At 38.7% G+C, this 51,413-nt stretch overlaps 1 protein-coding gene across 4 annotated transcripts; it reads right to left on the bottom strand.

The window, feature by feature from the left end:
• Positions 1–10,939: 10,939 nt before the first annotated feature.
• Positions 10,940–50,208, bottom strand: ZFC3H1 (zinc finger C3H1-type containing). Of its 4 annotated transcripts, none has more exons than XM_082779146.1 (35): positions 49,442–50,207; positions 44,768–45,184; positions 42,285–42,349; positions 41,828–42,026; positions 40,942–41,168; positions 40,349–40,472; positions 39,512–39,609; positions 38,409–38,612; positions 37,559–37,723; positions 35,680–35,817; positions 35,127–35,245; positions 34,629–34,775; positions 33,396–33,570; positions 33,093–33,224; positions 31,854–32,402; positions 31,667–31,776; positions 30,370–30,501; positions 29,194–29,315; positions 28,559–28,660; positions 28,098–28,214; positions 27,346–27,529; positions 25,247–25,433; positions 24,576–24,767; positions 22,402–22,639; positions 21,195–21,300; positions 20,917–21,115; positions 20,367–20,461; positions 19,285–19,395; positions 17,463–17,567; positions 17,217–17,382; positions 16,327–16,427; positions 15,072–15,173; positions 14,449–14,488; positions 12,448–12,510; positions 10,941–12,322 (listed from the first exon to the last, which is right to left on the bottom strand). In XM_082779146.1, the coding sequence occupies exons 1-35, from the start codon at positions 50,073–50,075 to the stop codon at positions 12,185–12,187; spliced, it is 6,003 nt and encodes a 2,000-aa protein (XP_082635272.1). In that variant the 5' UTR covers positions 50,076–50,207; the 3' UTR covers positions 10,941–12,184. The 4 variants fall into 4 exon arrangements, with proteins under 4 accessions (XP_082635274.1, XP_082635272.1, XP_082635275.1 ...); XM_082779147.1 differs by having other exon boundaries at positions 12,190–12,322; positions 12,417–12,510; positions 49,442–50,208; XM_082779148.1 differs by lacking the exon at positions 19,285–19,395 and having other exon boundaries at positions 10,940–12,322; positions 49,442–50,208.
• Between the last annotated feature and the right edge of the window lie 1,205 nt (positions 50,209–51,413).

The following is a 51,413-nucleotide window of genomic DNA, read 5'->3' as shown; positions in this document are numbered from 1 at the left end:
TTGACTCTCGGAAGAAGCACATGAAAAGATAGCTTTTGAGAAGCTGAAGCAAAAACTTACAAAATCTCAGAGTCACAAGGGGCCTCCTTTCAAAAAGCAGCAAAGGGCAACTGAAGTAGTGGGCAGACTGCACATGCAAGGGAGGACTGGACAGTGCTCTTTGTGGGAATTGCAAAGGGGGATGAAAGGTCTCCGGCCTCAAACAGAGACAAAAATACATCTACAGATCTTGGAGCATCAGTCCAAGAAAAAAGAAAAAGATGTTCACACAGAGATACCTAAAATGAGAAACGCCTGGAAAATAAATATATATATATATGTATATATGTGACAGTAGCCAACAAACAAAACAATAAATCATTGTGTTTTTTTCTGGAATAACATTCTCTCTCTCCTTTCCCCATACTCTTGACCTTATGCTTGACACAACACTGCTGGTGTGTGTAGGGCTTTCCAAGTCTTTAAACACTTGTCCACTGCTTGGAGGGATTTACAGCTGTAAGAAATCCATTTTGTGAGCCATAAGTGAATTGTTCTCAGTATTGATCTCTCTCTACTTTTATTATTATCTGTGTTAGGAGAGCACTCAGGAGCTTTGGTCATGGACCAGCATCCCATTGCTCTAAGTGCTGTATAAATACAGAAGAAAAAAGGCTCCTTGGAAGCTCACAGGGCTAAACTCTAAACATAAACAAGCACAAATAGAAAGGAAAAAATGGGTAAGAAAGCCCACAAGCTTTTCTAGTGTGGAATGCAGAGGCTTCACCAGGGCCTCCTGCACTTCAGTGCATTTCAGCAAGTTTTTATTTCCACACCAAATATGTGTGTGTATATATATATATATATATAATTTATTTTTTTTTTTTTGCACAGTGGAACTCCTCACATTTGTAGGCAGTAAACAACAGTGCAGCCTTAAAAACTGTTACTTTATGGTAGAGTGAAGAATTTCTCATCAAATCTGGGACCTCATAAATGATACCCTAGGTCTGATTTTCTTAAAAGGTAAATAAGTGACAAACAATAGAGCCATTGTCCAGAAAGCTCCATTCTTACACCAAGAGCCTTTCATAATGAGAGCAGCATCATAAAAGTGCTTTGATCTATGAAGGATCAAATATCTTTGTTTTCTATTAACATAACTTTCTTTCCCAATGGAACACAGAGAATTCCTGATAATGGCACTCTATTAGGATAATTAGAAAAAGATTGTTCAGCTCTATTTCCCCCCATAGAGCTCCCTGGCAAATTTCTCTTTCGTGTCATTCAGATTTTCTACCCCAAATACCTCTGTCATAAGGAAAAAATTTAGAAGTTTCAAATTTATGACTCAGAAGTTTAGGCTGCCAGCCTGATATTAACCAGCCATTAAAAGATTCTGGAGAGAGACATATACTGAAAATTAAGCCATCACCTTTTAAAAACCTAATATTTTTTTAATGTGAACAAGATTTTAGATAACAATGTCACAGAAGTTTTAATAAGGTAGCAGGAATGTGCCCTGGGTTTATTTGCCAGGGAGGCTTGAGAAAGCGTTACAGGAAAGGTTTGCCCTGAGGGACCTGCGAGTGTAACATGACCAGAAGCAGAATTTGTACGACAGATGACAGACAGAGGAAGACACTTGTTAAGCGAGTATTCCCAGACATCCTATTAGAAACCTTGATTTCTTGCTTTGTCCTGCTGCACAACGCTCAGGCGCTTGCTTTTCCCATCAGAGATGCAGATCTGAGGCCGCCGACAGTCAGGGCCAGCCAGAGAAAGTCCTGTTTTGCCAGGCACCTGGTGCCACCGTGTGCCCACGCACGCCTTGCTGCTGTTGTGAAACATCAGGAATCATTTCCCTTCTCAGGTTCTGGTTCAGTGAGTCATCCTTCTTCCAGAAACCCCATGAGGACAGTTTGAGGAGGAGACTCCCTGTGCAGATTTGGGGACTTCTGGTGCAGGAGATGCTCCCAGGCTCTCCCACTGGGGTAGAGGAGATGAGCACGAGGCTGATGATAGGATTCTCATAGGCTTCAATGGTTTTGCACCCGAAGCACAGCATCCTTGATCAGCAAGGTGGACGCCAACCATGGTAAAACAGTCTGACCTGCAGAAAGGAAGTTATCAATGAAGAGATCAACAGATAAAACTGATCAAAGGGCTCTAGCATTATAGGAGGAAAGCATCTCACCAGCCACTCTGAGCAAAGTGATGGCAGGAAAGCCAAGGGCACAGAAAACAGTCCAACCAAGCAGATCTTGGAAAACAAATTAATGTGGGGATGCCAGGAAATCATGCAAAGGGGACTCCGAGGTCTGTACAGATGAGTGGCCAGGAAATAGAGAAAATGAAGTTCACTGGGAATAACTGTTATTCAGATCCATACATTCATTGTTCTGTTAAAAACAAATAAATAACTAGTAGATGAGTGAATGAATTAATAAATAAATAAAATCACCTGCCTGATTGATTCAGCTATCTGAAAAATTAAGCTTTAAATCCAGGGTATCTGGAAGTCTGGGAATCTGGGCAGGGATATCTTGAACCTGCAGAAGTCCTACAGCTCCTGATTCCAAAATCCTAAAGCAGGTGGGACTTAAGAAAGTGTCCTGGGGAAGCCAAGAAAGCAGTGAATACTGCAGCCCACTGTGGCATGTGCTTGTACCAATCTCCCAGCCCACATGCTAAAACCTGCAGCCCAGCAAGTGTGCAAAGTGAGGGAATTACAGTAGGGATGCACCACAAGAAACTTGCACTCTTCAGGAGTGAAATCCTCCTGGAATATCTCACAGGCTGCACACAGTTGACTGCTCATTCAAGCTGAGGTCTTCAGTGTCATCACCACCACAGTTCCTATGAGCCATATGGAAAAATGATCACTTTATTAAGCAAGCACCCCCTCTTTCACCCTGCAGACTGTTTACATACTTGTTCTTTAATCGCTACAGCCCGGAGAAGGACGATATTTCACACTGGCTCAGGGGACCTGAAGGACAGCAGATGAGAGCTGCACTGTGGAGCCGCAGCTGTGAGTGTGCTCAGGCGGTGCCAGAGGCCCAGCTGCTGCATCTTGCTGTCCCCAAGAAGAGGATTTGGGACCCTGTCTTCAGAAGTTTGGGCACTTGGGACCACCAGGACCCTGGTTCCATCCAGCCAAAATCCAGGAGGCTACAGCCTCAGTGCTGGGTTTTCTGAGCTCCTCTGGATCCACAGCACCAGCACAGGACCTGACTTGTGCCTCCAGCTGCAGTGGCTATGCCTGTGCTGTGTATTAAACAGAACAGGGCTCTCCTCTGCCCTCATAATCCAGGTCCACATACATTCCCTCCAGTCCTTCTTTTCCTCAAAACAAAGTGGTCTTGTCCATAAAACATAGTGGGAGCAGCATCTGGTCCATATTAATTCACCAAATACCTGGAGCAGATGATGCATGGGCCAAAAGGTTTCTGTGGGCCATTCTCTGAGCAGCCACATGGACCTCTACCACCTCAGAAACCAGAGCGTGCAGTACAGGAGCGAGCCCAGCCCTGGCACCGTACCTCCGTGCTCTCCACCCATCTGCACACTGGGTGAGAGCAGGCCAAGCCGAAACAAATGTTTTCATTGCTCCACTTCAACAAAAGCTTTTCATAGCTTAAAGCCTCAGGATTGCTTAGTAGAATTGGACAGGAAAAAAAAAAAAAAAAAAAGCGGAAAGATATACAAATATAATAATCAAGCCTAACCTTTGATCTAGGTTGATCTGATAAAGCTCTGGCACAGGGCCTGCAAAAACGACTCAACATAGCACTGTAGAAGGATTGTGCTGAATTAAGTGGTGAAAAAACAGGCTTTGTGTTCATTGGCACTTTATAGACATTGACCCACTCACATGCTGATCTCAGGCAAAAGCATTGACTTTTTACCTTCCAGATGAATTACACTGGTCATATTATTATCTCTTCTCTCGCAATTTTATATCAACTTACATTATTTATGGTGCAATATCTTCATGTCTCCACACTGTTCTCCAGGCAATCCATCAGATTATACTGGGGCTTTATAACTAGAAAGCACATGGAAGCAGGACTTTCCATTCCCCTGTTGGTGTACAGGCGCCACATGCCAGTCCCCCTGGACATTGCTCAGCTGGGGCACTGTCAAAACAAGGAGCAAAAGTTCTTTGCAGTCCTAACAAACTTGGTGCAAGGGTGCAAGTTTCCCACATTCAGCTTCTAAAAATTAGCAGAAGATGTGCCATGGCTTATCTCCAAAATATTCTCCCAGTTAGTGCCCCATATGGTTAACAAAGCTTTTATTGTGTATTTGAGCTGTAGGGAGCACTGTAATGCACCAAGAAAACCTCTGGTTTCAGGTTGACAGGGTTGCATCACTCAGACCAACAAAATCCTCTCAGTAATGAAACTCACACCATCTCCAGTAAACAGTCACTGGTGGACTGGGGAAGCTGAATGCTGCTACAAATGGCTGTTTCCAGTGTGGTATATGATCTCAAAGCTCTGATCTATACACTCTGAAGTTTACCATAGCTTTCTGAGTCCATACTGGGTGATCCTCACAGATGGCATTGACTGTCCTACTGAGTGGTAACACCAAGGGCTAGTTTGAAGCACGGACATTATCCTCTCTTTTGTAGTAACAGAGATTAAAACCACCGTGTTTGTCCTTTATGTAGACAGGTTTTTTTGATCCATCCTCAAGGATTTTAAGAATGATAGTATTGTACCTGTAACTGTACAGCTTGGTGCTAGTGCCCTTCTGAAATCATGCTTCAGTCTTGTGGGACTACCTAGGGCCATGAAAGGACTGCACACCGCTCCTCCTGCTGTCCCAACAAAAGGTAATTAGACAAAGCTTGGCTTCTCTTGACTTCCCAGAGGTCTGAACTGTGCAGGCCCGGGTGGTGACTTTCCAGCAATGCAATTCCTACCAAAATCTAACCAAAATCTAACCAACCTCTTCAGGTAGTAAACGGTGCATTAACAACACATCTAGAAGAGAAAGGAAGTTCACAGAGGATTTTGGAGGGGAAAGGAGGCCTCAAGAGGGAAAGGTGGAATTTGATGGGAAAGGCAGATGTGATTACAGTGAGCAGGGGCTGAGCAGGAGCACGTGGGCTATTCCCACATCACATCATCGTAACTAAAACTTCTTCAAGCAAGTTTGTAAGAGCAGTTCTTCTGCCTTTCCATTCATGCTGCATTAACTCTTGTCAATACAAGAAAAAACATCATTGCTTTCTAGACCTGTACTTAGAAGTTCCCCAGCCATGTTTCCTCAGCCACGGGGTTTTCTTGAAGTAATGAAAAAAGGACTAACCTAACTAAAAGGGACACGAATGGGAGCCAGATCAACAGTCGTCACAGAAATAAAAAGCAGTGACAGAATTCAAATATCATCTCAAAGAGCAAATGTTCCTCACAGACCACCTGTGGCCATCACGTGCTGTGAGAAATAAACTGAAAATAATTTTCCTTTTCAAAAATGCAGCATTTTCCCCAGCTCAGACTCTTTGATGCAAATCACTTACATGACAGCATCATTGCATCTTCTATGCTATTTTCTGCTAGATCAGACCCTGCTGTCTGCACTGAAAGGCTTACTCCTGTTTACTCTTTGTAAACATTTTACTGAGTGATGATACAGTCACTTCTGCCAGGATCCCAGGTGCGGTACTGTAGAGTTTATGATTGGATTTTATGCTCCTGTTGGCAAACAGTCATGCAGATAATGCATTGCCAACAATTTTACAAGGTTAAGTTTCAATTACAAGCCACACTCTGCTGTACTATCGGCTACTCAGGTAGGACAACAACAAATTGTAGTGTGCAATAAAAAAGAAAAGCAGCAGTTAACATCTATATTCTATTTTAGGCCCAGTTTTGATCTTGGGTTTCTTGGAAACATTAAGCCACCTTGCAGATACAGATAAGCTAACACTCATGCACTCTTCAGAGCAACAGAAATCCCCTGTGATGAAATGCCAACAGACTCTGGAAAACAGCCCTCTTCTGCTCTCGTCTCATTCCTGACCACGGGTAGGTTGGTCCCCAGTGAAATGGCAGGATGTGTAAGGACTTCTGCTGGCTTTAGTCTAGCTTTCTACACTAGATTTTTACACTTCCATTGCAGTATAGAGATATAACTAGAATATCTTAAATGTTAGCTAATGTAGGTAGAGATACTCAATGAACAGTTTTTTTCACTAGATACATAACCCACCAATTTATTACCTTGTAGCCAAATGCCACCAAGACATGGTTGATCAAGGTGTGCTTCCAAGGAAGGAGTCTGCTCAGAATCCTACAAAGCTGATCCGATGACTGATGCACTCATCCCTCAGCTGAATTGTTCCATGACATAAATTTGGGTGGTCAGACTTATTTATTCCAATAAATCAGAAATGTTTTTGCTTTATAATTCTAAATGACAGATTATGGGACATGAACTCAACTGACCTGCTATGGAGAATGGCACCCAGTCAGGGTCTGACCAGCCTCCAAGGGGCAGATGCAGGTACTCATTTAGGAGCCTTGTGGACGTGAACTTGTCCCAGAGATACAGTGATGGGCAAGTCAAGAAATAGTTAATTTTTTTGCCCTTCTATTAGAAAATTAATTCAGTTCTGCCTTATTAAATAATTTGAGTAATATAATCTTTCTCAATGGTTTCCAAAACTTTGAGATGGTCTTTACAAACCAAAAACGGTAAATGTGCAAAATTGCTAGAAAAAAAAAAAAAAACAGAGGCCCAGACCAGGTGGTTGTTTCCAGGAACACACTGAAAACAGCTTTTGCAAGGAAGAGATTTTTATTTTGTGATGCTTTTCTTGTTTCACTGACTGTTTACCTGCTTGTAGGAGGAGGCTTTATGTGATTGCTGCCCCTTTATGGCACCTAGTTTCTGTCTGTCCCCCTCACTAGAGGCCAGGGTCTCTCTGAGTGAAGGGCTCCCACATTTTATTCACCATCTAAGTGTGTATCTCAGAAGGAAAATGTTATGTAGAGAGCTGCGGCTTCCTCAGATTTTGAACACAACAACTGTTATAGCACCTGCAGTGAAAACGAAGAGTTTAAGTATCTTAAGGCCACATCAGGGACATCAGTTTCTTCCTCAAATTAGAAAATGACGAAGAAATGACAGCCAGGATGGCCTCTGCTATTTCTCATTGGATTTTTTTCTCAACACCTTGTTATTCTTCAGACCCTCAGGACTGGAAAATAATGATTAATCCTTCTGAAGATTTGAATCCCAGGCTCCAGGTGATAATTAGAGATAATTTTCAAGGCTGGGCAAGATTTTTGGTGACATTTACTATCAAAAGCTGGGGGGGCGGGGAGGAGGGAGAGGAGGGGAGGTAGGGAATGTAATGAATGCTTCCCAATTAGACAGAAATACACTCTGATTTTCATTGTCAACATAATATCAACCTTGGGCATTGTGGAATTGGATCCAGGCATACAGCTGGACGCTGTATACATACAGGATGGTATCATAGAACAATAACCATAAAGGGCTTTGTGCTCTGTTGTGCTCTTACGGTAAGTGGACACTTCCACCTTCTCTTCTCACTTCAGAGCCAGTTTTTGACCTATCTCATGCTCTTACTTCAGCCCTTACTTCATCAACCTCTGTAGGTATATGGCATACTAACTACTGTGACTTACCCATAGAAGAACTATGAGGTCGTCCCACCCACCACCACACACATCCCTGTGAATCTAGCTTCTGTACAGATACCTCGCTTGGGATGAAAAGTGAAAGTGGTGCAGTGGTTAGTAATTGGTGTGGGGACTTAACCTTCATAGGTTCCCTCCCATTTCCAGTGGGATGGGGGAAAAGGACAGGAATAATAAAAGCAAGAAAATTTGTGGGTTGAGGTAATGAAATGTTTAATAAGTGAAGAAGAGAGAAAGAAAACAAACCAAGTGATGCAGAGAAAATCCACTACCTCCCATGAGTAGACTGATGCACTGCCAGTACCCAGGCAAACGATGGGTAACCTTCCTAAACCCCCTTTTAATTGCTGAGCATGGCATTATATGGCATGGAGTACCTCTGGTTAGTTTGAGTCACCTGGCTGGTTGTGTTCCCTCCCAAACTCCTATAAAACCCACAGTATATTCACTGAGAAATGGAAGGCCTTGGTGCTGTATAAAACACTGTTTAGCCGTAACTCAAGTATTACTGTATTACCAGCATTGATTTGGTCAGAAATATAAAACACAGCACCACACAAGCTGCTTTGAAGAAAATTGACTCCAGCCCAGCTCTGTACAAATGGGTGGGTTGATAGATATGAGAAATTGGTTCTGAAGTCTTTAATATCAGTTATCAGCATCTAGTTAAAAATACAGGTCAGATTCTCATGCACAGCTGTACCAACTCTTACAGCCTCAATGTAAGAAAAATAAAAATAAAAATAAAAATAAAAATAATAATAAAAAGTAAAGGTACTGTGCTATTGTCAGTATTGATGAACAGTAGAACGTGTGTTTTAATAGGGTCAAAAATGCTATTCTTTATTATTGTTATTTTTGCATTTGGATATAAGCCAACCAGAAAAAAAAAATTGTGAAAAAAAAAATCATGAGCTAAGCCAAGGCTTTGTTTTCCCTCCCTCCACTCCTTGCTTAAGGCTTGTAATCTGGGTAGAAAATACAAAAAGCTTGTTATTGTCTTCACAGTATGTCCTAGAGATATGAAAAGGGTAAGATAAAGTGACCCAAGAATCTACCAACAAAGCCCAGAATGCAATTCATGTAGGAATAGCATTAACTCAGCACTACAAGCAGACATATAAACCAGCTAGGTGCAATTACATGAACAATGACAGCAATTCAAAGTCCAGATGCTGCTGCAAAATGACTTGCTAGCTGCGGAGAGCAACAGCTTTAACTCCTAACATTCGATTTCTGAGCTAATGAGCCAGAGGATCACACAGTTAGATGCTTCTTAGTGACATCTGATGTGGAAGAGGGTTTAATTACTGCTCCATTGTGTTTGGGAAGTTTTATTGCAAGACCTCTGGCAGGACACTTTAAGCTACAAAGCAGTGAAGTGATGCTAATGTGTTCTGGACATAAGGCTAGTTATATCTCACCTAGAGATAAGGCAATGGGCAGCTCATGGAGCAGAAATCACCACCAAGTCTTTGCTTCTCTTGTGCTCTGAGATACATCAGTTGGCATGAGACCTGCAGTAGTTTGGCCTGCGCTATTAATTGCTGTCATAGTCTCTGAGCAATTAGTTCACAACCGTGGACTCAATGGGCCATGCTGCAAAGAAACCAAGGAGAAGTGGTGTATATATGTATGTACGTGTACGCACACGGGCATGTGTAATACAGGCTGGGCAACAGGGATGCCTACTCACAGCTACGGAGCCGGGCACTTCTTCTCGCACTCATTCCCAAAGCAGCCATCCATACGCTGTGTTTGCTGTGTTGGCTGAGGGAACCACACCCAGCTGTGTGTACAGCCATCTTCATCACTAGGTGACCAGCCCTGATGAGGTGCAGTCTACTCAGTAGGGATTTGCATTGCCCACCCCCATTCTGCACCCAACAGATGCCAATGCCAGATGTTCAGGGCCAATAAACCCACACCACAGTTATCCAGGACTACTGTGTAAAACACTAGGTGCTAGGGAGCACCAAGATTTACAGGAGGTAGTAGGCATTCATTTTGTATTTGATTTTGTGCCCATCACCTCTTATCTTGCCACTGGGCACCACAGATAAGGCACTGGCTCCTTTCTCTTGGCACCCTCCTTTTGTATACATTGACAAGATCCCCCTGAGCCTCCTCTTCCCCAGGATGAGCAGGCCCAGCTCTCAGCCTCTCCTCACAGCGGAGGAGCTCCAGGCCCTTCTCCACCTTGGTGGCCCTGCAGTGGACTCTCACAGACATGCCCATGTCTCTCTCCTTCACTTGAGGGATGGGGGTGAGGGCAGAACTGCACCCAGCACTGCAGGTGTGACCTGAATAGAAGGGTCACCTCTCACGAACCGCTCACACTCCTTTGCCTAATGCAGTCAAAAATACCATGATACCATGAGCCCCCATAGCAGCAAGGGCATGGTGCTAGCTCATATTCAACTTGGTTCCTGCTAGGACTCCTAAGCCCTTTTCTGCCAAGCTGCTTTCCAACTGGGTGGCCCCCAAGAGCGCACTGGTGCATGGGGTTGTTCCTTCCCAGGTACAGGACTCTGCACTTCCCGTTGAACTCCAAGTAAGTCTACTTAGCCCACCTCTTCAGCCCACCAAGGTGCTTGCAGATGGCAGCACAACCTCTGGTGCATCATCAGCCACTCCCCAGAGTTTTGTGTCATCTGCAGAATGTCTAGATGGCTTAATATACATTTTTTTGTTGTTGTTGTTGTTTTGTTTTATAATTTGTTAACTAATGGCACATCACAACACAGAAAGGACTCAGTTTTGACTGCACGCTTGACCCTGTTGAGTTCTCTACTTTTATGCTTTGACCTCTTCTGCTGTTTAGTCACAATATAAATACTGCACCCATTTATGTGTTATGAAGAAAAAGTGTTTGTCAGCAGACTTTGGAAAAAAAGGGATATAAGCCAACATTTACCATACTTGAAGGCTTTTTAATAAAAGTTAAATACTGTGCTTTTATAGACTTCTCTCATTCTAAACTGTATTACAAATTTGAAGAAATCAGGTACTACTGCATCACAATGAAGAAGGGGCTTGGGTCAGCTTTTTGATAGTGGTTGTGTAGTCTGCAAATAAGTCTGACCAGTGAACCAGGTGTTTGAAGCTTAATTTATTTAGTAGTTCATGTTTAAATAACAAAGTTACTTAAAACATGTAATCTTCCTCCATTCCCCAAGCTGAAAAAAGGTATTTACTACTTTCCTCCTTTAAGATAGTTCATGTGTAGCTCATATATAGCAGGAGTTTTGAAAATTCCTAGATGTTATGTCACAGAGCACTTGCCCTTATTCACAAACATTAAGACCACTTGTTCACTGTCTTCATGGCATCTGCATAACTCATCTATGCAAGAAGTATCACAACCCTCTTACGATTTTGCATAGAGGGAAAGCAGGTAGAAAGCCACCCCAATGTGAAGAGTCCCACAACTAGTTCAGTAGATTGGCAGTATCTGCCATGTACATGCTGACTGTAAAAAGAGGGCCTCATTTTAGTAAATCTGAAAATGAAATTATATAAAATGCACTTTCCCTTACTGACACGGCATTCTTGAAAGGAACAGTCACTGTGGAACAAATATATATGTATCTGAGGCAAGAGGAAGAAAAAAAAATCATAGATGTAGTTTTTGTATATCCACAATCAGTAATTCAACCACACCTGCTTACCTTTTGATGAAAAGAAGGGAGACAAAATATATGTTTTGTTTTCCTTTTTTTTTTTTTTTAATAAGGTCAGGTTCTATTGAAAATCTCTGTAAAAACAACTAATGCTGCAAGGTAGTACCAATACAAAACAGATCAATATTAACTTTAAACTGTTAAACTTTATTATAAATTAAAATTTCTTTACAAAAATTGCACATAATTGACCACTCTTAGGTTCTGATGCACTGGCATTTGCAATAGTTTCTTTAATCTTCAAGTTTAATAGTCTCTGCCGTGAGTCCAATGCAGAAAAGGGCAGTAAGCAACCCTCTTAGAGCCTTCAAGTGCAAGAAGCATACTTGTGGCCACGGCAGTTACACTTTCCTTAAGAGCGGCTGCTTTTGTTTTAAATCCTGTAATGAAAAAGTCTCAAAAAAGGTTTAAAAAAGGAAAAACCCAAAGTGGACTACTTGCTTTTTACTGTAAACACAGCCCAGTAAATTAACCCCAAACACAGATCTCTCAGGCATCAGTGAGAGTGTCAAGTGAATCAGGAACAGCAAAACAAAGAAAACAGAAAATAAAAGGAAAACATGAAAAAATAATGTCTGTCATTTTGATTAACTATACTTACGTACATGATGTTATGAGAATCTGGCAGGGCCCAGAAGCGAGGCCAGACAGCGAGTTCATTTTTCCAGAGAGGAGGGTCATGTTAATTGTTTCCAGGTTCAAGGAAAGCAGACTGAAGACTTGATATGCTCAGCAATACTCATCTGCCTTACGCAGATCTTAGGCACAGATCAGCCTGAAGAATCATTCAACTGATTTTGGCATTTAACAGGACTTATGGCTGACTGTACCCAGTGTTCAGTGATTCTTGCTTTCTGTTCTGCAAGTGTTTAAATTTAAAAGCTCATCTAGGCTGACTCCAACCTCTTGGCACTTGGAAACTAGTTTTCTCAGGTTATCAGTTTTACCTCCTCCTGATGCTTCAAACAAGAGTTGCTGTAAGAGATGGGGAAGCAGATATAAGATTTAGCCAGAGCTTGAGCATCACCACATCTAAGGATATGGGATATGCAGAAAATTTATATGAAACCTCAAACTGAATCATAAGGAGAAAACATTACATCTTTCCACAGTGTTGCACATAGAGGTAACTTATGAAGAGCTCTCTGATATAAATGATGGACCTGTAAAATAAAAACAAATATTAAGTCAGTACCATGTTGTGAGATCAAAATGAGTGATATGAAGCACAAAAGTCAGTTGCAATGAATTTTTAAATCAACTTTAATAGTTTCAAATTCAAGCATTATTGTCACTACTAAAAGAAAATACAAGTTCATGTCTGACCTTAATTCTAACCCCTGTATGCAAATGATTGATTACATGAGAACATTCATTTTTCTTCAAAAGATTCTTGCCTTATTCATTGCACAGGATGGAACATGCACAGGGAATGTAGCAGCTTATTCAGTAACTTTCACTTGTGTACAACTCCAAGGTATTTCTTACTATTAAATACAATCCCAACCCTGCAATGAAAATAACTGTTTCATAGCCTTTTTTTTTTTTTTTTGACATCTATCTGCACTTCATCGGTATGTCTTTGCAACTACAGCAAGACTTATTTTTCCATTTTATGTCTGCATTGAACTTTTTTGTTCTCCTTCTTCAAGCATCTACTCCAGCCTCCTTCAGCTACTGTTATGTGGAGTACCAGCTCCAATCAAGAAGTAATTGGTGTTTGTTAGCATTTTAAACTGTGAAACATTTGTATATTCTCTTAGCAATCCTTTAAATGATCTGCTGAAGGAAGCAAGTGACAGGTTCTCCAGGGATTATAAATCCAGAATCTCAATCATAATTCAAACAATATCCTACTTAACTAGAAGCTCCAGCTATCTGCAATATTTCACATATGCCTGAATTCTAATTGGTTCATATTCTTTAAGGGTTCTCTTCTCAATTAATTATAAATATATTTTTCCAAATTTAAAACCAAATAATGCAGGGATCTTGTAAGTCAGCAGTCTCACTATAGGGAGTGCCTTAAAATGCAGTCCATCTAATACAATGACTGAAGCAGGGATCTGTGACTAATTAGAGATTACACCAAACGATCGACACAGAGACAGAATTAAGGTTGAATACACAGCCATGTCTTTGATGTCTCCTGACTGAACTATTTGATCTTACAAACTAAATAACTGTCTACTTAGGGGTGTTCTTTTTTAAAGACTCAAGGAAACAGTAAAAAAAGGAAAAGAGATTTCATATGTGAATCTAGCATGAATCGGTTAAAATTTTAGTACTGTTTCAAAAGAAAGTCTACTGACAAGAGAAGGATGCTGAGAACCAGTCACTGCAAGAATGACGTGTAACAAGATACAGCAGAGAAGCAGCTCAGAAATGCCACAAATGAGTGGTGAGTAACAAGCCCATGTCTTCATGATCCCCCTAATACACAGCATCTCTCCACAAGCAGAATATTTAGAGTGACAGCAACAATACCAGAAAGACCCATTCTGTTTGAACTGAGAAGTGATTCACTCTGTTGCTGTGCTAAAAAAAAACTTTCTTATTTGCGTACAGAGAGATAAAAATACACCCCCCCACACCCACACACATTAAGTGGCAATGAGTAAGCTTATTATTTTTGGAGAAAAGGAAATGATAGCTTTAGGGTGTAAGTGGGGCATGGGAAATCATTCAAATTCTCTACACACATTTGCCTAGCAGAAAAACCCTTCCAACTGATTGCAAAGGTAGGGAGTCATTAGTTATCTTCCAGCACAACAGGATTTTTTCCCCTCTACTGCATTTTAAATGTTAGCCATCTCCTCCAGGTTAAGCAAAAAAAAAAAAAAAAGGAAGGGAGGAGGGGGAAATATAGACTTCCCTGTACAGGAAAGATACAAGTAGTATGCAGAAGTACTAAAAATATAATCCCTTCTACCTTGATTGACAAAGATACTTCTCACACTTGAAGCAAACGCTTCTGTGTTTACACAGAATATTTCAATTATCCAGAATTCTTAGGTCTAAGAAATGACCATTGCTTTGGACAAAGCAAAAGAATGAAAAAGTTCTGCAATTTTTCATTTTAGTAAGGTGTGTTGACTTACTTCTCTTTGTCCCATTAGAAAGCATTCGGCAGCAATGGCTCTGAGGAAAAGAAACACACAAAAATATTTATTCTTGAATTATTTTAAATGCCATAATTGGCAGAATACTGACTGTGCAATGGAATTACAAATTCCTTGAGAAGAACTAACTTCCAATGATGTTAATCTACAGTGAAAAGATAAAAATAACCGTTTTTTAAAAACAACCTTACATGAGCAAGACATTTCAGTGGTTCCCCATTATGAACAAACACTGAAGAAAAAGATCAGTTCAGCATCACTGGATAATGGAGATTACTGCTATTGTGATATATAAAGGGGAGGGTAGAGAGGGGAGACAGAAGTCAATAGTTGAATTAAAAAGGCAACTTGTAAATATATCATTCATCTTTATCTGTATAATATCAATTCACATAAGTTTCCCCAAGAGGGAAATTCCACTTTTCATTTTAAAGATGTGACAGTACCTCTGTTGTAACAAAGTTACTGCTTAAATAATAAAATAATGAAAGAGACTTGCAGCACAAGCCCAATTTGAAGGACATTTCAGATTTACCTTTGTGATGTAAACCTTATAAACAAAAGCAATATCTATGAAAACAGATGTATGACTGTTGCATTACATTTTCCAGATGGCCAGGCATGTTGGGATATTATATGTAAACATCTTGGCTTGCAGTTTCAGAATTTGAACATTGCTCTCTTCCCAGTATCGCAGAAGCAGTCTGTAAAAGGCATTCATGAGAAAGGAACACTGCTCTAATCACTGGGAACAGAAAAGCAATGCAAAGATCCATACACATTACACAAAATATATTACACTTAATCTCAACCAAGAGTTGCAGGTAGGAAAAAGAGGCAAGACATCACACAAGATCGACTGAACATGCTCTTATAACAAAAAAGAAGGTACACCATCAGAGAGTAACTACACAGTGTGAAAACATGATCTTGGCACATTACACGATCTGGTTTTAGCATGTGTGAGGTAACTGTATATTTGAAGGAAGGCTGATTAGTTTCGCAGTCACGTGGCTACAAAATACTGTGCAGACAGTTCTGCTCACCCATTTTGTGCAGTATCAACATTGTCTAAGGAAGCTGTAAGCTCCACCTAGACAGAATTTCAACTTGACGTAAAACTCAGCCATTCGATTTCCTATGCTCAATGTAGGTGTGTCTATTTCCCCACACCCCCCAACCTGTGGCCAACCACATTTTTTTTTTTTTTCCTCTCAAATCTGGCTTTGAAATCTTTGGAGTCCCTGTTGATGATGAATAGTAAGCGCTCGTGGTCTTTTCAAGCACTTCGTACAATATTCTTGAGTTCACTGCAGCTGAATATGTTAAAATATGGATTCTCTAATCCTGGACGAGTGCATTTTGAAATACTGTATAAGAGTTGATGTGATGTTTACTCTAACTGCCCTTGATTCCCATGAGATTTTTTCAGAATTAAGGATTGTCTTCACTAAATAAACATCAAACCTCCAGGTAGCACTGTTAAATACCGATGCATCCATTTGATTTTGCTCCATGTTGAAACTATACTCTTAGCAGATATTAAGTAACAAGATTTTAGTATAGTATCTAACCTTTCTCTACACTCTTGAAATTTATGTTTGTAAACATATACAACATGAATATATTTATTAATAGTTCCTGTATAATTATAACCTCTCCGTAGATAAAACAGAACCCTTTCAAATACTAGAAAAAGACTGAGATAGTATCAAAAGGCACAATGTGCCTCAAGCAACATGCAACAAGAGGAAGAGTTGTATTTTTGCGGTAGAAATCAAATCATGTGCATCGTGTACAGAAAACAGTAGGGGTATTAGCCAGCTGTTCCTCTTGATTACAGGTGTTTTTACATACCTCAGTGCAAGTCCAGGATTAGCAGGCATAGTAGAACAAAACCTTTCCAAGGTTTTGGAATGTTGAGATTTTGGAATGCAGCTCAAATAAAAAAGAATTACCTGCAAAATTTGAATTATAAATATTAATCTACTTCACAGCAGTCTAATTTTGCTAAGAGTAATGGGATGACAGAATTATGAACATTGTGACTGAAGTGAGTTACCACCTACAAACCTTATCAACAACAAGCCTTATCCCTCAGGGGTACAAACATCAATTCATTTAAGAAATCAACGTACTGTTGCTAATACCACAGATTTTAGTCTTTCCTGCCTGTATTTAGTGAATAAAAAGAAATGCACTGGATATTAGCAAAATGGGACCCAAGACTTTCACAGAGAGAATAAAAGTTTGACAGAATAAAGCTTACGGAAGTGCTCAACTCAATCTTTCTCTCCTGCTTTTCTACTTTATTTCTTCTGTTTCTCAGACACTATAATTTTTGTGATCAAAACCGACAGCTTAAATATTGCTCCCATCACCCAGCGGTACAGCTCTGCTGACCCTTCTTGCTCAACCATCTCTTCTCTCCTTTCCGGTTTCTCTTTTATCAAAGAAATAGTAGTTTGTCATTAATAGCTGTATTCACACAGTATCAAGACATGCAATTTATTTATATTGAAGTTTCTCTTAGCCTTACATACTCTTTATTCTGAAAGTCACTGCTAGGTATTTTTCTGCTCGTAACACTACTCTCCTCAAGTACGTTGTTCTACTAATTCCTAGCTCCCAGTATACATATACTACTGATGCTCTGATGCTGTTATTTTGACAAGTAAGTTACAGATGCTCATTAAAAGGATATCAGTCTTTGTTTTTTAATTAACTGTCCCCAGAAACATTTTTACCTTGTTATGAAACTCGTAATTGGTCCAATAATCAGCAGCACTAAAAGGAATTGGGTATCGCGTGGGGACTGTAACCAGACATCTGTTCACTAGGTCAGTAAAAAGCTTGAATTCTTGAACTTTGTTGTTGGATCCAACAACTTTGCTATTGATAAAAACAAGGTAACTGGAAGAAAAGAGAAAAAAATTGTTCTGGTGGCCTTCACTTAATTTTGAGATTAAATTACTTTTGTCTCAAGAACTTACTCCAGCCAGATGTTCTGAACAATTTCCTGCTGCATCACTGCACCAAGAGCTGCTTCGTAGGCATCCAGTGCTTCACTAATACTCGTGTGAAGAGACTGGCACAAACTGTTTATATCAAAAGTTTAAAAATATGATGTTATACACACAACATATAATCTTAATATAGAAGAGTAAGAAACAAGAACTTCCCTAAGAAGCACAAAAACAGTTTTCAGTTTAACACCAAAATGGACTAACTTTAACAGTCAATGCATTACAATGAGCAAATCTCAACTGCACGTAAAAGTAAGGAATAATGCAGAAACTGTGCAGTTTAAAATACAGTTCTTGACTGAAATAGAAACATTATCCGTTGTCTTCTTTTGTAATGCATCCATTGCCTTCTCTCTTTTATTAATCGTTATCATAAGGATGCTTTGACTGCTACAGAATGGAGACGAGTCTTGAGATTCCATTTGGAAAGAACCAGAATAATAAAATTTCAAAGTTGTATTACAAGAGACCACTTGAGAAATGACGTGAAATTCACAACAAAAGTAAGTGTTCTGGAACACGCTGATCATATCAGAGGGAAAAAAAGAAAAAAGCAAAATAGTCAAAACTAAACTAAAACCAGCTCCTCAAAGAAACGTAGTCAGAACAGTATATGGGACCTCACCAAACACAGGAGACATTTTTTTTTGCCTAAGATTCAGTTATCAATCCTCATTTCAAGGTGTAAATTAACAATAAAAGCTAAGACTTCCAGTAAGTCGTAAGAGAAAAAAGCATGAAGACTAAAGAAATGCAAAATAGGGTAGGGTTGTTTCAATGACCTTCCTACAGAACTCTACTAACTAGAGCAACATAATCAGTGCCTGATTCTAGGCCTGTTTTCTCCAAGAACTATGAACTATTTACTAGTTTTGCTCAATATATATATGTGTGTGTGTCTGTACATACGTGTGTGCACGACGTATGTCTATACTTTTTTATATAGATATAAGATGAATGATGTTTCTGGGCAAAACATTGTCCCTTGATCTTTTGAGGCTCTAGTAATCTCACACTATTTTCACCTGGTAAAAGTCAACTTTTATATCTTTTGCCACCTGCACCTGAAAAGAAGAAACATATAGGCCCAAATCCCTAAGCACTTACTATGTAGCAAAACTGAACCAACACAACCACTCTTTGAAATGAATTTTGAAAGTGGTGTTAAAAGTAATTTAGGCACATATTTCAAAAGCACCGATTCTTCCTCTTAGGACCAAGTGCCTAAGCTCAGATTCTCCTGTGACCTCAAGTTAAAGTCACTAATGATGAAAGTGACCTCAAGCGTCTTTCTAACAATACTTCACTGTTTAAGTACTGAAATCTAATATGTGAACTTGCAAAGAAGTAAGTATTTCTTAAATATATATATATACACACACACTTAGTTGGAATTCATGGACAATACCATAAACTAACATTGAGGTAACTTAATCTAAACCTTAGGCATTATCTTGAAATGAAACACGTTTTACCTGTTTAAAAGTTCACCGTCAACTGAAAGCTGAAAGTGTTGGAGTTCTAAGCAATGCTTAGTCATCACCTGAAGCATCACATTTGCCCCTTTACTTGAAAAACTCAATTAGCCACTTGTGCAGTTGGCACAAAACTTGCATAAAACTGTCTATGCTTTGCAGCGGCCAGTTAGTTTCTCTGAACACTGGCAGATCATTTATTGAAAGAACCTCAAGTGACACATGTCTGGGCAAATAATGAATGTTCTGCAATTGAAAACTCAATTTACTCAGACCTACTAGCTGTTCCTCAGAAATACTGTAAAACGCCTCACCAGTATATCTGCCACAGATATGGGATTTGCTGGTTTACAACATCATCTGTAAGGTGTTCTTTATAGAGAGGCGCTGTAAATTCAATTGGCATTGGAAAATTCAGGAGATATCTACAAGAGAAAAAGTAGTAGTAATGGAGAATATCCTTCTAACATTGAAGATTCCTCCACAAACGTAACAGTTTAAAAATACAATTCATGGAATGTATTAAGAACGCACCTACTTTTCTTAGAGATTAGTTTAACTCTATCCAGATAAAAGATTTATATAGAGAACATTACATAAAAAATAGAAATGGTTTATATACAAAGTGGTTTACAATATTAGGCTCTAGGTTAAATGTTTCTCTAGATCTCAGACACCACCACCACCCACCTTGCCCCTCATAAAATACATCAAAACCTAGGATATAATTATCTACCTATAGACATCTACACTGCATTGCCAGCACTACATTCAATGTAAACAAACACAAGCAGTAATAAAACCTAACACATAACCTGGAGATAAAAAGTCTCAGTCTCATCTGTGTAAGATTTAACAAAGAAGGTCTTCCTTTGAAGGCCTTCAAAGGCAGTTAGCTTTGACAGGTTTCCTGAAGTTTTGAAATATGCAAGGTTCACTATAATCAATTAGGTGCCTAACATTCAGGTGGAGCTTCAGCAGACCGATTACCAACATGTACCTTTTCAGCAATAATCTGTTGATTAAAAGCATGCTGGACCTCTGGATTGAGGGCTTTTACAACTGCCTAAATAGGAAGTTTGCAGTATGCAGTTTTAAGCTCCAAACTTTGAAAAAAAAAAAAAAAAAAAAAAATTCAGCATGCATGTATCACATTCCTTTTCCCCATATCCACAGATGAAACTTGTTAGCTGTTTCACCTGTAAGTTCTTATGCTTTTACAATTTAGTATAAAAACACAAACAACTATAATGCTTCAAAAACGCAAAACCATAATTGAATGAAGTCTTAGCAAAACCTGCCAGAGCTAAAAGCAGAAGAATCCTAGACTGCTTTGTTTTTTGAGAAAATGCCAGTATTACCAAAATTTCAACAGAAAATAATATTGCATACATACCTTAAGAGATCCATGGGATCATGCTGTTGGTAGGTATTCTCAAAGAAAGCTCCCACAAAATCTTGTAACAGTGGAAGAACATTGCCTGACCTTTCCTGTTTGTTTTTTTTAAATAAAGAAATAAATTAGACATCAACCTGAAGATGACAAGAACAATTTAAGCACAATAACCAGCAATGTCTCTCTCTGTAATGCTCCTTTGCCTTCATTCTCTCAAAAAATGAAACCTAATGGGAAAAGTCAGCAGGTAGAAGAAAACATATTACAGAGTGAGTTTACTGTTGCTATCTAATGTTCTTGAATAAGGAGATTAACAGTGCATTAGAGTGAACAATTGAGCTACAGATTTAGCACTGTATATTAAAGTAAAATTACTTTGGTTACATTAAGTAACATCACTAATCTTGCCAATTCTATATTAAAGCAGAACTACACATTACAAAAATATTGTTAAGAACAATCAATTTCCTACATGTTTGAAACTACACATAAAACCCAAACTTTATAAACCCAGCAGACCAACAAAAAGAGTTTTGGGATGTGGCATTACCTGTGAAATAAGGAATTTACACAACTGATAAAAGATCTCTGCATTCTGAGGATTCTTCTCAAATGCTCCAATCCACACTTGGTAGGCACTATCGCTCTGCTGCATCTGCACGTACAAGGTGGCCATACTCTCCAAGAGTGGGCAGTTGTTAGGGCAGAGCTCCAATAAAGATCTACAAAGTTCTGCAGCAGATTCCCACCTTGAATAAAAGTAACAGTTAAGTTTTCAAGGACACATAGGTGAGTACTCCGTATTAAAAATGTCTTGAAACAACTTACCTTTCAAGAAGCTTCAACAAAGCTATCATGTTTCTGTAGAGTGGAAAGCAGACAGCTATTCTTTTGTCAGCCTCAAGGCTCTCATCAGTACATGTTTTGACTGCATCTTCAGAACAACAATGTAAAAATCAAGACCTTAGACCTCAATTAATGTCAAAGTTATTCAAAACTTTTAACAAAAATTGTAATTTAACAACCACAAAAATACAGAAGCATGCAAAGTTTTCTGAGACAATGATAAAAGTCTTTCAAAAGTGTCATTCCTCATTCATCTAAAACAACAAAACAGCAAAAGAACAAAACCAAAAACCCCAAACCCACTGAACAGCTAATATCCCATCAATGAAGTGTTAAAGCTACATTACACATAGTAGCTTATCACCATCTATTTAAAACTACATTCCAGTATATACAGGATTGCTGCTGAAATCAGTTCTACTGAGACAACAGCTAATATGTGCTAATTCTCTTTTTATGTTGAGAAGAAATACACCAGTTACCCAATACTGAACACCACATTATGTCTAGTCTACATCCACTCCTCCAGGTTATACTTGAATATTCATTTGCACACTGCATTACTGTCTACAGCATAGTTACGTTCTCACAGGCAATTCAATATTGGTGCAGCTAACACTAAGTACTGACATACAAACAATGCTAATGTAAAGTCTCCCTCCGGCAGCACTACAAATCAATTCAATTTCTTCTACTACCTTCATGAGATCTTTAAGTTTCTCAGTTTACTTAAACTCCAAATGCAGACAAACACACACTTTGCTCTGCCTCTTTTAAGGAAGCACAATAATCTTCCATGAAAGTACCTTCTCAACAGACATCCCATTGGGGATGGAGTAGAAGAAGAGAGGGAACAACCACAGAAATTTGGTTTTATGCTTTCTTCAGCCTCCAAAAATAAGCAATGCCATACTAGCACAAGGCACTGCTCTCTATCCTGATAGACCATCACAGTTCATGGAAAAAAGCTATGGCTTTGAACCATACATGAAAAATTTTGTGTGCTAAGTACCTAAAACATGGACTTTCCTCACTCTTCTGTCCAAATCAAGAAGAAATATTCACTGGATTAATCCCAATGACTTAACATAGCTGCAATATCACACTGCCATGAAATTCCAGAAGTATAACATTTCTTGATATGTAAGAAGTGAGTAATGCAGTGAGCAGTTTACTTCCTTAATCTTACCTTCAAACATAGCTAACAGCGTATCAGGATCAGTCTTCACATCTTGAACTGTTTGCCATGGTATTAAAAATGGCTCTTTGTTCATTATCCTTGAAGGACCGACATTAGCAGGATCATAGAACTTGACTGGGAGAATGCCGAATTCAATTAAATGTATGTAAGCCAGCCAAGCCAAGCAACGATCGCTTACAGTAAGGCGTTCTGATATTATCTTTTCATTTGCTGATTTTAAGGCATTCTGTAAAGATCAGAAGAAATGCATTATATATTTTCAATATAAAATCTTTATGATCTAAGAATGAGAAGAGGAAACAGGAAGAGTAGTTTTAATGTTCTCAAAACTTCTCCACAGAAAAGACAGGAAATAATTCATGCTATCAATCATGATTAGATTTGGCTTTGAATGAATCTGTGACTATGTTCAAGTAATACACAGCTACATAATTTCTAGTAATAGTTTTAGGAAAAACTGCTAAGATCATTATTTTGAAAGGGGAACATAGAAACATTGAAACCATGCATCTCCCAATGTTTGTCTACTTAATTCTGTGACAATTACATCTAGTTAGTTACATACAAATTATTTATTACCTCTGGAGACAACTCATGTATGAGTTGGATACCATTTGCTATACCCTATTAAGGGTCTTGTGTGGTTTTGGTTATGTGTTTTTTTGTTTTTGTTTTTATTTTTTAAGTTTTAGTTAGACAGCTATTAAGTCACAGCTTTTCAAGACTCCTGAAAGCACTATCATCTCTAGAGACATTGGTCAGGAAAATCAGAACCAGTACCCTGCATCTCAGAAATGTTTCCAATACCTTTTCTTAAAGTAACATGGAAAAACAAAACAGCCCATTTAAATTGGCAGATCCCAAATAAAATCATTAGAACAAGCTATTAGACAGTCTAAACACAACTGCTCCTAAAACAGAACAGACTCTCATGGCTAGAGATATGCCAACTTTTTTTTGGACAAATACAGCCCAACCAAAGAATGCGCTTTCAAGGGAGTCATAGTACTTGCAAATTTAGGCAAAATTCTACAAGATACTTATAAGGTCCGAGGTAAAAGCTGAACTTTGCGAAATGTTTCACTTATTCAACCCTTCAAAATATTTACAGTACCAATTTTTCTTTCAAATTTTTAAAGAGAAGTATTACTACTCAATTTGAAATAACATTTATACTTAGAAATCATCTCTTATTGAATGTGGTTAAATAACGTCTCCCTGAGATAGTCTTTTAACTACACATTACAGGTGAATATTAAAAAAAGGTTTGGTTTTGTTACGATACTTTGGGAAAGGGAAAACAACCCATGCTCTTCCCTCATATACTCCAGATTTTCATTTCAGTTTGACGAATACTTTTTTCCACTCTGTTCTTTTTGTTCATTCAGTCAAACATTCATAGTTTATCAGTACTGCTGTGTTTAGAATAGCTGTTGGAGAAAGTCAACACAGCATTACAGTTTTCTATTTAAACTGGAGCTAGAAAAAAAAACATTACAGCCTTACACCACACAACCAAGAAAAATATTTTAAGGTGTAGCAAGCCACAGGTGCCACCTGCTGGTAGGAATGAAAAGCTTGCAGTTGAAATAGCAGCTTCAACTTTTAGTGGAAGCTGGTATTCAGCACTTACTGTCATCCACCATTTCTACAGACTACAAAACAGTAAAAAGCACTCTGAATTCTCTCCCAGTCACAATAAAAGCCTGAGATAAGACTTTGGAGTTCACTGTATCACTAACATGTCATTAACGTATCAAGTTCTGGAGCAGGAACAGTAATGTAAAATAACATCACGCTATGATCTTCCGAAAAGTTACTGATTTGATCATTTCTGTAGTAACATGAAACATCTGAGTACCTCACAGGACTGCTCTACTGCTTACCAGAAATCAAAAAGTAAAGCAATTCCTTGGTAAGTATTGAGGTTTAGCCCTCCTTTGTTAATAAACTTTGTGTATTAGCAACCCAAGCAACAAAAAACAGGTAACAAAAAAAAGGCATACCCAAATTTTACAACGACATACTTTAAAATAGAATTCCCTAGGAGATTCCTTCAGCAAACAGAAGTAACGGCTCTTTTAAAGATCATATTAGGAGCCACATACATAAGAAAGATGAAGGTATGAAGTCAAAACCTGGGGTGATAACTTGGAAGTTACCTGCAGCAGAACAAGAGCATTCTGATGTCTTCCTGTAAACAGGCTTAAGTGAACTCTGTACAGGAGAGTCTCCAGAAGCTGGAAGGACAAGAGATTGGGATTTTCTTCTCTCTCTGTCACTTCCATTAGGAACTGTAGCATCCTCCCACATACATAGTCTTTTCCATCAAAGGAGTTCTCCAAATTCAAGAACTAGAGACAAATAATTCATATTTAAAAAATCAAAATACTTGCAAAAGCTTCAAGATAAAGTTTAAAATCTCATGAATCGCATACTTTGAATAATGTATTTTACCATCTTATGAACCAAAACTTCCCCCACACACACTGAATCGTCACGCTAATCCACACAAAACACTGAAAATATTAAAGAACAACTTTCTGCATCTTTGTGACTATTTAAATTTTGCAAGCCTAAGTAAAAAAATTAAACAATTTTAAATAACTGATGATTTATAGAGGAAAGCATGATAATTTGAAGATATCCTGCAAACAGAACTTTGAATCACTTCGTTTTCTGAGCAGTGTTGCAGAGGTTTTAAATAAACTAACACTACATCTTTTTCAAGTCAAACTTCTCCTTTCATACTTTCCCTAACAAACATTTTCTACAGTAGAAAATGCATACCTACATCAAGCACTTGACATATACAGTTTTATCTTTTACTTACTGTCCACCAGATTTGATAGGATGGGGCATATTCCACGGCTGTTTCACACATTTCCTGTACCTCCTCCTTTGTTCCTCTTTTTGAGAACAGTCTGAGGTAATGACACCAGATTTCTGGATTTTCTTTGTTGTTCTCAAGAGCTCGAGACAAAACATTTAAAGTAGAATCCAAACACTCAGATGATGAGCTGTGAAAATTTAAATAAATAAGCATTAGACCTACTTTACTTTTTTTTTTTTTTTTTAGTATCAGGACTTAAATCAATATAAAATAGGAAAGTGGATGCTTATAATTAGAATGGAAGTTACAGTCAGCTGTCTTTTTTTCTTTAAAGATGTATTGTCCTTTCCTATTATGAAGCTTTCAATGTTTCAGCAAGTTTTCATTCTTCAAGGGTTATTACATGAAATTATTGGACTGCATAGAAAAATCAGTTTTCCCCAAAAAAAAATAAATAAATAAAAAACAAGCCAGTTTAACTAAGAATAGGTATCATTTATCCAGAAGCAGAAGTTCCAAGCTTCAATCATACAAAGGTATTCATATCATAAGGGCTCAAACCTGAAAAGAAATTTCAAGGCTAAAAGTTGGAACTTTTTTTTTTTCTTTTTTATTACATATTTTACTTCGTATGTCAGCAAGGACAGTGTTTATTCCATGTTTCTTTGAATGTCATAAATTTACCTCTAAGCTGCTAAAAAAAAGTTGATTTTACTTTGAGATGACTGGTATCATCTCATGATAATTAAATAATACAAGATTAGTTTAAATAAGCGACTGAATTGCAAACCACAGAGCTAAGCTTCATTATATAAACAAACCTCCATAAAACCACAGAAAGCTTTTGAGATCTTTTCAGACCACATTTATTCTGAGAACATCTTTAGAAATTAATTTGCAAAGACATTTATAAGAGGAAGAACACATGTTCCAAAGTAAAACTAAAACAATTATGTACAGGACTCAAACCTTCCCCTGTACTCCTTCTCTTAACAGAGCACATCATGACAAGCCTAGAACCAGTGCCATCCACAAAACCACTCAGTTAAGTGTAATACTGACATGGTCTTGGGGAGGATGTACTCTGAAAAAGGATGCATCCTTTTCCATTAGGCCCTGTTTTTTTGTTGTTGTTGTTGTTTGTTGTTTGTTTTGTTTTGTTTTCTTTCTAAAATAAAAAAAGTTCGTTGAGAAAAGACATCTCCTCAGTCAGCCATGTGCTGGTAGCAGTTTCCTTGTGTACTGGCCTTTCCATGCTTTGCTAGTATTTTGTTACTGTTACATAGTAATTCAAACAGCACACAGCATACATTCCTCCATTCTACTGTTCAAGCAGCTACTAATACACCTAAAATTATCTAACATTTTCCATTATCTGTTTACACGTTACTTTTTAGAATGGCTACTCCTCTCCACTCCCTTTCCTCCTTCCAACAGCTGGTCTCCCCACAACTCCTCTGCCTGAAGCTAGTACCTCACTATTTACATCATTCTGTAGAATGAAACCATTTTGACAGAATTCCTGATGAAGTTATCAGATTGCCAATAAAAATTGTCATACTCCGCAGAGTAATTTGAGGAAAGAAGCTAAAGAAACTCAGAAATGCAAGAGAAAAAAAAAATATGAAGAAACTGTTCAACTGGACAATTTCTACATGGATAAAACCATATAGCAGAAGTATTCTTGCAAGAAATCTTACTGATCGATGTCACTTCTAACATTATTCTAACCATTTTTACTCTGAAGAGGAGAAACTGATGTGATCTTATTGATCCCCTACTTTAACACTGGAAGTACAGCATTCCACTTTAATCTCAGGAATACATTAGGTTGTACACTTTTCAAACAATTATTTCTCCCATTCTGCTTTCCACCAACTTCCATTCTGAATCAGAATCTACCAAAAGATCAACTGCCATTGTAATTTATTAATCATACACCATACCACATACAGTAGGAAATCTATTGTTTTCAACTGTTTTTATGTAATAATTTTGTGGATTTGCTGAAGAAAGTTCTTCAGCAACAGAAAGGAAAATTGATCATAGCAGTGCGGGTAAAGCAAAAAGCAAATCTAATATCTAAAAAGCAGACTTACCCTTCATTTTGATTCAAGTACTTGTATGCAAGTTTAATCCAAAGCTGTACATCACAGGGGTTTTCTTGGACACTTGCCTCCAAGTTGGAAATATCATCGGTCTCACTTGTAAAATATCGGATATCATCTGGAGTCACCACAGCATCAAGAGCTGGAACTCTCTTTTTGTGTTCTGTAGGGTGGGCTGCAAATGAAAACAACAAAAAAAAATCTTTTCAAAACAGAAGTGACTTGTCACATTAGAATTCATACAAGGAGTGACACTTCTAACATGTAGAAAACTGGCCATATTTAACAAATAAATACAGTAAACGTTGCCTTGGTTTGATGTTTAAGAGGAACTTTTTTTTCCCCTAATGACTTCACCACCAAAGACTAATTCTACAATTTAAGATAAAACAAAGATTCACTTTTTTTTATATACAGTTCTATGGAAAAAGTCTAACTTGGTCCTTTGGTAAAGCTGGAACATTACAGATAAATTCTTCACTTTCAAGAACAGGCAGAGGTTCCATTTACACCTCCAATCTCAAATTATACTAGTTATTTGTTTTGTCTCCAGTATGACAAACTTGACTCAATTGTGCAAAATAATGTTTGCATACAGGAAGTATGAGGAAGTCAAAAGAACTACAGAAAATACTGGTTTTCTTAAGAACCACTTTAAGAATTAAATGTTGGGAAGAGGTTTGTAGCTATTTTTCCACTTTTTTTTTTTTTTTTTTTAAATGGATGCCACACTTCTGGATTACCATATTTAATAGGTCCAACAGACTGTTCCTCCTCACTGCTGCTACTATCTAATAGAGGTTTTCTCCAGTACTTTGGTCTCCATTTCCTTTTATCTTTCCATGTTGTAAATGGAGGCGCTGTAAACAAACAGAGTAATAGCAATTATTTTACTTTTCTGTATTTAAGATTAAAATGTCCTTAAAGATAAAGATTATAGATGTATACATGTTGCACTTGCAAAATTTTTAAGTTTCAACAGCATTTAAAATCTGTTATTCTCGAGCATATAAGTCACATTTTCAAACTGGACTCCAAAGCTATTGCACTAGGTCCTTAAAACAAAGTGTCATTTTTAATCTACCACAAGCATAATTAACAAACCGAGACAGAAAAGGAATATTCTTTGTTTAGGAAGTCACTAAGGTACCTATAGAATTTAAAAAGCTTATATTGTATTTAATTTATCAAGGAAGTTACTTACTGTGACTTTTACTCTCATTGACCTTGCTAGCCAGAAGAACAGCCATCTGATCCACTGACATACGGTCTCTATTTATACCAAAAAGTTTTTCAACATACTTTTCTGTAACAAGAATGTTTGTATCTTAGGTAAACACAAATGAAAATAGATAAGCAACTTAAGAGCAATTTAACACAACATTCATGAAGTACGACTGCTCCAAGAGATAAAGTAATTTAACACAGTGGATCACAAATCAAAAACTGAACAAGTTCTCATGTTCAACTACCTATACCGCAACAGCATTATCTTAGAATTCCAGCTCCACCAAAACAGATCAGTCCAGTAGTTACAAAAAAGTACTAAGGAAATAGAGCAAGATTTTATCCCTAGTCCTTCCCCCATCCTCTGAGCCCCCAGTCCTTTGAGTGAAACACTCCACAAATCAATATGGTTTTTCCTCTGTGTAAAGACATTAAGGTAACCCACTCCTGAGCGTTGAATTGGACGATTAGAGGAACATTTCCCCCTCCCCATACAGCAGTATCTTACATGCTGCTTTACATCAAAGTACTTGCTCCCAGAGCTTTAATGAAAGCCATTCCCTTCAGAAATAACTCTTTAAATGAGAAAGTAAGCAAAAGATTCTTGTAAACCTGTGGCAGTGCTGATTTCCTCATCTGTGCTTTTTTCTGAACAACCAATCAGTTCTAAATTGTAAGAAAGAATATCCTGAAACAGCTGCTTTCGGCTCAGAGTGCAATCTTTCATGTGCTGCCTAAAACAAACAAATAAGCAATTAAATACTTATCATAGCAACAATTTGATAAGGCCCATAATTAGTAAGTTGTTTTTAGTACATGCTCAGGTAATTCTTGAAGAAAATGATATCCATGTAAAACAATATAATCTGCTTTGAAATTTTCATTAAATGTTTCTGGGCCTTCTCTAAACATAAGCCTACATCAATAACTTAACCCTAGTCTCTGTTATTTCAGTACAGTCTTGCTCATTAGAATAAGCCTCTGCACACTCATTTAGAACTTTCTGGTTCAAACAGGTTAGTTACAAGAATTAGTTGTAACCTTGTTTGAAGCATTCAAAGTATGGTTTGATAACAACTACAAAACAATGTGAAAGCTTTCTGCCACCAAAAAGGGCAAAAAAGGAGCTGAAGTGCACTCCTGTAGTATTTTTCTAGTAATTAGAAGCTTCCATGGAGAGTGTAGACTAATTCATATCCATTTGTTCCACCAACTTTTTAAAATATACTTTGCAACACCATTTAACAAACTATTTTTAAGATTTAACACCAGGCTTCAAAGGAATGGAATATCTTAGCCAGTATTTTCCTGGAAAACCAGAATTCCACTATAATAGTATCTTCTTACAAACTCATTTAATACTTGTTATAAGCTTTACACCCATTAACATCACAATACTTTTCTACTGTGCTTAACATTACCAATTACTACCCAAAACTTCAGAGTAACATCAAACCATCATGAAGGTATAAAGCAAGAGGAGCCCTGTCTAAAGTACGAGGCAAACAAAGGGTGAAATATCTCAGTCTATACTGCCTTTTTTCTTTAAAGGAAAAAAAAAATTATCTAAAAAGCCTCCTTTCTTCGTGGCTTAGATACAAAATTTTTATTTTTATTTTTTACTGACAACCAAGTACCTGAAACAGTGTATTTAAACTTAACTTTTTCTAGAACTTGTCCATAGGATCACAAATTCAGACCTTTTGAAGAAATGAAAACCATCCCTATTTCCAACTTGAATCGGACAACAAATTTAGATCAAATGAAATCAAAATAAAGAGAACTCACCACTGACAGTCATCATCATTACACGTGCCTGTTAAATCAAAACGGCAGAAACACTGTTTTGGCTCAATCATATTGCTATAGGTTACTGAACTGAGGTACAGTTTTTCCTTGGTTCGGAAATACGGACTAAACCTAAAATGAAATAGCAAATTATTGTGATAAAGCATACAAACATGAAGACATGAATTTTATTCAACACAACAGATTTAAAAAACAATTTCTCAGTACTAAATCTATTATTTCCAAAACCCTTACTATCATAAACACTGCTAACCTGTAATATATGAAGGAGGTGGAAAACTTTAGGAGAGGAATGGAACAAAAGAGCATTTCTAAACTGCTTCTGCTCTAATATTCTCCTCTCCTTTACATGCAGAACTGAATTCATATAAAGCCATGAAATGTAGTAATCACCCAGCAGGGAAAGCAAATTACTGAAATTAAACTTTGGTTTAGTTCTAGAATAACTTTACCCACACTCTAATGAGTATTAGATCAATATCAAGTAGAAGTACAAAGAGAACCATTAAAAGGTTAACTTGAAAAAACTTGCAACAGATTTTTAGAATTTGTGTGTGAACAAAAACAAACAGTCTGATATGAGTAGACTTATGTTTGTTTTAAATGTGTAAATAAAGTCTGACCATGTCAACTTTGGGAGTCCTAGCTCTCTAAGGAAGCCATACATCTACATCAAGATAAAATGAATATGCCTATAACAATAGCATCTTCCCTCTTTTATTACTTCACAGTGAAGGGGGAAAAAAAAGCCTGAAGCACGTGATAGAACTCCACTCCTACTGAAATTCCAGATCTCGTTTTCTAAAAGTTACTAACTATGAAAAAGACTTTTTTTTTTTTGGTCAAAAGACAGATGTGTCAAAATAATTACACTTGCAGGTGCCTATTTTAAATCAAGACAAGTCACTGTGGTCCTTCTTCCTTCCACTGACCAGAAACATAATACCTGAGTGGCTCAATCTTAACTTGGACAATGTAAATTCTACATAAATTTAAGGACTGCATAATTGAAATATTCTACTGTCAATTTTAGATTGCTTCAAATTGCAATTCAAAATAATCCAGTTACAGAGAACAGTATGCAATAAAACCATCATACTGCACAAGAGGGACACCTGCTTAACAGAAGAAGTACCTAAAATCATTAAATTCTCTATCCTGTAACAATTTTCTCTAGCTCAAGTTCCTCATCACAACTTGTCTTTCTGTACATGTCTGGGTATAAAAGAAAAGCAGAACACATACACAGAAGTCAAATAGCTGTTAGTGTCCATACCTGTAGGATTTAAATACTAGAAGAGGACTATGATACGGTCCAAATGGAAATGGTCTTGCTTCAGTTTGTTTATTTTGTGATGTAACAAAATCCATATCCACTGAAATTTCCTACAAAACAAACATATATAGGAATTACAGCACAAGCTAATAAAAACCACCCTCATATTTACTGTTAGAGCATTTACCTGACCACACAATAGATCTTCCTTGGGTGATATAAAGGCAGTACTTTTCAGTAACAGCTCTTTCAAGCTGTCAGCTTTAGCATAAAGTTTTTTCAGTTCATCAATATTCAACCCAAGGAAAAGCTCAGGCTCCTCCGCTGCCTTTTTAGAAAGTTTGTTTATAGTTTCTTGTTTTGGAGTGTCCATGTGTTTAAGATTTGGTTTAGTATAAGAATTAGAGTCTCTGAAAGATCTCCTTCGTTCTCGGTTTGAGTTAGACAGAACTTCATCATCGAAGTAGTTTTCTTCACTGTCCAAAGACAATTTATCCTGTGTGAGATCATGAAGTGATGGCTGAGGTAATGCAAATTCAGATTCCTCTTCTGCCTGAGGTGCAATATCGGATTGTTCCTTGGTCTGAAGCGCGCGAGCCTCTTTCAATTTCTGAATCTTCAGAGCATACTCATACTCTAATTGCTGCAGTCGTTTTTTCTCTAATGCAATCAATTCTGCTGAATGCTTTTTTGGACTTGATGCAGGGGAGTTCTCCAATTTCAATATTTTGCTTGGCTGAAAAGGAAAAAAATCCCTTTATTTCATTTTCACATTTACTGATCTATTGACAGGAGGTAAATTAAACATGGGCAAGATATTTAACTCAAGAGTTTATAAAAATATTTTTAAACTCTTGCCAAGATTTCAACAAACAGCAGGAAAACCACAAAAGTTTCCCACAATTCAACTGGCACGTTTGCAGGTTTTTCAATAAGAATTACCCTACATCACGCGCTAGCCTTCAGTAGAAGTTCTAGTCCTAGTTAAAAGGTGAGCTACAAAACACGTAGATTGGAAAAGCAAAAACAAAAAAAAAAAAATACAAAAATAAGCCTCTTTGTTTTGTTTGTTTTTCAAAGTAACAAAATCAGATCCCCACTTTGGTGCTTTTCCTAGATAGTTTTAATAAGATCAGTGATATCTAGAAACAGGACTTGTCTTTCTTCACAGATAAACAACATTATCTATATATTAACAACATTCCTTCAGCAAATACATGTAGACTATGAACAATTTATTTTTTTAAAAATGCTTAATGCTTTTCCTGTTGACTCAAAAATGGAGGAGACAAATTATGAAGACTCCCAATGTTCTTTGAAATGTTTTCCTGTTTTTTTCTGATATCCCATCTGAACAAAGTTTCCTAATCAAAATTGCTACTACTTTTCAAGTGCAACATTGTTTAACAGCATGCAGCAGACTTACTCCAAGGTGATCTTGCTCCAGTTTTCGTTTCCCGATTTCCTTACTTGCTACTGCTTTTGCTCGAGCAAGTTCTTCCCCATATTTCAATGCCAGAGCTTTTTTTACTGTTACTCGTTGTTGAACTTTATGAATCTGAAAAAGAGAAAAATATAATACTAAGATGCAAGTTTTCAAATAGGATCACATAATAAGAAAACTCATGGGAATGCATTAATTCTCCAAAGCAAGCCTACTGCCTCCGAAAATCAAACTTCACATTCCAAGATTTCTAGCTACAATAAATAGAAACATTTCAGAATTTACTTGTTCCTGAAGCTTCTTGAGAAACATCTTATTAGCATTCAAGATCTTCTCTGTTGCTTGTAGCTGTTCAGCCAATTTGTTAATTTTGTTTTCAGCAATTCGAACATTCTCTCTCTTCTTGGCCTCTTGTTGCAACAAATGTTTCAAGACAGATTCATCCTTCATCAACAGAAGTCTAAAAGTAGAAAAGTCATGTTACATTTTTTTTTTCCAGAGATAGGTCTCTTGGAGATATCATTTCTCCCCTGAAACCTTGGTAATTTAAGACCTTAGAATTATGTTTGTTGATGAGTGACAAAGAGCTAAGTTTCTCCAAACAGTCTCAACATCTATAACACAATAGGCATCAGTATTATATACAAAAGATTTCAGTATTCAAGTTCAGCAGTTCAAAGCAGATGAAAATATCTTAGTTATAAGGACAGAAGAAGGTAAGCAAGTGGGCTGTTTTAATAGTTTTTCACATTAAGCCATGCAAAAAACACATGTTATTGCTTTCTGTTAAGTAACAAGCTCATTCTTTCATAGGGTATATGCTCATGCCCTGAAAATCTTGTAATCTCCTGAGGTGGGTATGAAAACACAAAGGCACAGTAATTAAAGATGAAGTTATGCATTAAAGGAAGATAAAGACTTGGATGGATAGAAGTGAATAAATGATGGGGAGGAGAGGGCAACATGCTATACAGAGAACACACCAGTTTCTTCACAAGCCCACACAAATCAACACAGTGAGAAGTTGAAAAGAAGTATGCAAAGCACTTATGATCTTTGCCAGTTACTTGTAAGGGTGAGAAACATGGAAGAGGCATGCTAAAAGATGTAAGTGACAAGCTTCAAACAACATGCCTATTCTGCAGAAAACACTAATTCATCTATATCAGAGAGATCTTTTCAAAAATATGCTACCCTCAAAATGTACTGGGGAGTGAAAACCACTGTTTTCACATTTGAGTTATTAGGTAGCATGGATGAAGTCACTGAGTGTAAATGCAACTGAAAACAGTCAGTGTTAAGAATCCTACTTACAAGTTACCAAGCAGCATGCTGGCCCTACAATGCAGGCCCTTTTGTACAGCAACAGAATTCAAGGCTGAATTGCTAACGACAGCAAAAAAAGCCATAGAGGTTTGCTGTACTTCAGCTACACACTGAAGATACATATACATGTATGTAAAAACTTTCACCCTTCTAACCAAACAAGCTAGGACACTTGGACAAGCCAGGACTTACTTATTTTTCTTCAGCTTCGCTTCTGCTTCTGTAACTTGTTTTGTCACTACTGCTATTCTCCCAATTCCATCAACTTCACCATCAGAGTTTGCAGGGGATGAATTGTTCCTTAGTGGATCAGATTTAATTAAACGCTGCTTCTCACGGCTAAAACAGATGTTAAAAGTAAAGATGTTCATTAGCTTCAGCATTTATTCCCAATTGCTTTAAAATCTTCAAGAAAAACAGTAGCAATGCAAGACTTCAAGTTAAAAGAAAAAGAAGTTTCCACAACTGCAATCATTTACTGCAAGTCAGTTCAAATCTAAGGACTTTCCTCAGACTCCTAAAGTTGTCTAAAAACTGATGGTGGGAAAACTGTACGTAACGGCAAGATCTTCAAACAAAGAAGGTCTTCAAACCGAAGGCGTTCGTATTTTAATTCCAACTACAAATATACATTAATAAAGAAATACAAGGAATACATTTTACTTCAGCAATAATTAAACTCAGTTGTACCTGGCAATCTCTTCTTTTAAGAGTCTGTACTCTATCTTCTTGTCTTCTGGTAGAGCCTCTGGAGTTCTCATTGGATCATTTTCTTTTTCCGATTTTGGAGGGGCTTTGATTTTTGAAGCCTTTTACAAAGAAGTCCAAGTCAGTACTATTCACACAAGTTTAAAATACAGCTATTAACTGCTATCTTTAAGCAGTTTTTCAGCACAAACTTAAAACTGTTCATGGTTATAAGTTCTTTCATGCCAGTGTTTTTTTCTGCCATTACGTATTGAATTTGAACTGAAACAAGTGACATCAAAATATATTATACTGTATCTGTGTATTATACATTGTATCTGCAAGATGAAGTCTTAACAAAAAGATTTCAATCAGCTTGTGCAACAGAAGTTACAATGTAAATGAGAGCAATCTGGAGTACACTCTTGACCTTTTCTACTGTAATCCAAATATTTCTTGACCCAACTCAGAAGCTTAAATTCTGTATACATAGGTATATTCTGTAATTATTTTGCTATTAAATACTGATATTTGCTATTAAATACTGATAGCTTACCTCAACATTTCTTCTTGCTTCTTTTATCATGGATTCTAGTCCTCCAAACACACTGTTAGTTGAATTAGATGGCTCTCCATCGGACTCACTATCATCTGAATCATTTAATGTAACCACAACAGACTTGTGTTTTGGAAGCTGTAAAAAAAAAGTTTTTATATCAAGAAAAAGTTAAGAGATGACCGATTATTTATTTACTAGAAGAGAAAATAGATGCTAAAATCCTTTGTTAGCATGGCACAACATGATACACCATTTCCACACTGTATGTAAAAACTAAGAATTCGTGCATCTCCACTAGCACCCATCCCTGATACTGTAACATGAATGGAACAACATTCTCAAACTACTCCCATGTATCTGTAGCATATTTCTGGCTCCACGGTCAACACATTTATCTCAAACCTTTCACTCCTATAATCAGTAAATTATTTTGCTTTTAAGGAAAATTATCACCTACCATTTGCAGGCAATTTTGGCAAGTAAACTGGAAAATAACAATCAAGTCTGCATTAGAAATGTGGTAGGCGTACAAGACCTCCACACACTTTCGATGCCTCTTTGCCCACAGTTAGGTCTAACTGAACTTCCAGTGAGCTAGCGGCTCAGGCAGTTAAACTGACAGAACGCCAACTGCACAGAAAGAACACAGGCTACAAGATTAATCACGCTTTACCAACATTACTAACTGAAACAGTTCACCGAAAATCAGAGGATTGCCAATTCCAGCAGAGAATGATGCAGGAATAAAGCAGTTTAGATAAGCCTCAGATGCTCTGCAACTGCATCACAGGAAAGACGCAGTTTCAGTTCACATTTCCAGGATTTCTCTTCCCATCTCCCAGTTTAAACTTTTTTAAACTTTCATCTGTATTTAATTGTCCAGACCTAACCTTTACCTCAGGACAAGACACCACCAAATTTTCTAGACATGGCAAAAAAACAACTACACTTTTTGAAGTGGAACACACTCAATTACTAAGTTTCTTTCTTTCTGATATTCTGAGTATTGTCCAGAAAGAAAACAAGGATCACATCTACTTCTTCTGAATGTACTACAGTTGCAGTTTTTGCACTACCATCACACAGTATACAGGCAGACTTCTAGTTTTCATTGGTGCAGGAAAACAGAACAAAACTCTGGTCCTCCCAAACCCAGTATTCCGTGGTACTACAGCCAGTGAAATCTTGTTTGATCTAACTGGGCATCCAACCCTTCTCCACATCTTCTAATGCCTGATATAACTGTTCCCTATTAGTGGCTCTCAGTATTCACAGATGAAAGCCATGAAACTGGTTTTGGCACAGTGAGGAAGCATAAACTGTCCCTAAATTCCCTCATTTTTCCTTCTAGGCAAAAGACAGTGCGGAGGGTCAAAATCAGCTTTTCTCCAACTAGTTTAGAAAGTTAAGTAAGGAACAGGACTGATGCTCCAGATGCCAGTATAAAAAGGAGGTACTGTTTGGCCAGCAGCAGGAAAAAGAATTATACCAACAAGGTCCTGATGATCACTGTATTTCAAGCATTTTAACGTGAACTAACAATAGCCCAGTTCTGTGGACTAAGCATGCACTGCAGGTGGACTTCATTAGTAAGTTCAAAGCTTTAGTTTAGTTTAATAGAAAGGAATGCCATTTGTATAGGAAAAAGAAAATCGTAAAATTTTTGATCAGATGAGTGTGGGTGTGTTTTGATGTCTTCTTAAACGGTTACATTCTTAATTCAGTGTCAAATTCTTTCTAGAAAAGCATACAAATTATCACTCCACCATTCTGTGTTGTATCAGTAGAAAAAGATCACATCTATTTGTTGTTCACGCAAACTGAGTACAACTTCAACTTGTGGTCTTAGTAAGAGAAAAAACAAGTATTTCCTTACTGTGATCACTGCTCGCGGAGGCCTTGGTACTCTAACTAACTTTGTATTTTGTACCCGTGGCTGAGAGACAGTATTAATACTGACAGCAGACAGATTGCTTCTTGGCACAGACTGCAAATTATCTGGAACAGGAGGGGAAGGTGGACCACTGTTACTGGAAGTTTCCTAACAAAATAAAACAAAAATAGTCATAAAAACACTTGTTATACACAGCTACTTTAAAAGACATGGAAACGTAAGCATAAATGTGGTATTGCCTAAATCATAATTTCAAGTTCTGAGACATGTATGGAACAGACTATCCAAAAATATTAGGCAAATCTTGCAATACTGCCAGAAAGGCATGCCAGAGTATTTAAGTTATCCATGGTTCACAAGTCAACTGTGAAAGACTGGTGACCTTTTAATGACATCAAAAACAATCCAAACCTTCAAAACCAGAAACTTTCTTCCACACACACACAAAAAAAAACCACACCAAACACCCTTAAGCATTAGAACCTGCAGCTGTCTACCAACCACTCTGAGACAGTTAAGCAATAAAAGTTTTACTGAAAATAAAAACCCCACTTCACTCTGTATTTTCAAGGTTTTGGTACCTTGATGTTTCATAATTCTTTCACAGAAGACAAGCTGCAAGTTACAATTCAAAGGATATCCTGGGGTGGGATTTGTTCTGGTTTCTTTTTGGGGACAGAAGAAGATGGGTATTTCATTGTGAGGTTTTTTGTTGTTGGTGGTTGGTTTTTAAGTTATCAGAAAGGCATACTTATTTAGGAGGTCACATTTAAGTTTTGGTCAAGAATGCCACCTAGAGGTTTACATGTACATTCAAAAACCAGTGAAGTACCTCGGATCTGAAAGCTCGTTTGTTAGCTAGAGACTTGAGTAGCTCTTCTCGTAAGAGCATCTCCTCTTCTTCTTCCTCATCTGCAAATGGAGGTTTTGGTGGCTGCTCAGGCTCCTCAGGTGGAAGAGGTGGTAGAGGTGGAGGTGGATCAAGAGAAACACAGGAAATACCCTCCATATAAAGTTGGTTCAAAGATGGCACAGGCTGAGATAAAAAGAAAAACAAGGGGTTAAAACTTTTGAAGTTTACTATTTCCTTAGAATTATTTAGTAAAGATTATGCTATATCTAAATTATTTAATTGTTTAAAACTAACTCGATCTGCAGCAGATTTAAACTACTGTCAAAGGCTGGTGCTGAACGCTTGTAACAATCCAAAAAAAAAGATGAAAATAACAAGGTTACATTTAGATGGTGAAAGTAGTGCAGACATACAAACTATAAATGAAAATTCAAAAGTATAGTCTAGCCAAAGATATATGGCTGACTTGATAGGTGAGGGCTAATGGATTATATCACACTGCTTCAGAAACAGTCCTTAAAAGGTTTTTACAAATTTGTCTTAACCAACAAAGTTACAGGCTTCCTTCATTCAAAACTTCATCATGACACAGAAGAGCAAGTTTCTGTTGCCTTCCTAAGTAGAGTAAGAACAGCTCATTGAAGAAAACTGATGAGGAAAAACTATTTTCATGGGAACTCTGTGACTCAAAGACAGCATGTAGTCAAAAGGCACAAAGTTCGAAAGGACTGGGATGAGCTAGAGCTTCCCCCCAGCCCTGCTAGGTAACAAACTCTTTTTTGCTTGATGTAAAGGAAGATTTTAATGCTACTAAACAAATAAGAGAAAAAATGAGTTCAATAAGGAGAACTTCCATTGAACAGAAACCCGATTAGGCAAAAAGTAGCTGAAAGTTTTTTTTTAAAAAAAAAAAAAAAAAAAAAAAAACTGCAAGACTTCCAGATAACCAAAGGAAGTCACCACTTGGCTCAGATTTTTTTTCAAATACAAACTAAATTTAATCCGAACCATTTCCATTAGAAATAAGACACAAAATGAGAACTACTAACATTTTCAAATACATTCCTTCCAAGGTTACTTACTGGAATTGGAGGCGGAAGTGGCAGGGAAATTGGTGGTACTGGAGGTGGAAAATACGCCATTGGACACTCAAAGAAAGGAGGCTGTGCTGGAGAGGAAGCTAATAAAAACAATTGTAAGAAATACCGAACAATAACTCAAATTTATACTTCAGCTGACTTAGCACAGCAGAAGGAGGGCTTTCTTAAATTAACACTTTTCAAATCAGTTGAAAACACAGCACAGTGCATTTATTTCACACACAAAAAATAGTTAACTGTACAGTTTCTATTTTACAGATGAAATAGAAGTACTCCCAAAGAGTACTACTAAGGTAATGATTCAGGATGATTTAGCCCACATATCTCATCTAATTTGCAAGAATATCTTCTTAAGCCATGTATCACAGTAGCGTAACCCCTGACTACCGCAGTAGTGCTACAGTGCTACAACCCAGACTGCAGCTCACCTTTACCACACAAAGGCACACAGCTGACTCAAGCTCCATTTAACATCTATAGGGACCCCCATGCCCTTTTCTACAAAGCTGCTGCCTATCCAGTCAACACCCAAGGGCCCTCGCTTTCTACACAACTGCTTTTGAATGCAAACCATAGATTTTAGTGCTGCAGCGAGTACAGTACAACCTTGAAGACTTTCAAGATACCCCTACAGCAGAGGTGAAAAGGAAAAAAAAGCCAGTGTTAAAACAAGACAAAACCAGCCTACATTAAAAAGTTAGTGCACATTGCACCTCAAGAGAACGATTTTCCTTCTAAAATAGCAGCTCATTTCCTACTTTTTAACTTTTTTTTGTTTTAAACTATTTAATATACAAGAAAGCTGAAAATTAGTCTTACCTGGAGAGTTAGTTTCGCTATCTGTATCCATAGCAACTTCATCATAATTATCATACTGATATATGCCTCCTGCACTATCCACAGACGGTTTATCCAAAGACCATCTCAAGTCTGTATCTGAAGACTAAACACACCAAAAAGGGTATTTTATTTAACTGATCTTATGTCATTCTTCTAGAGCAAAACAAATTTTAGAGACAGGCACTTATGTCTTCTAATTATTTCATAAATACAATTTACTCAACTTATTCAAAAAAAAAAAAAAAAAAGCCAACTGAAAATCAACTTCTAATCAAATCCATTGCAGGCAGTGACTTTAAACAGCCAGTTTAGAAACTGGAGCTCTTCAATTCTTTGGTGAGGGGAGCAGGAGGAAATAAAAACCAATCTTACACAAGTGAAAGGGAACATCTGTCTAGAAAGGGATTAAAATAAGTAAAACACCCTGAGGTTTGTTGTTTTTTTTTTTTGTTTGTTTGTTTTTAAGGTGTTAAGGAAAGGTAGGTGAGGGTGAAATCAGGAGGGGGAACAAAGACAAGAAAACTTACAAATCCCAAACATAACACCTGAATACCATACTACAAATTCATTACCCTGCTTCTTGATCTCCTCTTTCCTCCAACTAGCTTCATAAAGCGATTGTACTGCTCTTCTTGATTTGAGAGGTCCCTAATTTTTCTGATTTCTTCTTCTCTCTTTCGTCTCTCCTCTTCCTCTTCTTGTTTCCTCTGGTCTTCTTCTTTCTGACGCCTGTCTAGTTCCTTTTGCTGCTGTATCTTCTTTGATGTCTTTGTCTGTTGTTTCCTTAAAGTTTGCTTGGCTTTAAACAGAAAGATATGCAATTAACTCCACCTTAACTAAATAGTCCCCCAAACCCTAGATTCTTGAGGAGCTTTGAGTAGGTGAAGAGGGTTCTAGAATGATTAACAGCTCATCACCCACTATTTCATAGGATCATAGAATGCTTTGGGTTGGAAAGGACTACCCTCTAACCTCTTTTAGTTTAAAGCCATTTCCCTTTGTCCTATAACTACGCTCCCTGACAAAAAGTCCTTCCACAGCTTTCCTGGAGGACCCCCTTTAGGCACTGGAAGGCCGCTGTAAGGTCTCCCTTCTCCAAGATAAACAACCCCAACTCATAGAAGAGGTCCTACAGTCATCCTCATGACCTTCCTCTGGACTTGCTATAATACTTCCATATCATTCCTGTGCTGGGGGCCCCAGAGCTGAACGCAGGGCTCCAGGTAGGGTCTCAGGAGAACAGAGCATAGGGGGAGAATCCCTTCCCTCACCCTGCTGGCCACACTACTTTTGATGAAGCCCAGGCTATGGTTGGCTTTCTGGGCTCCAGGTGCACATTGCTGGCTCATGTCCAGCTTCTCAACTACCAACAAATATTTTTTCACACAATGTAACTATGTATTTCTACTTCAGAGTACCTGCCATTGGTAGCCATTTCAGTAACATTAAACTTATTACCTGTAGCACTCGTTTTTTTTGTTGAATGTGTTTTTGTACTGGCTTTGACTTTTTGTGTTACGGTTTTCGTTTTTGTTAGTTTTTCCTTGCTTTCCTTCATCACCTGTTGTTCTTTTTGCTGCCATTTTTTACTAGCAGACTGAAGTGCAAGAAGCCTAAGCTGCAATTCAGACATCTCTTCCTCTTCATCAAGCAGCTTCTTCAGGAGAAAAAAAAAAAAAAAGGAAATGATGAGACAAAGTGAAGAAGAGTCATTTAATAAGTGACATTGTTTTGAAAGTCCGTTAAAGTCTGTCCAAAATTTTTACCACGAAAAAGCTTAAAAATACTGCTCTGTTGGTAAAGTGCTGTTCTTGAAGAATGAACTACTTCTACAGTTGAAATGTTTGAGTAGTTTGGAAAAAGGTATGAGATCATAACGCAATTATGCCTCATTCACAAAGGAATACTTCCTTACCTTTTCAGATGCCACATCTGAACCACTAACTTTTCGCGCTGATGTTTGTTCTTTGTCTTCTGAACCTTCCAAAAGAAAAATACTGTGGTTTTAAGCAAGCTGTTTCTCATGAAACAAAGCTATATTAAAATGACGTACAGATTTGAATCCATGCAAAGATATTTCATCAATATCATTGGTACACTGCGTAAAACAGAACAGCAGTTGTATGTATATGAGCACATTAAAACACACTAATATAAACTTGACAGGTCTGTTGAAATCTACATCAGATTGCATAAGCCTAAGGCAAGACTTGCCTTTTTTTTTTTTAATAATCCTTCTCTCTTACAGCTGACATAAATTTCGCCAAGAAGCAGAGCAAAACAGATTAGGAAACCAGGAGAAAAGAAAGCTTCTTGCCATCCATTTTATGCTACCATCTCATATCAGTTGGTGTCCCGAGCATCTCGGATTCCCCTGGCAGCTATTTTGAGTAACAGGTCAGTCTTTTGCAGAATAAAGGCTCAAAGCTGCAATAAGAAGACATTTGCTCCATTTCACACCAAAGAAAGAAAAAGCTGTGCCATGGAAACAAACAGCAAATAGTAATGCTTTCCTGGTGAACATTAGTATGCTGACAAATTAGACTGTTCAAAAAACATGCATTTCTTTATTAATATATTTTATATGCATATATATTATACACATGTTATCTCATAACTTGTTTATGATTAGTAGAACTGAGCATAATTAGTTCATTTTAATATTGTAATGTATAATATAATGTAAATAAGATATAAACATATATAATTATATTTATCTGCATCACAGGAAGAAAAACTTTTAGAGAGAAGCTTGACAATCTTTTCCTATACTAGCCTTTCTTAGAAGAGATTCCTTCCAAGTCACATCAGGAGAAAGTAAATTGCACTCAGTGAAGCTTTTACTCTTCCCCATGTTTTATTTCCATAACATTCAGAGAAACATTGTTTAAAATATACCAAATCCTCAAACCTAAACAAAAATGGTATTTAACAAATGAATGTCTTCCTGCTTGTACATGTATGGATGTTTCCAACACACAGGAAGAGGAAAAATAATAGCTAATGCCCATCTCCATTCCAAAACAATTCAAAAAAGTTAGGCAAAGATCTTAACCATTCAGTCCACAGGACGGAAGGGACAAGATGCAGATAAGGACATGGTATGCAAACTAAAACGCCCTTTCAGATTAGAAGAGGACAACAGGCTGAAGAGACTAATGGGCAGCAAGGGAAGGAAAGCAGGGAACAATGTAAAGCCACTACCAGTGGAGTTAAATCACAAAAAATTAATTCCAGAAAAAGACACAAACTTCCCTCAGTTTTAATATAAAAGTTCTTCAACTTGAACAGGCCTGGAAAAACATCCAGGACACAATTAAAATAAATGTCATAGGAAAAATGAATGCTGCTAATATCTTAAGAAATGTGTAATTAAGTAGCATACAATCACTTGATAGCTATGAATCTGCACCAGGTTTTTCCTACTTAGGAAACCTGCATTACATTGCCAGAAAGGCCTCTGTCTTACAGATCTGTCTGCTTTCAGACCACCTTTGTCATACACTTAACTGGTGCACAAAAATCCAGACGCTCTTAATACACATTACAGAATCTATTTTCCCTACCATATGGTCTGTATTTTCATCCTCGGTGCTTCTAAACTTTGAAGTTGGATTTTTCTGAGACTGCTTTCCTTTTTATTCCTGCCTTGCTGTTATCCTCCTGCAAGCTACTTTTTTTTTCTTCTGTGGCCAGAGTCTCACTTTTTCCTGATGTCTCCCATCGAAAACTACATTCTCTCAAAGAACAGCAAGATTTTTTATTTTATTAATAGGAAAGACACAAGGGGAAAGGTATCTAGAATGAGGTGGTTTATCTAGGAATTATCAGTTGTGTGTTTTATTTTGTCTTTTTAAACAGGCTCTCTTCTAAATTTTCATACTGAAGATACGTATGAATGACTGTGTTTTAGTCCTACCTTTCTTCGTATTCTTACTACTCACATGGATCCTTACTCCATCCATTTACTAATTTGTCTCTTCTTACTCCATCTGTTTAATTAATCTCTTCCCACTCAAATTGATAGTTTACATACACTGACAAATTAGCTAACATCAGATGACAAGTGATACGCATTAGTGCATCCTCTACACAGCAATCATTTATTAGAACTAGATGAAGCCTCAGAATAGTAAGTTTAAGTTAAATAATTGCCTTATTTTGCTAGACTTAAAAATAAGCTGAAGGACAGAACTCAGCAGAACCTGTTTAAAAAAAATGCTTCCAAGCAACTTCAACGAATTACATAAAACTGGAAGGAAATAGTCTTTAACTTACAAATAACATTTTAAATAAAACTAATATTTTAATACAATATTCCCAAACACTTAATATATATGAGAAACAATGGCAACCAAAAAGAACTTTACAAGCTAAAACAACTTTACAATTACTTACCTTGGGCAGATTCTGTGCCTTCAGATTTTTGTGATACCTGCTTTGTTCCTTCTTTGACTTTTTTTAATCTGCTCCTCTCAGCTGGAGTAGGCAGTTTTTGTCTGAGAGGTTTCAGTTCAAATGCCTGAAAGGCTATAACCGGATTTTTCTCCTCAGGAGAAACTTCTTTTATAGCATCTGTTGTAATACTGTCAGTTTCTACAGTTATTTGGTCCTCAGTGTCCACCGCTTTATCATCATCATGTTCATTTTCTTCCCTGTTGCTCAGAGCCAGTCTTTCATCTTTATTAATGTATTCAAGCTCTAACTGGATCTGCTTATACTTCAAGAGCAAATCCTCAAAGCTTTCTTCCACAGAGCTCTCACTTTTAGAAGAGTAGTTCTGCTTTCTAGATGGGGACCTCCCAAAAGTTTTGGCTGAATTACTGGTTAAGAAAACTAAGACAAGAACATACATGACCTTAAATAGCACAGATACGACCACTAAGGACTAGACTACAAATTCTTCTGTCATAATCAATTCTGATAAATTTTAATTTTACTGTAATGCCAGCTTGAAAAATATCACCCATAAAATAAGAGCAGCACATAAGAGATGCATCCATTATTAAATATGGACGGCTTAAATGTTTTCTCAAACCAAAAATTTAAGATTTTCTATTTATTCCAGGAATTTCATCAAAGTGCTGAGAAATCTCTCTCTCTAGGTCACGGTACCCTCCCAGGAACAATTGCTGCGATACGGAACATTTCTGGCATTCCAAGGAACAAGTCAAGCTTCCAGAGGTCCTAACTCTATCGCTGACCCCACAGCCGACACTGACAAAGATAGGTTAAATTCATTCTCACTCATTTTATCCTTTCCTAAAATGCTCTGACCTAGCCACAGAGCAATTAAAGGCTGCAGTAATTGTAGCTCAACAAACACATTAAGGCACCGAACAATCAACAGCTGTGAGGAAGAAAAAACAGCGGCCAAGACTTGCAATCAAAACATCCAAAATGGTAGAAGGTTTGGAATTACTAATTACTCAGAAAGAAGTTCTCTATGTGTGCCCAAGGGATACAAACTTTCTTGACACGTTGTCTGAAGCAGACAATGGAAACATTTCTTAGACAACTATGGTGAAATTCCCACCATCAGAGGTTCACTTTCTTTTACCTTGAAAAGCATTCTTACAATTAAAAAAACAACCCAATAAAATAATTACCCCCAGGAAAAAATACTTAGGACACTGAGTCAGGTTTGACTCATTCAACTTCCAGTATCAACCCTCCGTGATAACAACTGACTCACAAAGTTATGGAAAATGCTTTTTCATCAACATCATGTCTCAAACCAATATATGGAGTAAAACTAGAAGCTAAAATAGGCATCCCCCGAATGCAAAAATATTGAGCACTGAGGACGATAACTTTGTTTCTCACTCACAACATTCATCACCCACTTGGATGTTTCACTACAAGCCTAAGGAATCTTGGTATCTATCCTACAAAAACAACTCCCGTATTGCAAAACATTTCCTGTTATTACAATGATCTCTTCAGCTTCAGCACAAAAAAGCAGAAAGTAATCCATCTAAACTACATACAATCCAGAAAGCAAACACTATTATAATTTGAAGTTCCATAAATATATTGAAAATACATCCATAACATAAAGAACTGGGAGCAGTATAACCACAAATCACATAGTAAGCATATTTGCAAATCTGCTTCTAAAAAAAGATTAGTGATTCTGAGTCCCAAGAAAACTTGCTAATTTTCACAATAGACTTATTAAGCTATTTAACATCTAAAAGTTATCTATAAATAGTTTCCGGAGTCATCTCAAATTGGGTAAAGACCAAATTTTGAGGTATTTTTTTGAGCTTGTGCCAGAACTTCCGAAAAAGGTATTAATCAGAGATCTGGCATTCTCTCGTTGTTTTGGCTGCCACAGAGTTAATTTACTTCATAGCAGCTGGTATGGTGCTGTGTTTAGGAGTCAGGGTGAAAATCTGGTGATAACACGCTGATTGATGTTCTAGCTGTTGCAGGGCAGTGCTTGCACAGAGCCAAGGACTTTCCAGCTTCTTACACTGCCCTGCCAGCGGGGAGGCAGGGGGTGCACCAGGAGCTAGGAGGAGACACAGCCAGGGCAGCTGGCCCACACTGGCCAAAGGATGTCCCATACCTGTGGCATTGTGCTGAATGATCAAACCTGGGGGAATTTCCTGGCACGGGGGAGTTGCCACTGTGCAGGGACTGTGTAAGCATCAGTTGGCTGGTGGTGAGGAGTTGTTTGCATCAATTCCCCTCCTCCCCTCCCATTTCTTTCTTAGTTTATTCAACTGTCTTTATCTCAACTCATAAATTTTCACATTTTTTACCCTCTTCAATTCTCTCCTCCACCCCACTGAGCAGGAACAAGTGAGCTGCTGTGTGGTACTTAGCTGCCTACCAGGTTAAACCACGACAGTGTTTCATAGATAGAGTTTTGGTTGGTTGGTTGTTGTTTTTAAATACATAACTCTACACATAGAATGCAAGAGTAGGTGGAATGCTATGAGAGGCAGGCAGGAATGCATTAAAACAACACTTATTCTTCAGTCAACACTTCATTCTACAACCAAAAATGAGACCAGTTGATGATACTGGGGTTAGAAGTGAAGAAAAATGTAAAAAAGAAACCTCTGAAGGGTTCATAATTCACCAGGGAAAAAAAAAAAACATACATTGGTCCCATGTTTCATACTCAGAAGTCCACAAATCTCTACATATGAGTTTCTGCTGAATGCCCATCCAATAATATATTAAAGTTGCTAGGAAATTAAAAAAGATAAACCTATTAAAAGATAATGTCCGAAGAAGAGTAAAAAGAGTTCTGTAAGTGCCCCACCATGTCACTGATTTACCCCTATTTATACTTCTACATAGCACACAAAGTACTAGTTCCATGGATAAAAGAAAAAAAAAATAAAATAAAAAAATTTCTGTTAGCACACCTTTGAACTTCTCAATTTCCCTGGGGAATTCCAAATACCACTCCAGATCACAAGCTTCCCTGCACCACTTCACATGCCAATGAACTATTGGATACCCTAATACCAAATCTTTTAGATGGCAAGAATATGAAAAATACAGAAAAAAATGCATTTTAGAGAGTAAATCATGGGTCTTCCTTAATTATATGACCCACAGATAACTATATGTGGCTCATACAGGAGCAATAGCATTATTAAATTGCCTATAACATTTAAGCAGAAGAGCGTATCTCAAGTATTGCAGATAAAAGATTCTCCCCTTTGCTGCTTTTGGTTTGAAAATGGAATTATTTTCTGACTGGTCTTTTAATTAAAAGCAGACACGGAGACTGTATCAGTATTAACAAGCATTGCAAGTCTGCTTAGGATGATCAATAGATTGGCCCTGCAAATTACTCATTCTACAAGAAGTAATCATTTTCTGGTGCTTAAAGCAACACTGCAAATCAAGAGATATCTAACATCCATTTTCAGCACTAGAACCATCTTACTATGTTACCATGGGCAAATCACATCTTCACGCATTGCCTCTCAAGAAACTATCCTCAAATGAAGAGTTATGAAGACTTCAGTGGTAATGCTCTAACGAGATGAGATTAAATAGCTCTTTATTGCTAGTTTACATATTCCCTTCCCACTCCAAAAGAAGAACAGTTGACACTGATAAATAATCTAGGATCTAAAGTAATCTAAAGTAACACAAGGCTCCAATGATCAGCTTTCAAAGCCTTAAGCCCTGGCACAAGCTGGAAAAAATCCCTGTTCCTTGGGACTGCCAGCACAGCCAAGCAAACAAGGCACATCCTTTGACTACTAGTACAGCAGACAACAGAACAGAGTTAGGAGTTTTAACTGCTGTTTCTCTTGCTTCACTTTTTTTGGTTTCCATTTTTTACATTTGCCTGTGTTCCGTTAGGCAAGTGGTTGCGTTTCCGTGCCACGCTGCCCCTAAGTTATGTTTCACGAGTTGTTTTTTCTATAACTGTCTTGGAAAATGAGAGGTTTTTCCAGTGCTTTTGCAGTTCCCACTCTTACAAGGAGAAAGTGTTAAAAGTGTTCAAAGCCACCTCATCAGCTCTCTAGGAGCGATCAGAGGAGAACACCCTCCAAGAAACACAGAGCATGGCTTTGCAGAGAAACGTGGCTTTCCCACCTTCCCCAACCTCCCATAGGAAACGCACTCAGCACACAGAGTCCTGTGTCAAGCGAGGTTTAGCTGTAAAGCTGGCTTTAGCTATACGTAACAACCTCTGCGGGCCTGTAAGCGAAAATGAAAAAAAAAAAAAAAAAAAAAAAACAGGCAGCGGATCCTTCGTTGCCCAATAAGGGAAATTAACAAGCTTAGCGTTTTACAGCAACTCCGCTGTAATTATATCCGCTCAGAGCGCCTCGCCAAAGCCCGAGCCCGCTTCCTAACAGAAGGGCTGGCAATTTGGGGCTGGAAACGCAGCCCCCGGGTCCTGAAGGGCTACAGGGCTTTGTTCCGGGCCACGCTTTTCCCCCCTCTCGCTAAGGCAGCTCCCAGCAGTAACCCTGCCTGCCAGCAGCCCCTGCCAGCAGGCGGGGTCCCTCCTTCCCTCCCTCCCTCCCTCCTTCCCCAGAGCCTCGGGCCACGCCGGGCAGCGCCGCCCCCCGCTCCGAAGGATACATTTGCGAGGCGAGGGCTCCCTCCAGGCCTGGCCGCCGAAGCCGGCGCCGCCTCCCCCTCCTCCTCCTCCTCCTCCTCCTCCTCCGGGCGGCCTCCCCGGCGGGTTGCCTCCCCGCTCGCCGCCCCGGCTCCTGCCCCAGCGCCAGCCGCCCCTGTAGGGCCGGCCTCGGAAGCGGAACCGGTCCAGGGCGTTGTGGCTGCGCTCCCAGAAGGAGAGCCGCGGGCCGCCCTCCGGGTGCGGGCCCGGCGGCATCCGCGGCGCCGGCAGCGGCGGCGGGTGGGAGCGGAACGAGTCCTTGGGCCGGTAGCCGCCGTGCCCGTGCAGGTGGCCCAGCTCCGGCGGCGGCTGGTGCCGGGAGCGGGGGAAGCGCCGGGCGGACGACGACAGCGAGAGGCCCCCGCGGAGGCCGGGGGGCGGCCGGCGCCTGGAGTAGGGCCTGGCGCTGCCGGCCGGGCCGCCGGGCTCGGAGCCGCCGTAGGGCCCGGCGCCGCCGCCGCCGCCGCCGCTGCTGCTGTTGTTGTCGTCGTCGCTGATTTCGCCGTCTTCCAGCTCGCCCTCCTCCTTCGGGGACAGCCCGCTAGGATCCAGCGCCGCCGCCTCTGCGGGCGCGGCCGCCGCCTCCGCGGCCGCCATGGGGCCCCCAGGCCAACGGTGCCGGGCAGGCGGAGCGCGAGCAGCGGCGGCGGCTCCTGCGCAGCGCAGAGCAGCGCGGCCCCGCGCCTCGCCCCCGCCCCGCCCCGCCGCCGACTGCCGCCGCCCGCCCGGCGCCGCGCTCTCGCGAGACAGCGCCCGGATTGCGCAACGGCTGGGAGATCGGGGGGGGGGGGGTGCCCGCGCGGGGGTCTCTGGGTGATGTAGTCCTAAGCCCCGAGGAGGGATAGGGAAAGCCGATCCCGCCTCCGCTAGGAGCCAATGGGGTTCGGTCCGCCATGTTGGGGAAGGGGTTCGGGGGGGGGGGGGTGGCCGCCATCTTGTGGAAGGGAAGGGCAGGGCGCTGGCTGGGCGGGTGCTGAGCGGTGTGGGCAGCGGGGGTTTCTCTCCATACCCCCGCGGGTGTCCTTGCTGCGTTGGTGGGGCTGGTGCCCGGCTTGCCCCGGGCTGTGCAGGTTTCTCCAGCAGCGGCAGGCGGTGTCCCGGCGGTGTCCCGCACCCGCCCGGGCGCCATTTGCCCGCCGGCCCTCCCAGGGCTGAGCTGCTGCTGCCTTCAGAGGTTTCAAGGAGGTTCGCCTCTTCTACCAGCCTCCACGGCAGAAGTAAAAAGCGAGCATCCCAGAGTGGAAAGCAGTTACATAAAAATTAATAAAATGGTACCACGTGTTTTTATCTGACTTCAAGATTTGAGTATTCTGGTACAAAGTGTGCATTTCAAGGGCTTCATCTCATAGCAAGGCACTCTCAGGCAAGCAATGATTACATTCCTGGGCAGGAGGATGAGCTTTGTTTAGACTAGAACAGAATAAGACATACTGAAAGCATTCTGCTGTAGGTCAGGCAAGGTATCTGGAGCAGCGTCAGATTTCTGTGTCTGCAATCTGATCTGCTGTAGTTATAAATGTTTTGATTTCACCACATCTAGTAATGATAAGCTGCAGAAATTTCCCTCCCAGCAGACATTGGTTGGGCATCCCAGGATTTTGCATATATCTGGTTCTAGTTTACAGTTAACTTTCTTCCTAAGTGTTCTCACACACCAGAAGGATATTAGTATCAGCCTCTTTTAAGAGGGGAAGGAAAATGCTTACAAAACTAAGGTAGTGGCACAGAAGTAGCAGCTCTATGGGAAATTAACTTCATGTGGTGTTTCCACTTCATTGACTGTTGTCATATGTTTGCTCAGAGTTCATCTAAGAAGCCTGTGTGAATAAATCTTCCTAAGAAAGAAGCTTAGAGACTTATATCTAAGAAGGAATATCCAATTTCAAAATAATCATTAAGTGTACATAAGTTCTTACTGAACTCAGTTAATACCTT

The sequence above is a fragment of the Aythya marila genome (genome assembly GCF_965140915.1).
Source record: "Aythya marila genome assembly, chromosome: 1".
Lineage (NCBI taxonomy): Eukaryota > Metazoa > Chordata > Aves > Anseriformes > Anatidae > Aythya > Aythya marila.
The sequence above is the reverse complement of the archived record's forward strand: the minus strand, read 5'-3'. Positions and strand labels throughout refer to the sequence as shown.

Coding starts and splice junctions, on each gene's coding strand:
- ZFC3H1 (XM_082779146.1), bottom strand. CDS start 50,075: ATGGCGGCCGCGGAGGCGGCGGCCGCGCCCGCAGAGGCGGCGGCGCTG. Junction 45,185..49,441: donor GGAGCCCTCGCCTCGCAAAT/GTATCCTTCGGA, acceptor CCAGTAATTCAG/CCAAAACTTTTGGGAGGTCC. Junction 33,225..33,395: donor TCAAGAAGCTTCAGGAACAA/GTAAATTCTGAA, acceptor TCTCTTTTTCAG/ATTCATAAAGTTCAACAACG.